Consider the following 72089-nt stretch of genomic DNA (forward strand, 5'->3'; position numbering starts at 1 on the left):
TGACTCCGTCGGAATTTCTTTCAGTTGTCCAGTGTTGGTATACGAAGTTTGCTACCCTAGTACCTTCTCCATTTGGTTTTGAAAATTGCTATTGCTCGGTTAGAACTACAGTTGCTCTAAAGTTTCTACCCTCTTTTGTTCTTTGTTCCTTCAAAGGTTGGGGTTTCAGGGAGTTAAGGGTGTCTTTTGTTTTCAAGCTTTGTGGCCTCCTTTTATGTTTTCTTTTGCCACATAGTTCACCCTCTCTCATTACCTTAGTGGTTATTGTTTTCCTGGAGCAGAGACCCTACCCACCCTTAACATTGGGTATCCTTGTCCCTCTTCTTTCACACGCTGTCTTTCTCTACCATGTCCAAAGTTTATATGTAACCATGGCCCCTCGACAGAGACTACCCAGTTGTCGTGGTGGTGCACCAGGTTCATCTTCTTCTCATCGCTAACATTTGTTTGGATGGGAGTCAGTGGCCAACCACTTCGACTCAGTTCCTCTTGAAGTGAGGAAGGAAATTCTTCACTTAGAGGCAAAGGAGTTTGGGGACCACATATATTTCTTTGATTCTGAGATTGGAGGCAACAACCTCAAGTGGGTTCCCGATCCATGGAAATTCCACAAGCGAAGGCTTCACTTCCTCCATTCTATTTCTTTGCATCGTCAGTTGGAAACTCTACTAAGTATGGTCATTCGTGATAAGCATGTCGACAATTACAAGCTATTTGCAGGTCAGGAGGAGATCAAGAGAATTCTACGAGACATTCACTACAACTTGGATGACATCATGGTCAGGTTGACTAGGGTGGAGAGGTTTGTTGTATCTGACTCAAATGCGCAGCAGAGGTTCCCACAGACATTAATGCTTCTGCTGGGATCTCTCCACAGACAAACTCCTTTCCCCTCTCTCTCGTCATCATCTCGAACTAATAGTCCACCAAGGGTATTGCACTAGTTTCTATCGCTGGTTACTATATGACTTTTTGTTCTAAGTTTCATAGTAGATTCACATTTTTTTTTGTCTTTTGTCCAAATTTATTTCAGAGTTAAATGGAAGCAACTCGTTTGTAAACATTGATGTTGTAATTACCGTATTTTGCATTATCTCAAGATAACCTCAATTTAGTAATTTTTGACATCCGAAAAGAAATAGTCTCCTAAAATATTTTTTGGTATATAAAAAACTCTCATTATAATGTCTTTATCAAAAAAAAATAATAATCAATAAGTAGGATCTATTCAAAGAATTGGGGGAAAAACATAAAATATTAGACTACAACTTGAGTAAGTATCATCTATTCAAAGAACTGGGCCACAAATAATATTGTCACATTCTCCAAATCTAACATTCAATTCTATATTCACACTGACTTGTACGGACTTACGCCGACCACCTAACCAAAACCCAATTAACTACTTTACCCACACGACCACAACGCAATTTGACCCTCTCTAAAATTAGGCTAGGCAATCAAGTTGGAAGAAGTTAATTTTTAATCCGCCCAAAGTAGCGGAGGAAATAACGGGCACTCCCCTCGATCAGCCTACGATTACAAACTTCGAAGCCCCAAAAACATGTACCGCCCGAACACGTGATACTCTCGCTAAAAGAGACAGCGGCCGTTAAAGCTCGTGTAAGTTGCTATGAATTTATAGTCCCGGACCTTCATGCTAAGTTCTCTGTAAATGGGAATTCGAAGTAGTTGGGTTTTTCAACTCCTGCGTCATATCATCGTGTCCTTTGAACCCATAAATACACAATTCTGATAAATCTCTATAACAGGGTTGGCTTCGTCGTCTTCTTCTCTGCCTGATTACGATATATTTGTTTGCACGTTTTAACGTGCCAGAGATTGGATTTTGGCTGGAATTAGAGCTTAGAGTCCTAGTTCAGAACGATTTTGATGGCTTGAATTGATCATTTTTGCTCTGGTTATTATATGTTAGGCAGGATTTTGCTTCCTCATATGAGACTTTCTTTCAATACTGGAGGAAGAAGCATAGGAACCAGATTGATAATGGCGGAATCGAAGGATACTCATCCGGTCTTCGATGTTCCAGCGAAGCGTATGAAACCAGAAGAAAAAGTTGAAAGCAAGAACGGTTGTGCTGCGAAAACAATAGAGGAAAATAGGCCTCTGTCCTGCGCTAAGGCCAGAGGGGGCGGGGAGTTACAGGGAGGATGTATTTCGCCTGTTATAAAGGGGTGGTTTTCCGAAGCTAGAGTCAAGTCGCATGGTTCTTTTCTATGTCTCTGAAGCCTTTGTTTTTATTATTATTGTTAGTTTTTCTGTTAGAATTCTCATTTTTCTTTTTTGGGTTTATGTGAAATGTGATGTGAGGTGTTGAAATGGATCTTCAATTCTTTCTATACACTAATGTGTGTATGCCTTGGTTTAAAATTCACCAATGTGGGTTAGGCTTGGTCTTTCAATTTAAAGGAATAGGCTTGTGTAACCTAAGCCTAGTTTTGGTTTTCCAATCAATGCTCTGGGTTGCATTGTGATATTGGTTGAATGGGCTGTTGTGAGTTGGGCTTGGTTTTTATTTAGATGAAATAGGTTCAAGCACTGGGCTAAATTGAATGGGCTGTTGTGAAATTTACTGGTTTTTCAATGGCTCGATATGGGCTGCTGTGAAATTTACTGTTGTTTCATTGTTTAGCTACGGGCTGTTGTGAAATTTGGTGTCTTTCCATTGTTTTGATATGGCCAATATCGTTATGCTCGGTTTCATTTATGATGGGTTTTCAGTTTAATTAAACGGGATGCTGGAGCAGTATTTATATGAAATGGGGTTATGCTAGTTCCTGTATGATTTCTTAGACAAATTTACTGGATTTTCTGTTATGAAACTGACTTATGCTAAATTTTGCTTCATTTGCATTTGTATTGTTGAGTTTTCGTACCTATGTGGGGTTTCTTTTGAATTTTCCTTTACAAGAAATGACTGATTGCCTGTTTTTCTGGATTCATAATATGAGCATGTCAAAAGGGATTTCCGGGTTGGTGAAAGCGGAGTGCTGTTATTGCTGTTGCTAGGGTTCAATTCCCCAAGTGACATCTTTACCCCTTAAGGGCCAGCGCGCCCCTGCAAGGTTCTGTTGTTCTCATGGAAGCTATAATAACCGTTAAGTCAGACCGGAAGGTCACATGCCGTAACTGTGACACAGCTTCCCACTTCTTAGTAGGTGGTGCATGCTTGGTAGTCAAAGTGTTAAGGAAGTTTCTGGCAATGCTTCCATGATTATATGAACTCAGTCCATGAGCGTTTTGTTGTATTTTCGTATACATGAAACGCCAGTTTTGCCAGGTTTGCATTTGTATGAAATGTTTCTGTGTGGCTTTTGTTGGATTTGTCTTTGTCTCAAATTGGGTAGGGCTGTATGCTCTGCTGATGAATCATCGTCTATAGTGTGCTTCTGGGGTTTTCAAGTCGATGTCTGTGTTTATATTTAGAAAATTTTTCTGCTCTGTAACTTACATTTGCATGTAATTTTTGCGTTAGTTGTGGTGCATGTTATAATTAGACTGAAAATGACTTCCTGGCAGATTTTTACATATTTGTACTCGTTTAGGCAACTTTTTAAAGAAATTTTAAGTTAGCATGGATCCGAAACTTGGATGACGTGACTGACAGTATGTTGATTGGCTGCTCTGATAGGGACTGATACTAATTTGCAATATTTCAACAATCCTATGTGGCCTGGTATTCTCCTTTCTTACCCTACTTCCAATTTTTTATGTTTATTTTTTGAGAAATATGTTGTATAATTGTATTGAAAAAAATATTGGTAAAGGGAGCATATGACAAAAAAAATGGACAGTAGATTGACTTTCACCACGAACACAGATCAAGGGTAGAAAATTTAAGTCCAAGAATGAAACCTAGAAACCTAAAAACCAACACGTCCCTGTGATAAACATAGCAGGGCCACACAGACATATAACCAAAAAAGAATCCCCCATGAATTGCCAAAAGGGAGTTTGGGGAAGATCACTCCCCAAAGCACTGACAAACATGACAGCATCGAAAGCCATGAAATCCTAAACAGAAGTAGTTCCCATAACAGGCCACTGCTAGGCAGCCATGACATGGGATGGTAAGGGCTAACAGCCAGCACTTCACCAACTGCAAGATGTGTACCAGCAGGCAAACTGTCAGCAGAAAGCCCTTAGCACAAAAGCAACTGCAATCAAAGGGCTTCATGGCCCAACCAACAAGATGCCAAGCCCTTCAAGTGGCTTGCAACCGATATCATCACAGTAGCTTGAGCCACTAGATGTCCTTCACAAGTCGTTATGCAGTGCCACCCACAGTAAGGCACAACTCCAAGCAACACTGCTGCAGGGGATAAACCCTTTCAACAACCTACAAACAAGATGTCTGTGAAGAAATCTCATCCCAATGCCTTTCATGAATAGATCTTAAACTCCATTTGCCAAGAAGAGGTGAACCAAATAATGTGAGCCAGAAAATTCAGTATATGGGCCTTTTCTTGCAGTGAAAATCCAAGAACATCAGCCCACAAACTAAAAACGAAGATATCTATGGTCACTTCCATAATACCACTCCACAAACTTTGCCAGAAACTGTTCCGACACTATTTGTCTTAAGTGCCTGGGCTACCCTCTCCCTGCTTTATCTAGCAATCAAAATACATAGCTTGCTATGCAGGGAAAATCCTAGCTGGGGTTTGGGGCAGGGACTGTACGGATGAGAGGGAGGGAAGTGCCTCCACCAACTTCATTGGATTCTTTGTCTTGTTGAATTCCTTACAATACTCTTTGAATTGTACCATTGTTATAAACCGTTCCCATTTGTTTAAATTTTTTAAAATTTATTGTAACCCCTCCTAGCTCATTTTCTTCATTCTTGATTAATCTTGATCTTTCATTTCAGCTTTGTAATTTCAGCTGATACGTACAGCCAAACATTTTAGTCTAAATTAGTAATAGTAGATAGACCGGTCTCTCCTGGTTGTTGTCGCAGACCAGTATTAATGAATTTTGTCTTGCCATTTATTACTCATTTAACTTTAAGATGACTAATGTTTGTGATCCTCTCTAATTGGGATCTGATTGACAGATTAGTTACACATAATACCATTTAATGAAAATTTCCAAAGGTTTTATAATATGATTTGAGACCATTTTGGCTTTATGCTTATGACATCAAAAGAAGAGTCTCCTTTGGCTTATTTCTTGAATCATATGATGTTATTGCATATGCTTGTACCTAAATAACTTCTTGTCGAGGGAGCAAACGTAATTCTGTTATGGTTGAATCTTGTTATCTGCTTTTATGTTTATATTGGCATCAACTCAGCTGTTCCCTTTTGGTGATAACCAGGTTTATGCCCGTTGAGTAAATACTAGTTCAAAACTTCAAGTTAAGTGGCTTTGTGCAAGGCTTTGTTAATGTAAGATATTTTCCTGATTCAATTTAATTCCCTTTTGATCTTATTATGGTTCATCCTCGTGATGTTAAAGATGATGATTTTGTAATCTTAGAGCCACCAACTTGTCTGTGTCCCTCTGCGAGTTTTTGTTCAACTATAGAATTGCAAGCCTACAACCAAATATCTGTGTTAGGATGGTATAATTTCTCTAGATGCATAGTCTGGTTGTCATGATACGAGATCATATTTTGATGTGTGATGCAGTGCCTTTGGTTTATAATGAGGCATCCTGTTTGGCCTGGTGGTTCTGTATCTTCCTGTATCTTAAGGCATGAATGGATTTCTGAGTCAGTTCACTTTGGATGATCCAATGTTTGGAGAACTGTCCTTTGTGTATGGATGAAGGAGTTATGCTTTTGTAATGTTCTCAGGAGTTTTTTGGCAAGATGCATTTCTTGGTTTTAGTCTCCATCAATTTCTGTTTTTTTTTTCTCTTTGTTGTGTTCTTGGACTTGTGTTCTTAGCTTTAAGAGTTTAGAAATTTTCCGCAAGATTTGTTTGTGGGGTAGGGCTCTTAGTTAACTCTCTAAGCTTAATGACAAATAAAGAAAAGTAAACAATAAAGAGATAAAGAACAAAAGGTGGGGGCACATGTTTGCACAAGTTGGAATGCTCCTCTAATTCCTAAAAGATAGATGAAGCTATCTCCAAAATGGAGCTCAACTAATAAAGAATATTTCGTTGATTGATAATTACAATTGAGGGAGAAGACCCCCACTTATATAGAGAGAGGCACCAAAGACCTAACTTGTGGCCTAGTTACCTTTGTGGGGTAAGGCTTTTATTTAACTATTTAATCTCAATCACACTAATTATCTATTTGAGGCTTTAATTAACATAAGTGGCTTTTTACCAAATATTAAAGGATCAGAGATTATTACAACAACTACGAGCTTATATGCAAACTGTTCATGTACATTGACTTATTTGCATGGTTAAATGGTTTTTGCTGAGTTACACAACTTGGTCCCCAAAGTTTGAGACTAAGGAGGGCCTCAAACATGCGTCTTCTTCTTCCCATGTAGCTTTCATCCTTTGCTTGATGAGATCATATGCATGCACTGAAATGGATCGAAGCTTCGAGAATGCATGCACTGAAATGGATCTAAGCTTGAGAGAAGAGGTTTGTTTTTAAGAACTCATTTAACTCATTCATTGTTCTCTGCTGAAAATGCTGAGTAAGGTTAGAGCGTTCACTGTTCAACCAAGATACCAGGAACAGCCAAATGGGAAATGAAATCCACATAAATGTAAAAGGTTTGCAGTGGTGTTGGAGAGAACTTTACTGATGGAAAATGTCAAGTCGAAAACTTTTTTTCAGCACAACTGCTCATGATTTCCTTCAATGGTTCCTATTTCCTGTTCAACCAATACATTCCTCTCATTAGAAGATTCCTCATAAAGAGAAAGAGCTTCGTGGAAGAGAAGCTGTCTTTTTTTGCGTTTTGCATATCCTCTTCACATGAAGATGCATCATAGTGAGGATGAGATTCCGCCCAAAAAAAAAAGTTTAACCTCACACAGTTGGAAGCTGTGTATAGACCATTTGTCACAAGTCTCTTCTAGATCCTACTATGACTATTTTTTTAATTTTTTTTTCTTTATGTACTAATTGCAATAACAAATTTATCACATCCAGCCATCATTTTTTCTTACACTTCCATACTGGCCTGGTTTGAACATACCAATGTTCCACAAAGACTCTGGTGCAGGGAGACGTGGGTGCGGGGAGATGCATAGGGGTATATATATATATATTTCAAGTTCATTTTTAATAATGAAAGCATAAATAAACTAATAGTAATACACTGATCCACACATAAATTTAAATTAATAATTGAATTAAATAATGACATACCACGTAAGTTTTTAATTTTTAGTTTAGTTTTAAGTTTTTTAACAAGTGAATTTTCATTTTTTTTATTAATATATAAGTGTTATTAGACCAATTCGAGGGGGGACGCACCAGGGGGATGCCTAGAAGCACCCCTTTTGGGGAGTCACGTCCTCCACACTGGGGAAATGCACCCCTTGCGTCTCCCCATGACTCCCCAAAAGGGGTGCGTGGGGAAACACAGCCCCAAACGTTCCCCTGTCTCGGGTGCGTGCACCCGACCCATGGAACACTGGAACATACCTTGTTCCCTTTGTTCAACATTTCTTTTAACAAAGGGTTTGATACATAAAGTAGAAGACAAGTCTCTTCTAGATCCTACCAAGACTCTTTTTTATACTCTTTATGTACCAATGGAAATAACAATGTGTCACATACATCCATCATTTCATCTAACACTTCCATACTGACATTGTTTTTGTTGAAAAGTGTATCTAGGTTCGATCTTCATAATGACGTGTATTTATGATTTTATGTAATGAGATGTAAAGAAGAATAATAAAATTATTGTATTGCTTGCTTCATGGGTTTCATGAGCAAGAGATTTTGTTTTTAAGTCAAGACTTCCATTGAGAGTTTGTTAATTTTGGCAACTAGGGCCAAACTCCACCTTGGACAACTCATATGATGCAACTGATATTTTTATTGGATTCCTCTCTTTGAGAGGTGTAGGATTGATCTAAAGATCATCTCATTTTGACATGTACAAATGAAATTATAAATTTATTTTGTTTATGGACAAATTGTCAAGGTCGGCCAACAACCTAATGTAGGCTCAAAAGCCTAACAGTGACATCTATTCACCCTCAATGTTTGCATATAAATAGAAGGTGCCTTTGCCTCATTTGGAATCAATCACCTTCTCACACATCTCTCTCTCCTCTTATGACTGGGTACAAATTTAAGGACAACCTCTCTCCACATGTGCGAAGAAGAAGAACACTGTTTTCTGCGTTGACCGAATTTCAGGGATAGTTTGACCAAGTGTTGACTAGCAGTGTTGACTTTCTTTGATTGCGGATTTGTGGGATTCTTTCTGTTTGGGCAAGCTGCATTTTTGGGCACAAAAATCGAGGCAGTTTGTACTGTTTGACCAATGTTGACTACAAAAGGTTTGACTGTAGTGTTGGCTTGTGTTGACCAAGTTTGATTGAGTAATTTTGAACTGTTTTGGGCTGATTTGCGAGCTAACTGAGTTTGATTGAGATGTTTTGGAGGTCAAAGTCTGCCCTGTTGACCAGTGTTGACTTTCTGGTTAGGGCTTTTTGTGGCTGCTGTTTGACTGGACAAAATTCACTTTGATTGGGCAAGTGAATATTGCATATTGTACTCTCGTTCTCTGCTGAACTTTTGAAGAATAATAAGAAGAATTGATCAAAGGGTTTCCCCACATTGGGGTTTGTCCCTCGCTGGTGCCATATATTGTGTCCTCTTGTCTTGGCTTGTCTTCTATTGTTTTATTTATGTTCTATTTGCATTAATGTCATGTTAATGTGATTGCTTATCTAGAAATTGATATTGGTCTAATAAGAAAATTGAAGTAAATTGCTCTTAAGCATAGAACATACCATTGTTATCTAAAATTAGCATGGTATCAGAGCTGAGGTGAAGACAAAGCCCAAGCAAGAGTGAAGAGCAATCACTAATCAAGAACAAGTCTTAATGGCCTCCACATCCTACTTCAAGTCTGATGATAAGCTTCATGATAAGTCTGATTATCATGCATGGAAGACGTCTCTTGATTTGACTTTAGAAGAGCAAGATGTCATGGATTATGTGCAAGGAAAGATTCTGAAACCTCCTTCAAATGCCCCAGTTGCTGCTAAGACAAAGTACAAGAAGGGTGAAGTCAAAGCCAAGAAGATCATCATGGATTCCATTCATAAGCACTTAGTTGCTTACATCTCCGATTTGAATACATCAAAGGAGATATATGACAGGTTGGTTGACGTGTTCGAATCTAACAATGCAAATCAAATTCTTTTCCTCAAGAACAAGCTAAAGGATATAAAGAAGGGAAATGGTGAGGATATTCAATCCTACTTCATGAGGATTACCGAGATAAAAAATGATCTTCTTTCGATTGGTGAAGCTGTTGCTGACAGGGAGCTCACTCCCATTGCCCTTGAAGGTCTTCCTCCCGAATGGCATGTGTTCAACACTACTATTCTCAATAACGACATAATTCCAGGGTTTGAAGAATTGCTGACTAGATGTTCTCAAGAAGAAACAAGGATGATGGAATTGGAGATGCCTTCGAATAGGAATAATCCCACCGCATTCTCCGCTCATGCTAAGAAGAAGAACAATGCAGGTTCAAAGAAGCAAAGTCAAGGAAGACCGGGATTCAAAAATGGAAGGAAGGGAAGATGCTTCATTTGCAACAAGTTTGGTCACTATGCCAGGGAGTGTCCAAATAGAAGGGACACATCTCATGATGATGATCACATTCATTCCAGGGACAACATCAACAAAGGAATGGCAAGTTCAACAACAAAGGGAAAAGAAATGCTTCTGCTACTCAACTTGGAAATGATTGAGCTTCTAAAAGAACAAGAAACTACAGGTATGATGAGTCTAATGTTGTAAATTCTAAGCAAAAGGATTTCTATCTTATATCTTCCCTCTCTATTGCCTCTCCTTCGGATACTTTGGGAAATTGGTTGATTGATAGTGGTGCCTCAAGGCACTTCACTAGGTATAAGGAAGCTCTTTCAAATCTAATTGAAAAGGATACAAATTTGGAAATTATCTTTGTAGACAATACCACCTATCTCGTGAAGGGAGTTGGGAATGTTACTCTTCAATTGAATCAAGGTAACACCATTCATCTACATGAAGTACTATATGTACCTGATTTAAAGAAAACCCTGGTATCTATCTCGACGACGGAGGACAAAGGATTCAAGGTGGTATTCATCGATGGAAAAGTACGTGTGTGGAATAAAAATTTCAAAGATGCATTTACACTTGGATTCAGGGTTGATAGCCTATATCAAGTTGGAGGAAGTCCATTGGGAGCTATGTCTTGCAACACATCACTTCAATCCGAATTATGGCACCGAAGGTTTACCCATCTACATTATAAGGCTCTACCCGATGTGAGGAATATGGTGACAGGGATGCCTGAATTTAAAGTAGAACATGAAGGTGTTTTTCAGGGGTGTGCCGAAGGAAAGCATACAAGGGGACCATTCCCCTCAAGTGATAGCAAGACCTCAGACATTTTGCAATTGGTTCATTTTGATCTATCTGGTGCAATGCCCATGAACTCACTGGGAGGATACTTATGTTATGCAACCTTTATAGATGATTTCTCTCCCAAGACTTGGATATATTTCTTGAAGAAGAAGGACAAAGTATTCTCATGGTTCCGTTCTTTCAAAACTTTGTTCAAAAATCAAACCGGGAAGAAAATCAAAATATTGAGGACCGATAATGGAACTGAATACGAATCAAATGAGTTCAAAGATTATTATAGAGAAGCTGGCATTAAGAGGGAGACTACTACCGCATATACTCCTGAGCAAAATGGTGTTGCTGAAAGGAAGAATCGTTCTATCATAGAAGCCACTCGTGCCATGCTTCATGATCAAAGCCTTCCGAAGTTCTTATGGGTTAAAGCTGCAAACATCGCCGTGTATGTTCAAAATAGATGCCCTCATCAAGCGTTGGACTCCAAGACTCCCGAAGAAGTTTTCACTGGTAAGAAACCTGATGTTTCTCACTTTATAATTTTTGGTAGCCCCATATATTTTCATGTGCCGAAAGAAAAGAGAAGCAAATTGGATGCTTCTGGGAAGAAAGGAACATTTGTGGGCTACAGTGAAACTTCTAAGGCATATAGAATCTATGTGCTTGGTCAAAGAGAAGTGGAGATAAGTCATGATGTCACTTTCGATGAGGATGTTGCCCTTGGGAAGATTAGTAACCTTCCTCTTCCAAGGAAGGACAAAGAAGCAGATTCTGGAAAGCAGGGAGAATCGCAGGATGAGCAGATGCCCGATGTTGAAGGACCAATGGATCCCATTGATCCACCCCCTCATGAGCCCTCCTCCTCGAAAAGGAGACCCTCATGGCTTAGGGAGACTCTCGAAGATGCCGAGAAGCATGTTGCACCAAGGGGGACATTTTGTGAAAGCAAGAAGCCGAATAGGTACCAAGGGTACTTAACTGCAATGAGCACCATTGTTCAATCTGAGCCTTGCACATTCGAAGAAGCTGTGAAGCACCAAGTTTGGAAGGATGCTATGAACAAAGAGTATGAGTTGATTATGAAGAATGATGTTTGGGATGTGGTCCCTAGACCCAAGGACAAATCCGTTGTCACCTTGAAATGGCTCTTCAAGATCAAGCATGGAGCTGATGGAAGTGATATAAAGTACAAGGCTAGATTTGTTGCTCGAGGCTTCTCTCAAAAGGAAGGTGTGGACTATGATGAAATATTTGCACCTGTTGCCTGATACACCACCATCCGTTCGATTATAGCCCTGTTGCCTCGCAAGGATGGAATCTACACCAGATTGATGTCAAGATTGCCTTCTTGCATGGTTCACTTAAGGAGGAAGTCTATGTAGAACAACCTGAGGGGTTCAAAGTTCAAGATCGTCAGTCACATGTATGCAGGTTGAAGAAAGGCCTCCTATGGGTTGAAGCAAGCACCTTGAGCTTGGTATGAAAGGATCGATAGCTATTTGATGAAACTGGGATTTTTGAGAAGTGAAGCTGATCCAAACCTTTACTTTAAGGTTGAGAATGATAGACCTCTCATCTTGGTACTTTATGTGGACGATCTCTTTTTGATGGGTGCATACCCTCTTATTCATCAATGTGAGAGGGAGTTGGCTTTTGAATTCGAGATGGAGGATCTAGGATTGATGCATTACTTTCTAGGGTTGGAGGTCTGGCAAAAGCCAAGTGAAATTTTTCTTTCTCAAGGAAAATACATTGTGAAGCTACTTGAAAGATTTGTGATGGTGGACTGCAAGTCCGTGACTACTTTGATGGAACTTAACTTCAAGAAGTTATGTGGAAATGCTGTTGGACCCGATTTGTGAAATCCTTCTGAGTATCGTCAACTCGTAGGGGCATTGATGTTCTTGGTGAACTCCCGTCTGGACATATTGTTTACAGGGAACACGTTGAGTTAGTTTATGGTCAAGCCTCATCACATGCATTGGATTGCTGCCAAGAATCTCTTGAGATATCTCCGGGGCACAATCCCCTATGGACTGCGATACACTGCTGGGAATGTGAGGCTCCATGGTTATTTTGATGCTCATTGGGTTGGCAGTGTGGTGGATCGTAAAAGCACATCTGGATGTTGCTTCTCTCTAGGTTCTGCTTCAACATCTTGGATGAACAGCAAGTAGAAGTCGGTTGCTTTGTGCACTACTGAGGCCGAATACATTGTTGCTAGTATGGCCTCCTGTGAAGTTGTTTGGTTGAGGACACTCTTTAGTGAGCTGCTTGGACATGTGTTGAATACCACCGTGATCTATTGCGACAACCAGAGTGGGATTCGTCTTTCTGAGAATTCCGTGTTTCATGATTGCTCCAAGCATATTGATATCAGGTACCATTTTATTCGGGGTATGGTACAATGGGGAGCAATAAAGCTTCGTCATATTAGAACTGATGATTAGGTCGCAGATATTCTTACGAAGCCCCTAGGGAAGGTCAAATTATTAACTTTCCATAAACAACTTGGAGTCGTGGAAAGACCCCCTTGTGAGGCACCCGTATGAGATGGATATTGAGGTCTGGGAGCTCTAGGGGGCTTGGGGTACTTCTTGGAGCGATGAGCGACCATAGGGTGAGTGGTTCACCTTTCCCTAGTGGTGCACGATGTGTAGGGTGAGAGGTTCACCTTACCCTATGATACCCCGTGTTGAGATATGCATAGGATGAGTGGTTCACCTTCTCCTATGGCATATGATCAGGATGAGTGGTTCACCTTCTCCTGTCGGCACATCCTACCCATGCAGTCTGAGACTCATGGGAAGTGCCTTTCATCTGGCCAATGAGTAGGGAAATGAGGATAGGGACCATAGCACTATTGATGGACGCATCATGTACTACCATACTCCCTATGCTAGGATGTTTGGTATTGATTTGGGATCAATGGAGACTGGCTTCGGGTCAGTGGAGAGTAGTATGATTCACTCTCGATTATAGGAGACTAACTTTGGGTCAGTGGAGAATGGTATGATACATTCACGATCATTTTCTTCTTCATTATTTCTTCATGGTTCAGCAGAGCAGAGCAGGGATGGTACGGATTGTCAGATGGTTTGGTAGGTGGAATTCCTCTTAGTTGAGAGGGGGTGTTAAATTTGGCAACTAGGGCCAAACTCCACCTTTGACAGCTCATATGATGCCAACTGATATTTTTTATTGGATTCCTCTCTTTGAGAGGTGTAGGATTGATCTAAAGATGATCTCATTCTGACATGGACAAATGGAATTATGAATTTATTTTGTTAATGGACAAATTGTCAAGGTCGGCCAACAAACTAATCTAGGCTCAGAAGCCTAATAGTCACGTCTATTCATCCTCAATATTTGCATATAAATAGAATGCGCCTTTTCCTCATTTGGACATCAATCACCTTCTCACACATCTCTCTATCCTCTTATGATTGGGTATGGATTTCAGGATAGCCTCTCTCCACATGTGCGAAGAAGAAGAAAACTTCTTTTTGCTCGACCAAATTTTAGGGACAGTTTGACCAAGCATTGACCAACAACAATGACTTTGTTTGACTGGATTTGTGGGATTCTTTTTGTTTGGGCATGCCACATTTTTGGGCACAGAAATCGAGGCAGTTTGTATTGTTTGACCAATGTTGACTGCAACATTGACTTGCGTTGACCAAGTTTGACTGAGTATTTTCAGATTGTTTTGGGCTGATTTGATTCACTGTTGGAGGCCGAGTTTACCGAGTTTGACTGAGTTGTTTTGGAGGTCAAAATCCACCCTCTTGACCAGCGTTGACTTTCTGTGGCTACTGTTTGACTGGACAAAATTCACTTTGATTGGGCAAGTGAATATTGCATATTATACTCTCTTTCTTTGCTGAACTTTTGAAGAATATAAGAAGAATTGATCAAAGGGTTTCCCCACATTGGGGTTTGTACTTGGCTGGCGCCATGTCTCGTGTCCTCTTGTCTTGGCTTGTCTTCTATTGTTTTATTTATGTTCTATTTGCATTAATGTCATGTTAATGTGATTGCTTATCTGGAAATTGATATTGGTCTAATAAGAAAATTGAAGTAAATTGCTCTTAAGCATAGAACATACCATTGTTATTTAAAATTAACAGAGTCTTTAGGAATTATTTGTCATCTAGTCATAAAATGAGTCATTGTCTTGTAATGAAGTCATGTTACACTTTGTAAAAAGTCAAACTTGTCTATGTAAAATATCCTCCAAGACCTTGTCACTTATCCTTTTCAAGTCAACCTACAATGATGGAAGAACTTGCTATAGAAGAAGTCGGCCTAACTACTTGGGATCATGTCGGCCTAAGGGACATGTGATGAAGTGTATAAATAACCACATTCGGCATCACTTAGAGGCAAGCAACCGGACAAGCATTCAGTGAAGAAGAAATGCGAAGAATAGGCTACAAAGAAGAAGTACGAAAGAAGGGATAAGAAGGATTCTTCTGGGTATAGCGAAGGAGAGATTCTTCTGGGCATAATGAAGGAGAGATTCTTCTGGGCATAACGAAGGAGAGTTTATTCTTGGGTTAGCGAAGGAGAGTTTCTTCTGGGATCAGTGAAGGAAGGATTCTTTTGGGATACTTGTTTTGGGTGACCAAGCTAGAGACTAGAGACCAAGATTCTCTAGAGGAAGCCAGTAAGATCATAGAGACCGAGTTTCTCTAGAGGAAGCCAAGAAGAAGTTGTGTGAAGGATAGAGACCGAGTTTCTCTAGAGGAAGCCGAGAAGAAGCAGTGTGAAGGATAGAGATCGAGTTTCTCTAGAAGGAGCCGAGGAGAGCAGTTCGAGATCAAGAAGGAAGTCGAGACAAAGAAGAGGTAGAGCATCAAGGTTAGTGACAAGGTTCTTGGAAGGATATTAGTGTGAAGGGTCTTTGTCATGGTCTTTGTATTCGTCAATTGAAGATCTATAAGAAGAATTTTGATTGGGTTTTCCTCTCAAGAGGTGAGAGGATTTGGCCCTCACTGACAAGCCTACATACTGTGTCACTTGTCTTCTATTGTGCATGTTGGTAATTGTCTTGATGAAAAGAAGACAATAATAATATAACGAAGAGAAGAATATAAGCTAAGAAGTAAAAAGTATATCACAAGCAATTATCAAGCAGAGAAATCTTTTAACTCTTTATGCCCTAGATTTCTCAACATGGTATCAGAGCCTAGGTGCTAAACTCAAGAAAGGGCATTCAATCAAGAAGACATCAAGCCTCGAAGAAGGATCGTAGCAGATTCAAGGGCTACCAAGGTCAAGATCTTCAAAACCCTAGATGGAAGAAATCTACACCAGCAAGAAACCCTCTTCAAGAGACAAGGAAGACTAAGACATTCAAGAAGGATAGTGAATCAAGCTCTCTTGTCAATTACTCAAGAAGCAAAATCCTCTATCAACATCAAGATTAAGGAGGAAGCAAGCATCAATTTCTCAAGTAAGTCTATGACTATATCTGATAATAACAAAATGTCTTTTTGTAAGGAAAGCAATAAATTGGTTGGGGTTGCAAATTACCTTGCATGGAAGAAAAGAACAAACCTAAATCTTATTGAGAATGAGGTCATGGATCACATCAAGGGGTCGATAACCTAGCCTCCAAAGGAAGATACTCAAGCACATGCTAGATTCATGAAGGGAGAAGTGAGAGCCCAGAGGATTCTTATAGAATCTATAAAAGACTCTCTAATCCCATATGTATCAAAGTTGGAGACTGCAAAAGCTATATATGACAAATTGGTAGAGTTGTTTTCTATAAGTATTGCAGGAGAAGTAATCTCATTAAGGCAAGAACTCTACAAACTAAAGATGTCCAAGGAAGATGGAATAGCCTCATACTTCATGAGGATATCAGAAATTCGAGATCAACTACAAGAGCTAGGAGAAGTCATGTTTGATAGAGAGATGACCACAGTGGTACTAAATGCACTACTGGAAGAATGGGGTAACTTCACTTCAAGTTTATATGGGAAGAAAGAGACTACTCCATTTCAAGATCTATGGTCACTCTATAAGATCGAAGAAACTAGACTGAAGGCGAAGGTTGATGTAGGACCAAATGAGCAGAATCAAGCATATGCTGCTATGGCAAGAAGAAAAGGGAAATTTGGAAAGTTTGGTCCTCAAAAGAAAAAGAAGAACATGGCTAAGGTAAGATGCTATGGATGTCAGGAACTTGGCCACTATAGAAGAGATTATCCTAAATGTAACAAGGACAAGAGGGATAGGGAAGTAGCCCATATCACTGAGGAAGTGAAAGAACCTGAGACAAAGAAGCTTAAGAAGGAAGAAGTAAAAGATCTCTACTATGATTGAGATGTCTTCCTCGCTAGAAGGTACTTTTCACTTGTAATTTATAGATAAGAAGCAATGTAAATAAGATAGGATGCATCTGATTAGAAAATAGCATCGTGATAGAAGCATTAGAAGCAAAAACTCTTGATATGGGAAGCAGAAAGAATGTCTAGAATAAATTCTATTGATTACAAAGAAGAAGATCCCTTGGAAACCTCGTTGAAATCTCAAGTGATACTTATAGAAAGAAGTAGAGGCCATCATCGACCAGGATCATCATACAATAGTCAATAAGGAAACATCTGTAGGGTGAGGATATGAAAGATCCTCAAGTTTCTCTAATGGAATCCTCATCAAAGGATTCATCGATCTAGAAAGGAAGCAAATGTTTCATCGAGAATTCCAACTCGTGGGATTCAAGAAATGATGGTATGATGACATAACAATGAAGCAGGTCTAAAGGATAAAAGCTATTTTGTTCAAATGACGCTGCTACAGGAAGTTTGAATGACCCAAAGGAATGATGGGGTATGTATGCTTGCTTAGGATATTATGAAAGTCATGTCATATGGTTGTAGATAATATGGATCACTATTTCCATCTTGGGAAATATGATCAAAAGAAGAAAGGAGCTCCACCTTTGAAAGATTGCAGAAAGGCATAAGTCGCACTAGATGAAATCAACATAATATGTTCTCATATAAATCATGAGGGAGTTGACTACAATTAAGGAACTTTGACTGTAAGCTCCTGGGAATGAAGTGTGTGAAAATAAATGAAGAGATCGTAAAATATGCAACAAAGATAGAAGGCATTCAACATCCAAGACCAAGAAGAGTTGACTAGAACATCTCCCAGAAAGATATGAAGACTCCTATAGGAGTCGAAAAAAGATTGATACTGTTAACAATGAATATCTTTAGGAGATGTGTCAACATGCATGTAGGATGCTGATACCTACAGGAAGATGTCATGATGAAAGATCATCACAAAGGTAACTTTTGGTGTAATTGTTCATTTCTTATTTTTGAACTAATATCTGGATGGGCTTATGTAGGACTGCTAAAAGGAAGATCTGTGGATGACTTCTAGGAGGACCATATAGAATGATGTAAGATCCTTCCGAAAAATATGGCATGAAGAAGGTAGCAGAACATGAAGCAATGCTAGATGAAGACTGATGAATCACTTTCTGATGAAAGAAATGATGACATGACTGATGAAAGTGATGGATGGTCTGTGCCCTATGAAGAAGTCCCCAAAAGATGAAGACTCCACAACAAAGAAGAAATTCATGACATCGAAGAAAGGAGTTCTTCAAGTAGCTGGTTGTCCCATCATCTCCACCTGAGGAGCTACTGAAGGTCCCTATTTTGAGAGGGATCCTAGAAAGTTTCTTACTTGGAAGAAACTTGGAAATTCCTAAGCCAAGAGGGAGCTTAGGTACATTCCTTGTGTAGGAATGAGTAAATTCCTTTAATGGAATAGATATGTCCTCCCTAATTGAGAGGGAGAGATAAGCACATCATTTTGGTCTTCACTTGGGAAGACAAAATGAGAGGATTGGTAATCATTTGGCATCCGAGATGATGAGATAGGGCATCCAACAGAAGAGTAGTCGTGGAGGATCGATATTCTTTGAGGGCTGGGGAGTCCAAGATAAGCATAGTCCTCATCGGACATATCTTGAGTACTCGGGTAGGGTATGTTCCGAGAGAGACAATGATGAGATTGTCTATAAATCATTGGTCTTGCCAGCATTGAGCTCAGATCTTGTGGAGAGATAGAGCTGTTAGTCAAGGCCTTGCTATGTAACAATGCTGGTTGATATGATGCTGAACAAATGGGTTACCAATCCGATTCTTCTTATGAGAAATTCTTCAGATTGAGAATGACCAAGTACCATTATGAATACCTCCCTAGTTAAGAGGGAGTGTTGAAAAGTGTAACTAAGTTTAGTCTTCAAATGACATGTATTTATGATTTTATGTGATGAGATGTAAAGAAGAAAAATAAAATTATTGTATTGCTTGCTTCATGGGTTTCATGAGCAAGAGATTTTGTTTTTAAGTCAAGACTCCCATCGAGAGTCTTTAGGAATTATTTGTCATCTAGTCATAAAATTAGAGTCATTGTCATGTAATGAAGTCATGTTACACTTTGTCAAGCCGGCCTACAACGATGGAAGAACTTGCTAGAAGAAGTTGGCCTAAAGACTTGTGATCATGTCGGCCTAAGGGACATGTAATAAATAGCCACACTCAGCCTCACTTAAAGGCAATCAATTGGACAAGCATTCGGTGAAGAAGTGTGAAGAATAGGCTACAAAGAAGAAGTACAGAAGAAGGGATGAGAAGGATTCTTCTGGGCATAACGAATGAGAGATTCTTCTGGGCATAGTGAAGGAGAGATTCTTCTGAGCATAGCGAAGGAGAGTTTATTCTTCTGTTAGCAAAGGAGAGTTTCTTCTAGGATTAGCGAAGGAAGGATTCTTCTAGGATACTTGTTCTGGGTGACCGAGCTAGAGACTAGAGACCGAGATTCTCTAGAGGAAGCCAGTAAGATCATAGAGACCGAGTTTCTCTAGAGGAAGCCGAGAAGAAGCAGTGTGAAGGCTAGAGACCGAGTTTCTCTAGAGGAAACCGAGAAGAAGCAGTGTGAAGGCTAGAGACCGAGTTTCTCTAGAGGAAGCTGAGAAGAAACAGTGTGAAGGATGGAGACTGAGTTTCTCTAGAAGGAGCCGAGGAGAGCAGTTCGAGATCAAGAAGGAAGTCGAGATAAGGAAGAGGTAGAGCATCAAGTTTAGTGACAAGGTTCTTGGAAGGATACTAGTGTCAAGGGTCTTTGTCATGGTTTTGGTATTCGTCAATTGGAGATCTATAAGAAGAATTTTGATCGGGTTTTCCTCTCAAGAGGTGAGAGGTTTTGGCCTTGGATGACAAGCCTACATACTATGTCACTTGTCTTCTATTGTGCATGTTGGTAATTGTATTGAGGAAAAGAACACAATAATAATATAAAGAAGAGAAGAATATAAGCTAAGAAGTAAAAAGTATATCATAAGCAATTATCAAGCAGAGAAATCTTTTAACTCTTTATGCCCTAGATTTCTCGACAGTTTTAACATACCCTGTTCCCTTTTTTCAATATTTTTTTAAGCAGAGGGTTTGATACATAGAGTAGAAGACAACTTGTATGACATAAAGTAGAAAAGAACTTGCATTAAATGTCTTGCTTTCCAATGCAAATCTGAAGCTAATATTGTGTGTGCAGCTACATTTGAATTTCTTCTCTGTAAAGCAAAAAATCTTTGGTCTTCTTAGCCCAATTGAATGTTATGAAGAATTTTCCATTTAGATAGGGTTTTGAGGCTAAAATTGTAAGCCAAATTTTAGAGCTTGTAACTTTTCATGTGCTCCATGAAATCCCTTACAAGGTCCCTTGTTTTAAATCCTTATGAAGCCACTTTCTAACAAAAGAAATAACACCTCAATCAGAGCCCCTTTGGCTCTACTTTCCAAATAGACTTCTACCAAATAGATTCAAAACCTACTCTGGTACCATCTGCAATGTCCCTGTAACCAAAATGGACACCACCACAACAGCAAATATTGATAATAATTGACATTCAATCAAATTCAGCACTTCAAATGAGTATCTATGAAAGCATCAAAATAGCTTCCTTCAGGCACCTTCTGTGGCTTTCATATTACATCTTGTAATCTCTGTGGCCAGTGGTGGGAAAGAGATAGGCAGAATTCATGTATGTTGAAACGGTCTTATCACAGTGGACATTATGAGACCTGTAAGGAAACTAAACAACAAAGAGGAAAAACAAAGATTGGGGGCAGCTGCACACCCATGTTGGGATGCACCTACAATTCCTAAAAGATGCTGGAAGATGTCTCCAAAATGTTACTCGACTGAGTAATGGTAGAATTTCATCTTGAAGTATATTATTTACTGTATTTGTTTCATCATTATGTTCTTATAAGTTAGAATAGGTATGGCAAGGGATGTTACGAATGTCAATATATATTTCTTTGAATATAATATTTAAGTACATTGTTTGTCTAAAAATATTTTAGGTGGTAGTTGCAATAGATTATGCATGTAATTTCATTCATTTCAGACAGTTATTCACATAGATAATGAACATATTAGTCTATTTGTCATAAAGGAGTGTCAGAGCTCAATGCGAGTAAAGAACCAATATGATAGCTCAAACTAATGGTTTTTGGAATTTCACATACAAATCATTGCCAGATCATCAGTAACAGATCTAATTATTCTATTTGTGTCTAAAATTTTCTAACCACTAGTGTGTTTGTTATGTACTTTTTCTTGGGAATTGTATTTCGCATGTTTTCATTAAAATTTTAAGTTGGAAATATTTCTGGTTGGAAATACCTTTGGTTGGTTCCGTTCAGCCTTTCCATACAGTGTTCTAACTTCTAATTTTCAAGCTTGAAATCAAATTATTGTTAGCAAACACATCTTGTATTCATAGCCTATTTGTTTCCTCCCATCAGGAGAGACACATTCGCTGAAGGTGGAGAAGACATTATTTGAGGGCAGGTCACAATATCAAGATTTGTTGGTATTTCAGGTCTGTCTTCAGTTTATCAACTATCTGACTGTTTCAATCTGCAACCTTTTTCATTTAAACTGTCCATAACAGTCTTGATGTTCTGGTTGCAGTCAGTAACATATGGGAAAGTACTTGTGCTGGATGGGGTAATTCAGTTGACTGAGAAAGATGAATGTGCCTACCAAGAGATGATAGCTCATCTTCCTCTTTGTTCTATTCCATCTCCCCGAAAGGTATTTACTATTTCTATACCTCTAATCATGTCTGCGTATGCTATAGTCATTGTTATTCTGTACACAAACTTGTTTTATTGTAATCCAAGTTATTTGGTGTTCCCGATTGGTTTTTTCTCAGTATTCCCAATTTTTCCTGAAACTGGAGGCATTCTCTTTCACTACATTCCTATGTAGGCAATCTGTGGAATGCTTCAGTGGATAATTTCATGCTGGAACATGTTCTATATCGTTTTGGAAATGTATCCCTAATTAAGAATCCTTTTTTGCCATCTCACAGCTTTAGCTGAATCATTATTCTAAGACACATTCTACAAACTTCTAGCTGTCAGGTGAAAGGATTTAATTCCAGAAAAAGAAGATCCTTTATTGTTTAGCTTCAAAGATTTTAGACACCTCTGATCAAAACATGTATGTATCTGGCTGTAGTAGGTTATCAATTTGGATCTTGCGTGTTATATTAGGCAAAAATAAACAGGTGTAACAAAGTGCATGGAAATCCTCTGTTCAAATACTGAATAAACAGGTGTAACAAAGTGCATGGAAATCCTCTGTTCAAATAATATTATTTAAAAATTAAAATTTATATCACTGTATTACATATCTTAGTGCAGACTCCAGTTTTTCTCAAGTTGAGTCTGTATGTGGTCCAATGTTTGTTGGTATCAGGGGTTGACTTTTTCTTGGTTATGGGACCCCACTTTTGGTTTTATACTGCATTGATGTATATAAATCAAATTATGTAGTTAGAAAGGTCTGGGTTCCCAGTAAAAATTTCATAAACCAAAAATTTGGAAAATTTGAAGTAGTTGATGTTCTCAAAATATTTAAAGTTCCCACACGTGGTAAAAGACATCAAACATCCAGAATGAGATTTAGCTTGCCTGCACCCATCTACAGTATTATACTCCTATTTTGATTAAAACATTATGATTTGATTTATTTGGAGGATATATCCCCTAGATTATGAACATAAATAGGTTGTAGGTCCTTGATATGCTGACTTTCATGTACATAACTCAAGTGTTGAAACCATCTAAGAAGAGAGTTGAAATACTTGAAACTATTGTTCCAGATGTTCATCAGCTGGAATACCTATGAAATGCTGGAAGTGTAGTTGAATGCAGGACATTGCACTTTTGCAACTTAAAATTGCGTTTCCTGTTGTAGGTATTAGTTGTTGGAGGAGGTGATGGGGGAGTTCTCCGAGAAGTATCTCGGCATCGATCAGTGGAACAAATTGATATATGTGAAATTGATGAAATGGTTATAAATGTAAGTGCAAAATAGGTCTCATTCATTTGGAATTTTCTCTCTCCCAAGTTTTATCCAGAGGTGTTATGCTTGTTCCTCATTATCATATTCTAGCTGTACACTGCATCATTTTATATTTATTCCAACCATACCAGTATTATAATCCTGCAGGTATCTAAACAGTTTTTTCCAGACCTTGCTGTAGGCTATGAAGATCCACGTGTGACACTTAATATTGCTGATGGTATGCAATTTGGTTGATTTCATTTTTTAATTTTGTTATTTTTATCATCTGTGGCATCATACAAGTGGTTTTAATAAAAAATTATTGTGCAACAAATGATAATGATACTAGATTTTATGCTAACTATACTAAAAAGTCGAAACCAAAATAGAAACCTTTGATGAGCAATTTTGAGGGTACAAGTGATTTTGAACAAAAGCTAATGATACTAGAATTTTATTTTTATTATGTTATAAAATTCCTTTTTGTAACAGGAGCTGCTTTTCTGAGGGAATGCCAAGCTGGAACCTACGATGCAATTATTGTAGACTCTTCTGATCCAGTAGGTATGGTTACTGGTCTGGAAAGGGATATTATTTATCTATTAATTTATTTAAACTGGAATGTATCACTGGGGACATGATTTGTATGCAATATGCTTTATGAACTGATTACATCTAATGATTAATTGCTTGTAATTGCTATCTAGTGATCATGAGGTATATCCCTTGGAGCTTACACCAGTGACCAGGCACACACAACACTAGATACCAATGATATCTGCAAATCATATAATACCCAAAGAGCTGGGGCATATAATGTTCAAGGAGCTTAGATGGATATGAACTCCTTCACACATTCAAAATGGGAAGAGTGCATTTTATTACAATTCCTGTATTATAATTCTTTGATAATTTTTGTCTGTTTTAATCAGGTCCTGCCCAGGAACTATTTGAAAAGCCATTTTATGAACTAGTGGCCAGAGCATTGAGGCCTGGAGGTGTAGTTATTAGTCAGGCAGAAAGCTTGTGGTTGCATATGCATGTTATTCAAGATATAGTCTCAGCATGCAGACAGACTTTCAAGGGCTCTGTTCACTATGCATGGACATCTGTCCCAACATATCCGAGGTATATGATCTCTAAAATTTGTTGAATGACCCTGTAGATTTCATTAATGCAACCTATGAGTTGTTTCATATAAAACTGAATTAAAGACCAGGCTTGGATTATTGGGAATCCATTTTTTTAGGCATGTTACTGCAAAACTGTTTTTCATGTGGATGGTCACAGAGCTAATATTACAATCAAATCTGTTTGTTGGGTTTAAATGTCTTGTTGAGATATCTTTATTACTTTTATATTGGCAGATAAAAGCTTCATTAATTTCCCTTTTCTTATCATGTGATATTCAGTGGGGCAATTGGTTTTGTGATTTGCTCAACTGAAGGACCAGCAGTAGATTTCAGAAATCCTGTTAACCCCATTGAAGAGCAGAAGGGCACAACTAAGTCGAGGGGTCCTTTAAAGTACTATAATTCAGAGGTATTATTCCTAGAGACTTTAGACTGCACCCTATTTATGATGATGATGCTTTTTGAAATTAATAGACAAGCTGTTGCCATAAAATAACTGTTGTTGATATGTTTGAAAATGTTTCAGTCCCAAAGATGATAAGGATCATTTATCATATTTTACACTTAAAATGAGATATTGATTGAACCTGATCAGACTTAATTAATCGCACTTCTTAGCCAAAGTATTGCAGGCCCTCGGTTAATAGTATATTAGTGTAATTTTTTATTTGTTATTATAGATTTTCAAGGTTGTAATGTGAAATTCTTATTGTTAATCCATGCTTAACTTAGGCTGTGGTCTCTAGACTGTATCCTATCTGCGATGATTTATGAAGGATATATTTTGGAATTACTATGCATGCTTTTGGCGTAAAATAAACATCTTTGATTTGTTTGAGGATGTTCTAGTCCCAAATCTTTTGAGGAATTGTCTAATATATGTGTAATTAATGGGACACAGACTTATTGAATGGCACTGAGTAAAAACAGTGCAAGTCCTCATATGAAAGGAATTGGAATCAAAAACTCCTGTGAGGCTGATGTTTACATCCAGATTGATTAGATTCTTTTTTATATGAAGTAAAAGGTAGAGTGATGCTTCTTGATAATGCATAGACGTAGGAAACCTCTGCAGATATCAGAGATATTTGAAGGGTAAGGTTGTACTTTTGATGCAAAAACCTGCTTCACCGTAACCTGTCATTTTGGAAATTAACTCATGTTTCTCTCCAAAGAACAGCTTTCATCATGCTTCCGAAATGTAAATGTTCAATTTTCTAAAGTCTCATTTTGATGGGCAAATTTTTAATTTGATTTACATTTGACAGGTAAAGAATATTACTTCGGAAAAATGCACTTCTTCCATAGGGTCTTGATGATGCATCTCTTACAAAAATAACATACAATAAGAATATGGGTACTAGAAGGTTTCCAAACTGTTTCTTTTGCTTATACACACTACAAAGAAAATTGTAGTAATTCTGTGAAATATGTTTGGCTGACCCCTCATTATGGGAAAATTTAGACTTTGTATCTGATTTTTAAGGCCTAATATGATCATCTTGGATTGCAGATGCATGCAGCAGCATTTGCTTTGCCGGCATTTGTTAGGAAGGCACTGGATCCCCTCCTTGTACCATCATCATGACAATAGGCGTGGAACAGATTGGTTCCCAATATTTAATGGCAAATAAGTGTTATTTTCTCTTTTTTATACATGGCTTTGATTTCAGCATTGTAGGCATTCTGGACTCTTCATGTGTATGTTTAGAACTTACAAGACCTATAAGCTATAACTGGTCCAACATTTGGCATAATTCAGGAAGAAATGTCCATTTATATGGAGTATCATTATCAAATGGAGAACCCTTGAAGAGGTATCTTAGAAGGTTATTACCTCTAGGGTTGTTAGGTGATTGCCAATCCCACATTGTACTTGGGACAATGGCACAGTTATTGATTTGATGTTTTGAACGAGGAGAAATATATGATTTCAGTTCAAGGATTGATTATTATGTCCCGATCCTTGTATATCTAGAAAATAATCTCCCAATCTTGCTTACAATGATACTACAGCAGAATACATAATTCCGGCGGTATCATATATGTTTCGAAGAGACTATGAATTTTTTGTTTTTGTTCATGCACAACTTCTTGCAAATAAATAACAGAATGACATCTTTCATAACATGTTATGCATAATTTTGTTCATGCACAACTTCTATCAAATAAATAGCAGAATGGCATCTCTTCTGGAATATTTCTGTGAGAATTTTCAGTAATAATTTTAAATCTAATACGTATTCAGGAGGTGCAATGTGATAAAATTTGTTATGGGAAATCCAGGCTTGTTTATTTGACAAAAAAATTGTATGATTGGAAGGTTTTGTCAATAATGAACTATTATTTAAAAACTCGATTTATTTTTTTCATTTTCTCTGGGCAAAGCTCGTGGTTTGAATGTTAGTTCGATGGTTTATTTACGAGGGGCCCAGGTGTTTACTGTCGTTTTGGGGTCTGCATTAATTCGTTATTGTTTTGGAATATAGTATTAGTGCAAATTTTCAACATAAAGAGAGGATTTTCATATGTATATCTTGACATGTATGGAACAAATTTCTTATGATAATGATTCACATGGTAGATTATCATGATTTGGAATTTGTCTATTTTAAGTTGAGACTTTTAAGTTTTTATTGGAAATAATGAATTTCTTCTTGGCTTTTAATGAAATTTCAATTTCGATGTTGTTTACATTTAAAATAAAAAATAAATATTGTATATATATAATAAAGATCCTTGCTTGGGTGGGAAGAGATTTTATTTGTAATTCATTAAGGCTCGTTTTATATACTAATTTTTGTAAATTGTTAATAATATCGAATAATTTATATTAGATTGATGGGTCACAATTTATGGTTTATTAGTAGAATGAATTATTTTTAATAAAAAATAGAAAATTATAATAATTTTTTTTTTCAAGGAAAAATTATAACTTTCATTATATAAAATATTGAAAGTTACATGTAAATGCTTCAAAGGAGCATATCTCAAAATGGGTGGCCATATAACACCACGTACTGTAAAGTATCTCAATAATAATATAGCATGAAGATCTATAAATAGTTCCAAAAAACAAAAATATATACATTTCCAGATCTGTCTAAATATTCAGTGAAAATAAAAAAGGTCCACATGTGTTGTGATGTATCATGTTGATGCTGCTTCCTATGTTTGATGATTAATGAAAGGGCGGTGGAAGAACTGATAGAAGTCTTGTCCAATCTGTTCCTGAATCAACTAAGTACCAAGATGTCATTGCATTGCTTTGGATAAATTATCGGAAATTTGGTTCCTTTCTCTGTAAATATGACGACAGGTCACATAGTCAAATTGTGATTTTAAAGATAATACTTCATCCAACAAATTCTTGAGTGTGTGCACGTGACAATTTGTTTGAAGATTGAACTAGTTTATGACAATTTTAGAATCACCAAAAATTTGTAGTTGCCGGCAACCTTTCTCAAGGGAAAAAGGAGCAGAAGTCTAAGGTTGTTAAGTTCCGCATAATTGTTTGTGCCTCTCCCTAGACCCATTTTCATTTTGTAATAATGATCCTCTTTTAAAAACAATATTGCACCTCCTCCACATCCTTCCTGCTGAGCTGATCCATCAAAATAAGCCCAGGGAATGGACTTGTTGATAACCTTTGCACTTATGCTCCAAGACCTTTGGATTTGTTTGTCCTCCTGAATCATGTTATAAATTGCGACGAATGGAGTATAGATAATGATCCAGTGTTTGTGTCCTACAATTTTTTTTGATTCATGCCTTACCAAATTCCCCAGCAAACTAGAGGGGAAGATTCTAGAGCTTGATAGGGTGAGCCCGATTCCACCATGTCTCCCATGCCTCTGCAATAGTTTCTCCTTGCCACCTAATATTGATTTCCATTGTTTGATAAATATGATTCCATATTTGGATTGCTACTAGGCATTGTTGGACAAATGATTGATCGATTCTTCATTTTCCTTGCATAGAATGCACCATGTTGGGCCCTGAAAAGATCTATGTTGTAGGTTGTCCACATAAAGAGTTTTGCTTTTGCCAGGTCTTTTAGCTTCCATAGGGGATGCCACCACCAGTCTACGTTTTCAGGTTCATGATCTGCAAAGATGATAGGATAACCATATTTTGGTGTGTATTTACCATGGGGAGCTAAAGACCAATTTATTTATAGATTTATAAGGATACATAATTTATTTGTACACATTTAATTTTAAATGAGTGATTACAATCTGGGCTTTCGAAGTATATACAATTAATCATATACACACCAAAATATTGAGACAATGAGACATGCACAATATTCCTTTTTAATTAGACCACCTAGATCCATCTCAACTCCAAATCTAAGCGTCAAGAGGGATCACATCTTGAGGTACACACCTTTCTTCAAGTTTTGTATTCAAAATTGAGGATTGCACCCTGAGAGATTTGATCCGTCTCTGGAGTTAAGATATATATATATATATATATATTTTTTTTTTTATTTTTTTTTTATTTTTATGTAATTTTGTGGAGTCAAAATGTCTAAATAAGATAACATAACAGAATAGGACATTGGAGCGATGGCTAGGTTTTCGTTTTCCTTGTGTTAGTCATGGTGCTGCAATGGACATAGGTTTCGATGTTGGGTTGGGGTCTATGGGGTTCCAGGACACGAGGTATTTGGCCCTCGGTGTGAACAAAGCCATGGCTAGGGCCATATATTGCCTTTGCATGCGACATCGACTGGATTTTTTTTTTCTATTGGAGCTCAGGGTGTCAAGTGGGGGTTTTGACTTTGTGGAGGTTGTGACAACTTGGTTTTCTCCTAGATCTACATGCTGGAATAATAAAGGTAACCTAGATTTATTGCAAGGCAATATAGGCACTCTTGTGCTAATGTATCGAGGTTTTGGAGATTTTGGTTTTGTTCTCCTGTGGGGAGCGCGAGTTTGGAGTTGTATCCCTTTTGTAGTGGCCATATCGTTTGTTTCTGGGGTGTATGGTCAATATGTATGGTGGTTTTCTTCTGGGACATCATATCCGCCCAAGCGTTCTACTGATATGGCAACCCTCCTTTGTGCAAGACCAGACCTATGCTTTCTACCTCGTTTCTTGGTAGAATTTGATGAAAACTGCGAGGGTCTCTCATGGTCGATGAAATCTGGGAGAAAAGCATATTTGTACTCCAATGAGTGTCCATCAGATAAAAGCGAGAAAGCACCTGCCATGGGCAAAGGTGCAATATTTCAATTTTTCACTCAAACCCCATTTGGAAGGTCGATCCTCATAGGGGTCAAAAATGATTTCTTGGTACAAGATTTGAAAAGGGAGATCCATAACAGATCCAATATTCCTATGGAGTCGCAAAGTTTAATCTATGTCGGTAGATCCATGAAGGACGATTAACAACTACAGGACTATGGCATAGATCAAAACTCCACAATTATCATTAACTTGAGGTTGAGGGGAGGCTCGCTAGGACCAATCCACAAATCTACTTCCTTCAAAGACGCTCTTAAAGGTAAATTTGCAGCATTAGGGAAATCTGAACATACTCTAAATATTCTTAGGCCCTATATTGTGGAGTAGATAAAAAAAATCCTGACAATGAAAATATATCTAGCATAGTCAACTAATCTTCGCACAATCTATCAATCTCAGGGAACCATTTATAGATTTAATGGATTTTGGTCAAAACCTTTGGATCTTTTCAATGAATTTTTACGACTTGGACACCAATTTGTGAGATTCATCTATGCTCCAAGGGCTTATTCATAGTAAAATTTGAATCATTAGAGATCAGAGAGTATGCTATACAAGAGGGTCCATGGTTCTGGGGTAATGCAAGACTATTTATCACCCCATGGTTCCCATAATTCGATGCCAACTCAATGGTGGTTTCCAAAATGTCAGCGTGGGTAAGATTGCATAACTTTCTCCTTCATTTTTGACATCCAAAAGTCCTATAAGGAATCAGTAATTTGCTCGGGAGATACATTAAGATGGATATACAAAGAATAGAAGAAGCAATATATACTTTTGCTCGAATTTGTGTAGAGGTAGACCTCAAAACAGGATTTCCTAATCACTTTCTTTTGACACACATCAATCAGTGCTAGATTCAGTTCTTAGATTATGAGAATACGACATTCAGGTGTCGTTTTTGTCTACAAATTGGACATTTACAAAACTCATGTCCTTTGACAAAGAAAGATCCTAAAAAGAAAAAGAAACCAACCAAGAAGCCTAAGGGATGACAATTCCCTATACAACAATCTAATGAAGAAGAGGAAAAGGATCCCATAACTGAGGATAGCTCAAATCCACAAGCTCCTCCAAAAAGTGAAGGAATCAATCAGGAAGAAATGGTGGTAGTAACGCTGCAAAATCCAGATGCAAAAGGAAATTTTGATCAAGACATGTAGAAGGAGAAGGACATTAGAGGATTCAAACATCCTTATTCCTCGGAGAGCTTGGACTCAAATAAAGAACATACGAGGAAAACAACAAACAACCAACTAATCATTGTAACGTCCACTCCTGATCAAGGAGGATGGCGAAAAGTAGAAAAGGATGACTAAGCATTTTTTCTTAGTCCCAACTTCTCCTTTCTGTTTGGTTTTGGCTTTTAGGCGCCAACTATTGACTGACATTGTTTCAAAAATTCATGTATTTTTATTTTTTCATTTTTTCTTTTTCTTTTTGGGCATTAGTCAAAAGGTTGATTTAAAGGAATGCCTACAAGCATCTGCAAAATATAATTTTGTTCCTTGATTTTCAGGTTGAATAAAATTAAGATTTTTCTTCGAAAAAAAGAAAACATAATAGGACATTACAACATATTTTCCATATACTTCCATACCGATTGGACAACCCTCTCGACACAACAATTATGACAACAAACATAATTTGGAAAATTTAATAAAGAAAGATTGATGGAAAATTATATACCACTTATTTATAGACACAAATATATATCTAAATACACCCACACACACATATATACATGGAAATAAGCACAAATATAAAGACATCACGTGCACACGCGCATGCACACACACACAATGCCTCTCTCTCTCTCTCTCTCTCTCTTACACACACACACACACATTCCACCCTCTCTTTGGAATTCTCACCAACATGCACACCGTTTCCAAAGAAAACCTTAAAGGGGTGCTTCTCCATGTTTGTGGATTTCATGCTTTTTAAAGCAAGATCTCAAAATTTCTACATTCATGGGTCACACCACTAATAAACATATCATAAATTAGTGCAACTTTCCTAGGAGGATTCAAATGGACGACATGAATTTAGATAAGTACCCAACAACATTGATGACTACTTAGTGAGCTAACCCCTTAAATTATTTGGCTATTTAATAGATAGCCTCAAGCAATTAGATGTAAGATCATTCTTTCAAAAATTGGCGAGGTCATAGGTTCATCTCTCTTGATTACCTTAAGGTTAATTTTTATAATTAAGCCTAAGATTTACCATGTAATGAGGGTTTTCTTAGAGAAGTCAATGGGTTGGAAAAATATGGAGTTGTGGATAGGAAAAGGGATAGACAATTTTGTCCCATGCATCACTCGCTGGGTACTGTATCTACTTTGTTAGGGTGCATTGAAGGGCGTGGGGAGTCGAGGGAAATGAATGTGCACAGGAGGAAAGCAACTTCCCCAATGAAGCCATGAGCTCCCAGGATACTACGTTGAACATGTTATTTGTTATTTCTGTGACATTGATCAAGATATCACACAAACTGGTGAAGACCGTGATGCTAAAATGCAGGATTTGTTTTCTGTTCGATGTGCACAATACTTGCAGTGTGTTGTGGCCATACAATGCATGGGTACCATTTATCAGAAATGAAAATGCACTCTCAGTATTCATGTCCAAGGTGCATCCTTCTTCTGCGTTCGTGTTATGAATAAATATATAGAAAATAATGTAAATGATAATAGCCATAAATAATTATTAATTAATTACTAATTAGGTTGAAGATTCATGTCTAAATGAGACATGACTCTCCATGAAGAGACACTTGCTTGGTATATAAGCAAGTCTCTAGTTCTTATTGTAAAATCATTTTTATTCACACATTTAATATATAATATTTGTATCCTCATGGATATCTTTATATTCCAAGTCTTATGGAGTAATTAATTCTTGAGAATGAATTTTGTTCGCTTCATTTGGTATCAGAGCAGTTCGATTTTCTGGCTGCTCCACCGCTGCACAGAGCCACGCTCGCTAATCCGGGTTTTTGGCTATTGAAATCTGTCAACTTTGTTGTCATTGAAGCGGTTCGCTACAAAATTTTGGAGGCTCTCCAATTTGCTAATTGGTCTTTGGCCATTTAAAATAAAAATAAAATAAAAATATTTATTTAAAAAACAAAAAAAATTAAAAATAAATAAATATCAAAAAATTATATATATAAAAAATATAAAATTATTATTAAAAAATAAAAAGAAAGAAACTTCCACAAAACAAAAACAAAAACAAAAAAAACAACAATATTGAAAAATTAAATACATAAAGAAATAAAGTAAAAAGTGACCCAAGAACTTACCTGGCATCTTGAGCTGCTGTTTGCATTGTTTTCTGTGGCACACACCTACTAAAACACGACTCCATGCAGCCGGTATTACACTTCTGACCAACCCGTAGCCGCTACCAATGACACTGGACCCTTTTTTCTGCTAAAAATTGTCCAACAGTGCCAACCACAAGAAGCCAATATATAATAAAACACAATTCTTTTGTTTGTTTTTACACCACAACTTAGATGTGATCTTGGGTCTGTTCAAGATAACTCTCACCAATTACTGATTATCTTGTGATCTTGGGTCTGTTCAAGATAACTCTCACCAATTACTGATTATCTTAAATTTAAAAAAAACACTACTCGAGCCACAATCATATCTAGCCTGACCTGCCTGACCTGTCATTAGCAGCATTCGAGCGGTTGCTAATTGTTATCATCTATCTTGTCTGTGGTTGATTACCATTGTTTTGTTGTGATCAACGTCCCTGCGTCTGCAACGCCGTCCAATAATTTTTCCGCGGCATACCTCGCACAACCACCATTGCCGCCAACCCTATCGACGTCACCAGATAGTCGCATCTAGTCCACATTATCTTTCCAGCCACGACTGTCACCTACCATTCGTTCGCATTCCCCTGCGTATAAACTAATTGGGTTCCCTCCGCAGGAATTTTGCTGCCGTCTGCAGTAATTATATGTACCATACGTAGTCATCATTGAAAACTTTTTCAATATTTGTTGTCACTCATTTGTTGCCATCATTGGACATTCATCTTGGTGGATACATTGTCAACATTCTTACATATAGGCATGACGCTTCATAACGGATGCCCAGAAATATTTAATCGATTCATTAATTAACCCAAAAATTATTTAAGTTTGGTTAAAGATCCTAAAGAGCTAATTCAAGCTAATTAAAAGAGGGTATTATATCATTAAAAAAATTTATATTTTGAAAGTGACTTTAATAAGAATAAAATGATTAAGGCTCATAAAGAATATAAAAAGGCCAAGGCCAAGGTATAAAAAATAATATCACAATATTACATATAAGGTGAAATGCTTTTTAAAAGGGGAGTTAAGTGAGTTCAATTCAATAATTTTGTCCATAATGGTAGAGAGGCACCCAAGCTTATTTTTGGATTTGTGATCTCTTGAATGGTTTTAGCAAGATCGTGGTAGCTTGAGGGTGGAGGTGGTTTAATTTTTGAGAAGCACTAGTTCTTTATGTCTTGAGATCACACATTCATGCTTGGAATATGGCACAGGGGTGATTGGTTGAAAGAAAGATTTGGTTTAGCCCAATATATGGTCGGGTGGTACATGGAAGTCCCTAACTTGGTTGGTTTTTGCATAAGTTAATAAGAGTTATTTTCTTATTGTAATCTGTGAACACTTGTACTTGTTATTATGATGATTTGGTAGCAATTCTGTCATGGTTATTAATCCAGTTATATGCTGATTATAAACATGGATCTGTAATGTGCCCTAGCTATGGTTTTGTTCAACATTTGATAAGTATTTGATGGTTAATGAATGCATGCGCTAACAAGTGTTATTGCAGCTATTATGAGAGGACATTATACCTTCTTGGTGATTATCAGATAAGTTACAGGCTGCTATGGTTAGATATGCATTCATGACCTGTAGTTTACATGTTCACTATATGTTTGATGAAATAATTGTCATGGTTAGGCCTAGTTAGGTCAATTTCTTATTCAAGTTTTGTATGAATATCATTTTCATTAAGTCATTTATCATTCTTGAAAGTCTCAGGAAGTTTTGGGTAGTGGTCTGAAGTCTGGCCTGGAATTGTGGCTTAGATCTCGGGACCGCAGGCACTGAACTGAGCAATTTAGGTCACAACCACATGGAGCGAGGCTTGTGAGTGTGATTGGAGGCCTTCAACCACAAGAAGATAATGTCAAGGGTGTGGTTCGGAGTCTAGGTCACTGAAACAAAGTTCTAGCTTAGGGATTGGCCATCTCGGGTGTTTCTTTAGCTCCTGGGTGATTTGTAGTCCTTGTAGGATGTCAGTTTGGGGTCAGTAAGTTTCAGTTGTAGGCCCCACTTCGTTAAATGGAGCTAAGAGATCGGTTCATGTTATAGTGGCACTCCATTTCAGATTTACCCTGAGGGCTTGTAAGAGCGGGTAAATGTGGGAGGGGGCATTACAGGGTGGTATCAAAGCATGGTTCAAATAATTGGACTGGATGGGCTAGATGCATGTCTTTATACATGCATTGTCATGGTTATTGTTGTCATGCATGCAGTCATTGTATGTAGTTAGTGTTATTATGAATGATGTCAATATGTTGATATGAATATGTATATATATGTATCGTGCTAATCTGAGCTAATTTTGCAGGCAAGATAGCCTCTTTTGAACTTCACTGAGGTACGTTGATTATGCTTATATATGGTTTATCTGACATGTTATGTTTGCAGGGAGAAGAAGATAAGAGATGTCTAGTAGAATGGTGGATTATAGTTCATGTGACTCTCCTTATAGATCAGATGAGCAACCAAGAGATAATTATTCTCCTGACATGTCAGATCCCTTAAGAAGTCTAAGGAGAAAAATGAAGAGTTGCAAAGTGTTGGCATTTTGGCACAGGTGTGGCGCTACGGTACAGGTGTTGTCCTTGATGGCAACTCTCTTTGATGACAGATCTCAGTCCAGACTACAAGAATGAAGAGAAATTTCATATACGCAGGTTCATTAAGCCCAAGTTGCGTATACACGCTGGTACGCTATATACTAAGTCGCGGATACGCAGGCTCACTATATACGAAGTCGCGTATACACGTAGTTTCATAAACAGAAAAGAGCGTACATGTCGAGAAGCTTTCCTTTGGTCCGTGGTAGTTAGTCCTCGGTACTTGAGCCTATGTTTTTGGACCAAGGTATCTCGACAGACGTGTTGATCCCTAGTTTTGAAGTTGATGGTATTGTGTTACTATGGTTTTGGACCGTGGTATTGTGAAGGGCCTAAGGCTATATAAGGAGAAGAAGATATTTAGGCAAGTGCATTGAAAAAGTATTGAATATCTGATAAAGAAAGAGATCTAGTATGCAGGTTTTGGGTTGCTTGATCTAAGCTAAGGAGAGATCACACCGGTTGATGGAAGACTAGATCTAAGGATAGATCGGGATCAAATGGTTTGAAATGAACTATCGTTATATGGTTGATCATGCGTATTTTTAGATCTGCATACTGATGCAATGTTATGTTCTGAGTATGACTGATGTCTGGTACAGCTGCAAGTTATGAGAAATTATTTTTAGATCTGTACGTAGGTTGTCTTTGGTAAAAGCGCGTGTATATGCGGGTTGGTTTCATTGAAGTAGCGTATATCTTTTGAAGCTTAATTTTTGGGGTTGCAGTTGGGTTTGACTGTTATTGCAGAGTTCTGTAGTCTGCTCTGTGTTCTGGTGACTGGGTGTTGACAGGGTTTCAGCAGTTCAGTGATTTAAAGATTGATGATGCTAGTATTGGTTGTTTTGTGCTTCAATGATCTGTTATGAAAATTGGATGAATTGTGGTCTTCAGATTGTAATGTTGTGCTTCAGGAATATCCAGTCTGAAAATGTATGAAAAGTGGTACCTGAAGGAAAGAAGATTGTAGGCCAGCACCTACGTACTAGTATCTTAGCTAGTACAAGAGCAAAGGGGGTTGGAGCTCCCTTCCAGGAGAGTCTGGAAAATGAGAGAAGGTTGTAGCCTTCTGCAGGTTGTAGCCTGCGTACTGGTATAAGGCTGCACCAGTACAAAAGATTGTAAACTGAAGTTTCTTATTAAAGAAAGATAGAGACGACTTGCAGCAGGTGGTTTTCACCCACATTGGGTTTCCACCTTATATCATGGTGTTCATGTGTGTGGCTTTTGTGTGATGATCTGTTCTGTTATACTGCACCTGTTTACTATTAATATGGTTAATAATGTCCTGATGCATTTACTGAAGATAAGCTAACTGAATCATAAGATTTCTAGTTATACGCTGGTTGCTTTAGACACAGTAGCGTGTACACGCTGGTTCACTTAACTGAAGTAGTGTATATGTTTCTGAATATGAAATTGAAAAAGTTTAATTGATCTGATAATACTGATTCACCCCCCCTCTCAGTATTATTTCCAACAATTGGTATTAGAGCAGGTCCTTCAGAGAAGCTTGATCGCTTGAAGGTAGATCGTTCATCATGAGCAACTACGAGAGAGAAGCATCAATCAGGCCACCAGTTTTTGATGGGACAAACTTCAATTATTGGAAGGTAAGAGTTACTGCCTATCTTCAATCTCTTGGTACAGAAGTTTGGGACATCGTAGAGACAGGCTACACTTTTCCTTCAGCTACTCCTACAGATTCAGCCGAGAAAAAGAAATATGAAACAAATGCGAAAGCAGTCAGTACTCTATTGGGATGTATATCCCAATCGGAATTCATGAAGGTAATGCACTATAAATCCGCAAAAGAAATATGGGACAAAATTGTCACGAGCTATGAAGGAGACGAACAGGTAAAGCGTGCTAAACTTCAAACTCTCAGGATTAAGTATGAGACTCTCAGAATGTATAATGATGAAAGTGTGGCTAACTATTTCCTTAGGGTAGATGAGATTGTTAATTGCATGAAAAACTTGGGTGAAGAAATAAAAGAGGCTATTGTGGTTGAAAAGTTTCTAAGATCATTGTCCCCCAGATTTGAATCTAAAGTGTTTGGAATAGAAGAAAAGGAAAATCTACGAACTCTTACTATGTCTCAGCTTCACGGAATTCTAACTGCTTATGAAATGAGAAAAGGAGGTCCATCAGACAGAAGAGAAGTTGCTTTCAAAGCTTCAGGCAAAGAAGATTATTATGAAGCAAGTCACGTGCCAGAAGATGAAGAAGAAGAATCAAATTTTGTCAGAAATCTTCAAAGGGGTTCTGGAAGGTTCAGAGGTAAGTTACCTTTTAAATGCTTTGCTTGTGGAAGAGTAGGTCATTATGCTGCCAAATGTCCTCACAAAGATAAGAATGACAAGGGAAAGGAACCTGTTAAATGGAACAAGAAACAGAATGAAAAGAAGAAAAGCTATTACACTCATGAAGATAGTGATGGTCTTTCAAATAGTGACGAAGATGAACAAGGTAATAGATATAAACTTTTAATGCCTTTTGAAGATGATGACTACATGGATGCTATAGATGTAGAAGGCTTTTGTGAAGAAATGAATAATCTCAAAGTTTGCTTAGAAGAGAAAAGTGCTATTATTGATTCTCTACAATGTCATCTGGCTGAAAAGGAAAAACATCTTGAAGAATTGGAATGTGAGATTGTTTGTCTTAGAAAGGAGATTGAGAAAACAAAAGCGATTAATCTTAAATTTGTTAAAGGATCTGAAACCTTGGATGAGATTATCAATGTGCAACGTTCTCCTCTGATTAAGACAGGTCTGGGATATAATGGAGAAACATCTCAAGCTTCTACCTCTAAAAGTTATCTTGATGCAGCAAGGAGGAGCGAGCAAAGGCCAAATAAAAGTCATTAGGTGAATCAGGGATAGTTTACCTCAAGAACAAATAAAGACTATCAAGAAATTCGGGGACAAGCTGCCTTAAGGACAAACAGAAGCTACAATCAGCCACAGGTAAAATCTTCCCAATTTGCCCCAAGAATGAATGTCAATAGAAGCTACAATCGGTTGGATGATAGATCTGATTATCGCAGAAATTTCTTTAATGGCCAATGTTTTTCTTGCCATAACTTCGGTCACAAAGCAGCTCAATGTGTTGCCTACAAGACAATCATGACTAGAGAAGCTCAAAAGCAAAGAAGTATGACTGGAACCATGAAAAGGACTTATAACAACTTTTCGGTCCTTGAAAATGAAGTTGAATGCTCTATTTATAATAACTTTGGTCATGAAGACTCTGAATGCAGGAGCAGGTTCTGGAAGACAACTCAGAAGGAACAAACCTCAAATGTCAGAACATGGAGAATAAAGGAACCACAACCAGAAAGATGTGGGATAGCCTTTTATGCAGAAGGTCAAGAAAGTCTATGGTACATTGACAGCGGATGTTCGAAGCATATGACAGGGGACAAAGAAAAACTTGAATCATATACCGCATTAGAAAAGGGAAAGAAAGTTTCTTTTGGAAACGATATCTCTGCAGCCATAAAAGGAAAAGGCGTTGCTCCGTTGAAAGAGAAGGTCAAAGCTGGAAATGTTTTGTATGTTGATGGATTGAAGCATAATCTTCTGAGTGTCAGTTAGATGTGCGATCAAGGAACAGAGGTAATATTTAGATCAAATGGATGTTGTGTTCGTGATCTTGATACAGGTGAAACAGTGATCAAAGGAAGAAGGACTCCAAATAATCTATACATATTTGAAGAAAGACAACAACAATGCTATTTGAGCAAGGATGATGAACACTGGCTATGGCATCGGAGGTTGGGGTATCTAAGCTTTTCACAAATAAGGAAAGCATGCAAATATCAGGCAGTTCGTGATCTTCCAGATATCAAAATTCCAGACAACACCATATGCAAATCATGTCAGTTTGGAAAGCAAACCAGAACTAATTTTCCTGAGAAGGAAGGATCAGCTAGCATGCCTCTTGAGCTAGTACATACAGATACATGTGGTCCATTCAGAAAAAGAACACCTCGAGGAGAAGAATATTTGATATTATTCATTGACGATTTCTCCAGGTTTGTCTGGTTAGAACTTATGAAGCACAAAGATGAAGCATTCGAAAAATTCAAATCCTTCAAAGCCTTGGTTGAAAATGAATCAGGACACAAAATTAAGTGCCTCAGTTCTGACAGAGGTGGGGAGTTTACCTCGAATGAATTTTTCGATTTCTGTGAAGAACATGGGATAAGAAGAGAATTTTCTACAGCTAGAACTCCTTAGTAAAATGGAGTTGTGGAAAGAATGAACAGAACAGTCCAACAAATGGCTCGTGCTATGCTTGATGAATCAGGTACTCCCGCAACTTTCTAGGATGAAGCTGCACATGCTGCGGTTATTATTCTCAACAAAACAAATGTCCGAGTAAACAACACTCAAACCCCTCATGAGCTCTGGTGTGGTGAGACTCTTTCGGTGAAGCACTTCAAAATCTTTGGGAGCAAATGTTATATTAAGAATACTGATGAGAAACTTGGCAAACTTGAACCAAGAGCAGATGAAGGCATTCTTCTTGGTTATTCTCCACATAGCAAAGCATACAAGTGCTACAATAAAAGACTTGGCAGAATTGTTGACAGCATTGATGTTGTGGTTGATGAGAAGGGATACATTCCTAGGCAAGTTCATCATGAAGACATCGAAGAAGATGAAGGCTACCCTCAAAGATAGAATGATGAAGAAGAAGAACCTCAAGAAGAACCAGAGGAGCAGACAAGAATAAGAGAGAAGACTCCATCCAGATATGTTCAGAAGAATCATCCAGAATCTCAGATTGTGGGGCAGAAAGAAGCATGAGTACAAACAAGAAGAACAATTGCAGAAGCTTCAAGCTATTTGGCATTACTCTCTTCCACTGAACCACAAAATGTGAAAGAGGCATGCAAAGATGAATGTTGGGTCAAAGCAATGGATGAAGAACTTGAGCAGATCGAAAAGAACAACACTTGGGAATTGGTTCCTAGACCAAAAGATAAGAATGTCATAGGGACAAAATGGGTCTTCAAAAATAAATTGAATGAAAATGGAGAAGTAATTAGAAACAAGGCCAGACTTGTGTGTAAAGGGTATGCACAGCAAGAAGGAATAGATTTTGAAGAGACCTTTGCTCCTGTTGCAAGACTTGAGGCCATCCGAATGTTCCTTGCTCTCTCAAGCTTTCAAAACTTCAAAATATTTCAAATGGACGTGAAATCAGCCTTTCTGAATGGAGACTTAGAAGAAGAAGTATATATTGAGCAGCCAGATGGTTTCATTCTTGGGAATGATCCAAACCTTGTATGCAGATTGAAAAAGGCTCTCTATGGTTTCAAACAAGCTCCAAGGGCTTGGTACTATCGTTTGGACAAATATCTTCACCAACAAGGTTTTTCAAAAGGATCAGCAGATAGCAATCTCTATATAAAAGTTGAAAATAACAAATTGCTAATACTTGTTGTGTATGTAGATGATATTATCTTTGGCAGCAATGAAGAGGCTATGAGTCAAAACTTTGCCTTGGTTATGCAGAAGGAATTCGAAATGTCATTACTTGGAGAATTGACATACTTTCTTGGATTGCAAATCCAACAAAATGAAGGAGGTATTTTCTTGTCTCAAACCAAGTACCTCAAGCAGATCTTGAAGAAGTATGGCATGGAAGATTCAAAGCCAGTATGTACCCCCATGGTTACAGGATGCAGCCTCAGTGCAAATGACGAATCAGCAGCAGTTCATCAACCAACTTATAGATCCATGATTGGGAGTTTGCTTTATTTGACAGGTACCCGACCAGATATTATGCATGCAGTAGGAATTGTTGGAAGATTTCAAGCCAACCCAAAGGAAACTCATCTTCAGGCAGTCAAAAGAATCTTCAAGTATCTTCAAGGGACTCAAAACTATGGCTTATGGTATCCTAGAGATACAGATCTCACTCTTCATGCTTACACAGATGCAGATTGGGCCGGAAGTGTGGATGACAGGAAAAGCACAAGTGGTGGTGCATTCTTCATGGGTTCCATATTAGTATCTTGGTTCAGCAAGAAACAGAGTTCGATTGCTTTATCTACAGCTGAAGCAGAATATGTGGCTGCGGCATCTTGTTGCACACAACTTCTTTGGATGATGCAGACCTTGCAGGATTTTCAAATCACTTGCACTCCACCTGTCTCTATCTTATGTGATAATACAAGTGCAATCAGCATTTCAAAGAATCCAGTCATGCATTCAAAGACCAAGCACATACCAATCAAGTATCACTTCCTCCGGGAACAAGTGCTTGAACAAAAGGTCAAGTTGGAGTATGTTTCTTCTAAAGAACAAGTTGCTGATATTCTCACAAAACCACTGCCCAGGGAGACTTTTGAATATCTCAGACAAAAGCTGGGAGTAGTTGATGCTTCATCCTGCTGTTGAAGCTTGTCTGTTCTAAAGAAAAGTTGGTGTACGCGTGTTGTATAAGGGATATCCGCGTACATACGCTGATTTATGCAGGTGAAGTCGCGTATATGGAGTTCTGAACAGCAAGGGCAGAATCTGGTTGGAGAAGGTCTGAGATGGGTATGCCAGAGTCCTTCAGGCACAGTTTCAGGGGGTGCAGCAGGCACAGTTTCAGGGGGAGCAGCTTAAAGTCTAATAAAGCATTGTTGGCATTTAGATGCTTTTGGTTCTAGTTCACAACTGTTGTAGGTTTCAGGAGAAGGAGCACAGAAGGAAATCTTGGTTGTTGATCTAAAAGATGAATATCAGATGCTGCTGGTGACTTTCATAAGTCTTGGTCTAGATTTTTCGTCTCTATGTCATGTATCTCTTTTGTGATATCTCTTTTATGATGTCAAGGTCATGTAACGGCCTATGTTGGTTTCCCCACTATGCCTGGGATGAATGATGTATTGTAATTGGTTGTTATATGTAAATTTCTGATGTATCCCCTCTTGGTTGGGAGTATGGATGTATGTATTGAGTCTTTTGGTGATAGGAAGGTCTTTTATGATGTATAAGTCTTGGTTCTTTTTGAAGAACATCTCTTGCAGATCTTGCCTACAGTCAGGGGGAGCATGTTCAGCACAGCAGAGCAGAGATATCAGCATGTACTCAGGGGGAGCACAGCCCTTTGCCCTTGATGACAAAGGGGGAGAATGATTCTAAGGATCTTGGGGTTGCCATCAAGTCCAAAGGGGGAGATTGTTGGCATTTTGGCACAGGTGTGGCGCTACGGTACAGGTGTTGTCCTTGATGGCAACTCTCTTTGATGACAGATCTCAGTCCAGACTACAAGAATGAAGAGAAATTTCATATACGCAGGTTCATTAAGCCCAAGTTGCGTATACACGCTGGTACGCTATATACTAAGTCGCGGATACGCAGGCTCACTATATACGAAGTCGCGTATACACGAAGTTTCATAAATAGAAAAGAGCGTACATGTCGAGAAGCTTTCCTTTGGTCCGTGGTAGTTAGTCCTCGGTACTTGAGCCTATGTTTTTGGACCAAGGTATCTCGACAGACGTGTTGATCCCTAGTTTTGAAGTTGATGGTATTGTGTTACTATGGTTTTGGACCGTGGTATTGTGAAGGGCCTAAGGCTATATAAGGAGAAGAAGATCATTAGGCAAGTGCATTGAAAAAGTCTTGAATATCTGATAAAGAAAGAGATCTAGTATGCAGGTTCTGGGTTGCTTGATCTAAGCTAAGGAGAGATCACACCGGTTGATGGAAGACTAGATCTAAGGATAGATCGGGATCAAATGGTTTGAAATGAACTATCGTTATATGGTTGATTATGCGTATTTTTAGATCTGCATACTGACGCAATGTTATGTTCTGAGTATGACTGATGTCTGGTACAACTGCAAGTTATGAGAAATTATTTTTAGATCTGTACACAGGTTGTCTTTGGTAAAAGCGCGTGTATACGCGGGTTGGTTTCATTGAAGTAGCGTATATCTTTTGAAGCTTAATTTTTGGGGTTGCAGTTGGGTTTGACTGTTATTGCAGAGTTCTGTAGTCTGCTCTGTGTTCTGGTGACTGGGTGTTGACAGGGTTTCAGTGGTTCAGTGATTCAAAGATTGATGATGCTAGTATTGGTTGTTTTGTGCTTCAATGATCTGTTATGAAAATTGGATGAATTGTGGTCTTCAGATTGTAATGTTGTGCTTCAGGAATATCCAGTCTGAAAATGTATGAAAAGTGGTACCTGAAGGAAAGAAGATTGTAGGCCAGCACCTACGTACTAGTATCTTAGCTAGTACAAGAGCAAAGGGGGTTGGAGCTCCCTTCCAAGAGAGTCTGGAAAACGAGAGAAGGTTGTAGCCTTCTGCAGGTTGTAGCCTGCGTACTGGTATAAGGCTGCACCAGTACAAAAGATTGTAAACTGAAGTTTCTTATTAAAGAAAGATAGAGACGACTTGCAGCAGGTGGTTTTCACCCACATTGGGTTTCCACCTTATATCATGGTGTTCATGTGTGTGGCTTTTGTGTGATGATCTGTTCTATTATACTGCACCTGTTTACTATTAATATGGTTAATAATGTCCTGATGCATTTACTGAAGATAAGCTAACTGAATCATAAGATTTCTGGTTATACGCTGGTTGCTTTAGACACAGTAGCGTGTACACGCTGGTTCACTTAACTGAAGTAGCGTATATGTTTCTGAATATGAAATTGAAAAAGTTTTATTGATATGATAATACTGATTCACCCCCCCCTCTCAGTATTATTTCCAACACAAAGCAGATAATGAGAGGATCATTCAGTCACAGGAAAGACTTTCCAGGGAACATGAGAAAAAAGCATAAGTCAATGCAGTTATCCTTCAGAGTTTGTCATATTTGCAAAGACATGGACAACTATAAATTAGTTATGGACAAGAGGACATGATTAATGGGGCATATGGTAGTAGATCTCGATTAGGGCATCAGTGAGATAGGGATGACACCATCAAAGATGGTAGGTTATTGGATACAGTTGACATGAGAGGCAGTGGTTATGGGTTCTATTCTAGTTCTGGTTCAGACATGTATCATGGCCATCATCGCTATCATCCTTACAAGAGGAGTAGGAGGGGATAATTTGTAGATTAATTCAAAAAAGCCAAACCACCTACATTCGATGTAGAACTGAAGAAACTGAAAGATGCAGAGGCACGATTGCTTGGAATGAAGAAGTTCTTTGAGCTACATGATTATACATAGAATATGAATGCTAGGATAATTATTTTCAGCCTTGAAGGGAAAGCAAACATCTGGTGGGAAGACATAAAGTGTGTAAGAGGTATTAGGACATAGGATTTTAGTTGGCATGAGTTTAAGATACTCTTTAGGAATAAGTACTTGTTCGAGAGGTATTGTGAAAGAAAGGCCAAGGGATTTTATGAGCTAAATATGGGATCTCTGATAGATGAGGAGTACACAACTAAGTTCATGGAGTTGTTGAAATATGTTCCTTATATCAAGGATGAGAAGACAAATGTTCAAATATTTATCATTGGACTACCATTAGCATTCAAGGATCATATTGAGTATTATAAGCCTTGGTCGCTGGAGGAAGTTATTGGAAAGTTCAAGAACTGTTATGAGTAGTTGAAATGAGTCTAAGCAAGGTTGGAAAGGGAATGATAAGACTAAAGGAAGGTGGCCACCGAAGCAAACAATATATAAGGATGCAAGTGAGAAATAAAATGCTTCTCCTTATAAGAAGTTTACTGCAATAGAGAAGGGACATGGACCTCAGCTTGGAGAGACGCAAAATAAGGGTAGTGGTAGAGAACCATTGCAGTGTTGGATATGTGGCAAGGATCATTACAAGAAGGATTATTCGTTGTATCATGGTGTCAAACCTTAGATATAGAATGCTCAGGAGGCACAGATAGTTGTGGATGTCGGACAACACATTCCTCAGATTTATGCAACATTTGATAACAAGAAAGTGGATCACCAAAAATCCATTATTGAGATGGAATGTAAGCTCTGTGATAGAGTTGTTTCCATTTTGATTGACCCTGGATCTAATTATAGTTATGTTAATCCTAATTTGGTGGATACATGTGGTTTGAGAAAAGAAGTGCTTGCAGAGTCTTGGCTGGTGCAGTTGGCTACAGGTACTAAGAAAAGAGTTCATCATTAGGTAAGATCTTGTGCATTTGAGCTGAATGGTATGACTACATCGGCGCATATAAATGTGCTTCCATTGGGATATTATAGTATGCTTCTTGGTGTGGGTTGGTTGTACCTTCACACGACTAAGGTGGATTGTTATGAGAAGGCTATTGAGTGATTAGATGATGATGGAGAGAAGAGAATCTTGTAGGGTAAGAATAAGCCTATATCAGTAAGAATGGTTACAACTATGCATACCAAGCACATTTGCAGGAAAGGGTGTGTATTGTTCGACGTGCATGTTTCCAGTGATAAAGGTAAGGATGTTGAGGATGTGAAAGTCTTGAAGAGCTATCCGATCTTGCAATAGTTTCAAGATGTATTCCCAATAGATATTTTAGATTTTCCTACTCATAGGGAAGTGGATTTTTTTTATTGAGTTGGTACTAAGAGCAACACCATCATCAAAGACACCTTACAGGTTGAGCACTCTAGAGTTAGTGGAACTAAAGATGTAGTTGAAGGAAATTCTTGATAAATGATACATTATGCCAAGTGTGTTTTCTTGGGGTGCACTAGTGTTGTTTGTGAAGAATAATGATGGTAATCTTAGGTTGTGCATTGATTATAGGAAATTGAACAAGGTAACAACCAAGAATAAATATCTATTTCCAATGATTGATGAATTATTGAATCAGTTGAAGGGAGAAGTAGTGTTCTTGAAGATTGATTTGAAATTAGGTTATCATCAGGTGCGCATCAAAGAAGAGGACATTTACAAGACTGTTTTTTTGACCAGGTATGAGTATTATGAGTTTGTTGTGGTTCCTTTTGGTTTGACTAATTTTCCAACTACTTTCATGTATTTGATGAATAATTTGTTGCATTCTTATTTGGAAAAGTTCGTGATAGTATTCATTGATGATATATTGATATATTCTAAGAATGAGGAAGAACATGAAAAAAACATGGCAACAATATTGAGACTGTTGAGAGAGCATTAGTTGTATGCTAGGCTTAATAAGTCTAGTTTCTTTCAGACAAAGGTACATTACTTGGGACATGTTGTTTCCAAGGAAGGTATAGCAGTTGATTCGGAAAAGATCAGAGCTATCATGAAATGATCAACTCCTAAGAAGGTGGATGAGGTCAGATCATTCATGGGGTTAGTAGGTAACTACAGGAGGTTCATTAGGAACTTCTCACGAAATTCCTATCCTATTACATCTTTGCAGAGGAAAGAAAAAAAATTGAATGGACAGAGGAAATTATGTGCAGTTAGTTTTGAGCAGTTGAAGAAGTTGCTGACAAATGCTCTAGTTCTAAGGATTGTAGATCCAGATAAAGAATTCATGGTATGTTCAGATGCTTTCAAGAGAGAACTTGGTGGATTTCTAATGTAGGAGGGAAAAGTGGTATGCTATGAGTCAAGGAAATTGAATGAGCACGAGAAAAATTATGTGACTCATGATCTTGAGTTGGTAGCAATCATACATGCATTGAAGATGTGGAGACACTATCTTCTAGGTTCGTCCTGATGAGCGATCATAATGGGCTGATATATTTGTTTGACCAACCTAATATAAATGTTAGACAAGCTAGATGGTTGTCCATGCTAAATGAGTTTGACTTCGAGATTAGGTACATTAAGGGTAAAGAGAATAGGGTTGCAGATGCTCTTAGAAGAAGAGTGCAGGTAAATCACATTGTAGCTATGCATTCATATGGGACAGATTTGCAAGAACATATCTTACATGTAGGAAAATAGGATGACAGGTACTAGTATCTTAAGTAAAAGTTACAACAATAGGGTACAAGTGAGCAGGATGTGGATTATCATCTCATGACAAATGGTTTGGTGATATTTAGAGACAAGATTTATGTGCCAGACAATAGTGAGATCAAGAAGCTTATCTTGAGGGAATTCCATGTCAAGCCATATTCATTTCATCTGGGATATTAGAAGACATTGACATGGGTCAAGAAGTTTTAATACTGGCCGAATTTAAAGAAAGAGGTAGTTGAGTTCATTGCAAGGTGTTTGGATTATTAATAGGTAAAATTAGAGTGCAAGCATCCATGTGGTTTGTTGTAGCGGATTCCAATTCTAGAGTGGAAATGGGAGGAAATTTCCATGGATTTCATCACAGGTTTTTCAACGACATTGAGAAAACATGATTCCATCATGGTTGTGGTTGACAAGTTAACCAAGGTAGCTCAATTCATTATAGTGAAGTCTACTAACTCAGCTAGTGAGGTATCTCAGGTCTTCATTAGGGAGACAATGAGATTGCATGGTGTTCCCAAGAAGATTGTATTCGACAAAGATGCCAAGTGCACTTCTAGGTTTTGGAAGGAGTTATTTGCAAGTTTGGGTATAAAGTTGTATTTAAGTACAACTTATCATCCACAGACAAATGGACAAACATAAAGTGTTAACAAGATTCTGGAGGACATGATGAGGATGTATGTTATGCATCAACAGGGGAAGTGGGAAGAGAATATTCCACTAGTAGAGTTTATGTACAATAATAGGTATCATGAGTACTTAAAGATGAGTCGGTTTGAGGAACTTTATGGGTGGATTTGTAATACACCCATAAACTGGAGTGATCTATTGAAAAGGGTATTGATTGGTCCAGACATGTTGGTAGATATAGAATAGGAAGTGCAGGTTATCAAGAGGAATCTAAAGGCAACACATGATAGGAAGAAGAGTTATTCTGATCAACACAGGGAATTCAATGAGTTTCAGGTTGGGGAGCATGTGTACTTGTGCATCAAGCCTAAGAAGAGATCCTTGAGGATTGGATCATGTGCCAAGTTTGCACCTCAGTATTGGGGTCCTCTTGAGATCCTTGAGAGGATTGGACCAGTGGCCTATAGACTTGCACTGCCTCCTACAGTGAAAGTCCATGATGTTTTCCATATTTCATTGCTTAAAATATATGTGAAGGATGCTAATCATGTAATTGATTGGTCTTTATTGCAGGTGGAGCCAAAAGGATAATTCCATCCAAAACCTCAGTGCATATTGCAATAAAAACAACTCATTCTCCAGAATAGAGAAATCGAGCAAGTTAAAGTGCAGTGGAAGCACTTTGGGCCTGAAGAAGCTACACGAGAGATGGCTAATAAAATGTGAGCTATGTATCCTTCATTGTTAGCTGGTTGAGGCAAAGGAATTTTGGTATATGTACATATCTATATATGGTTTTTATTGTAAATACCACAATGAGTTGTGTTATAAAGCGCCAATCAGTAGTATGATTTCCATGTTGGTCATGGTTTTCAATAACTGTTTATTGTAAATATTGCATCGAGCTCAATTATAAAACTCCATGGGAAGCATGTTTTGGTTTTCAATGGTTTTTCTAGTCATAGGTGTCATAAAACACCGAGGATGATGTTCCCTTAAGGGGGAGGGGATTGCAACAACCTTAGGTTAAAAGTTAATATAATAAAGGTTAATAAAGGAAAAATAAGGCCAAGGTCATTGGACATGTATTCCAAGCTGAATGTTGGGAAAAACATCCCAGTGAGTGCCACTTTGGGTTTATTATGGCTAAGGAAATTGGAAAAGGCATTGGCAAAGGGAAAGAGACATTGATTGACATTTATTTATGAAAAATAAAGGAAAATAGGAGGAAAGGGAGATGAAGGGTCACAAATTTGCATGAGGAGGAAAATTGAAGGAAAACACAGGAAAATGAAGAAAATAGAGGCCTCAATGATAAAAATTCTTATGGGATCAGTTCACAACTTTTGTTAGTTGATATTTTTTCTGGTTTATATATCTATATATATATTTTGTTTGTTTGTTTGTTTTTGTTTGTTTGTTTGTTGTTGTTGTTGTTGTTTTTATTTTTATTTTTCTTTGGAATTAGTTTCAAAGAGACTGAGAGAACCAAGAGGATACAACAAACAAGAAAGCAAAAGAAAACAAAGGAAGGACAAGGAAAGTAGAGGACAAGAAATGAAGGTTGGATCAAACAGCTTTAGCACAAGGATTTTGTAGGTAACAAGTTGCATGTGTGATCTCCTAGCTGAGGTGAATTTGTTCATTTAGTTCATTTTCTGTTATTGGCATGGGTTTTTCCTGGTTTGACAGTGATTTTAGCCTTGCTTTCCATTTTTGGATAACTATGGTGTGATGGGATTCTTTTCTAGTTGAGCTCTGTATTTTCGAAAGGTTTTAGAACCGATTGAGGTGGTCTCAAGAAAATTCCCAAGAGTTAGGGGTAAAGGTGGTCTAATCTTCGGGAAGCCCTTGATAGGTGGGAGGAGACAAGAAAATTCCTCAAGTTAATGGTGAAGAAACTCCGAGGCATCCAAGCTTGCTTTGGGCTTTGTGATCTCTTGAATGGTTTTGGCAAGATCGTGGTAGCCTGAGGGTGGAGGTGGTTTAATCTCCGGGAAGCACTAGTTGTTTATATCTTGAGATCCCACATTCATGCTTGGAATATGGCATGAGGGTGATTAGATGAAATAAATATTTGGTTCAGCGCAATTTACGGCAGGGTGGTATGTGGAAGTCCCTAACTTGGTTTGTTTTTGGATAAGTTAATAAGATATATTCTCCTATTGTAATCTATGAACAATTATACTTATTATGATGATTTGATGGTTGTTTTGTTATGGTTACTAATTCAGTTATATGCTAGTTATAAGCATGGATCTGTAATGTGCTCTAGTTATGGATTTGTTCAAGATTTGATAAGTATTTTATGGTTAATGAATTCACGGGCTAACAAGTGTTATTTAAGCTATTATGAGAGGGCACTAGACCTTCTTGGTGATTCTCAGATAAATTTAAGACTCCTATGGTCAGATATGCATACATGACCTGTAGTTTACATGTTCACTATATGTTTGACTAAATGATTGTCATGGTTAGGCCTGGTTAGGTCAAGTTCTTGTTCAATTTTCGTATGAATAACATTGTCTTTAAGTCATTTATCATTTTGGAAAGTCTCAGGAAGTTCTAGGTAGTGGTTTGTAGGATGGCCTGAAATTGTGGCTCAGATCTTAGGACTGCAGGCACTAAATTGAGCAATTTAGGTCACAATCACATGGACCAAGGCTTGTGAGTGCGGTTGGAGGTCTTCAAATACATGCAGGTAATGTCAAGGGTGCGATTGGGAGTCTAGGTCATTGAAATAAAGTTCTAGCTCATGGATTGACCACTTGGGGTGTTTCTTCAGCTCCTGGGTGATCTGTAGTCCCTGTAGGATCTCAGTTTGTGGTCAGTAAGTTTTAGTTGTAGGCTCCACCTCCTTAACTAGAGCTAGGAGGTCTGGTCATGTCATAGTGACACTCCATTTCAAATTTACCTTGAGGGTTTGTAAAAGCAGGTAAATGTGGGAGGGGGTGTTACAACACCGTGATCTTCAAGGTGAATGTATCCCAACACCTTCTAGCCTAAGTCACAGAGGGAGTGCTAGTGGGTGAAATAAAGAATGCTATCTCGCCCCTCCCATGAAGTTCCATCTACCTATGCAGCCTTATCACCCATGTGTGATTAATTCTACCATGCAAGTAACTTGTGCCTGCAACTACTGACATGTCATTCAAATGCCCAACAAAATTTTAAATTTAAATTTAATTTTTTTTTGAGATAACAGTATGTAATTCAAACGAAACTAGAGGTTTTCGACTCATCACATGCAAATACATTTGGGTAGTTTCCTACTACACTCAATAATCATCAATAATACTTGATTCATTGTATTAGTCACCAATATAATTTTGTATGCTAAATCATCATCATGACATAATCATCAACTTTTTTGTAAATGTGAGCAAGAAATAATGTAAGCAGACACATAATGAATCCATCACATTATTAGACATAGTCATGAAATACATCCATCACAATTATTATCATCATAATATCGAACTAGAAAAATAATTATTATCATATCCACTCATAGTAAGAGTCAAATATCCAGATCTTCAACATGAGGTCCTAAAAGAATATTGTGTTAAGGATAATGTCATATCAGGTTCAGTTAACTAGAGTGGGCACTACATGGTGTAACCATAGGATGTATGGCTCACATTAGTGCAATGCAAAGCATTTAAAACCAAATTGCAGAGATGAGAAGGTCATATCGTTGACGAAGAATACAAACTTACTTCCCATTTAATCCTTGTTTTCTTCCCCTGCCATTTGTTGCTTAGACATGATCTTGAACTCCAAGAATAATGTGTACAATACACATATCCTCCATGCACATGATATTGAGAACATCTCCAAATGTGGGATGCTTGGTGCCAGTGTCAACACACTTGGTGGTACCTTCGATGACATTTATTCACACATTTTTCAAAAATCGATGGCTAGATGACCAATTGATTCAAAAGAGGACGAATGAGGGTCCCTCATGGAATTGGATAAAACAACCTTATATTATGGTTTAGCTCCAAGTTTCCTTGCCTTAGACTTGCACCTTGATTAGCAAGATTATCCGCTTCCCCATTCAAATTATTGTATATGTGGAAGAAGGCTATCTCCTCAAATTCCTTCAGCTACCTAGTGATCCTTTTCAAAATTGTTGAGTTAGGATTTCCTCCCTCTAATTTTAATTTGGAAACTTGTCTTATAACAATCATTGAATCTCCTAAAACCAACATTCTTAGTATTTATTTATGGTTGGCAATCTCCAGTCCTTTCCACAATGCCAAAAATTCCACTTGGTTTTTTGTTAGAGTGCCCAAACCCTAGGCATAAAATATTTCAATTTGTTCTTTGGAGCAAAAGATTAACCCTCCTGCCAAAAAAGTTAATATAAATAATTATGTAAAATTGAAACATATAATAATGTACTATTTATGTATAAACCAAAAGCTAAACTTTTGTATTGCTGATATATAAACTCATGGGGCATATAAAAGGTGGTGAATGTGTGCTTTATTAAATCACTACTTGTGTAAATGTATTACTTATATACAAATTAAAAACTAAACTTATAATAATGTATTATTGCAGTGAGAGGTGCATTCTACAATAGAGTATGAGGGTGACGTGTGATTCTATCCATGCTCAACATGGAGTTGACAAGTGTCCTTTTTGAAATAAAAATAAAATATTTTATAAATATAAAAACAATCAATGATTAATTAGGGTCATCCCAGGTGGTTGGGAGGAAGGAATGGAATCCTCCCTACCCAGGTTCAATTCATGCAAGTGACATGACACTATATGTATATTACTCATAAGGAATATACCATGTTTATATTCCTCATATGGAATATACAGTGTTGTACCTATGAAAAGAAAAACAATTTTGGCGATAGTGAAAAAAACAAAAATGAATATACATATTTGGTTAATTTTAACTAAAATCATACTAAAACATCGATAATATCACTCTTATTATTCTTACTCAGTGCATTGTCTATTACAACCCAAATGTTGTGAAAATATTTCACCCTTACTCTCAACCATAAATAAAATATTCCAAAATACATATGAACTAACATACTTTTATATGAACTTTAAAACGAGATAAAGTAATTAAAAATAAAAAATATTATATTTTAATTTTTGATTGTGAAAAATATATACAATTACTTTACTTTCTAAAAATATTTCTATACATAAATAAATTATCTTAATATTCATGTAAATTAATTTATTTCAATATCCACATCATATTATATATGAGTAGAGAAAGTTTGTTTATATATATATATATATACACACACATACACCATAATAAAATATTTTAATTCCCAAAGAGAACCATAAATAAAATATGTAACATTAAGATTAAGTAATATTGATGTATATTTACAAATATATTATTAATAAAAATGACATTTTAATGTGGAAAATATATATGGGGAAAAATTAACCAAAAAAAATTATGGTTAAAATATGTCAAGTAGGAAAACTATTTTACATTTTGACCTTTATTTATAAAATATTTTTTTCTTTCAATTTTGTTTAAAATTTAACAAAGAATTGTTGGAATTGCAAAATTACCTTATATAGTCTTCACGATTACCTTGTGTTGAAAGGGATTTTCAATGGGTTTAAACTATGGAAATTACACATTCTATATATATATATATAGCTTAACAATAGATCTAAATTTTTGTATTCTTAAAGGAAGTTTGCACATTAATATATTTGAGCCCTCTTGGCACTTTCTAGATCTGTGGTTAAGAAACATCTATATTGGTTTATGTATAAGCCCATGAGGTATAAAACAAATGGTAAATGGTTTCTTTGCTAAGACACTCCTTGAGTAATTCTCATTGGTCAAAATCCCATGGATGTCCCAACCACCCAACCCTCAACTAGAGATTATAGTGGTAGTTATGGGAATGTACCTCATGTCACATAAGTAAGAAACCCGTCTAGTTGTCGATTCCACTGGGAAAAAAAAGAAAAGTTAAATCAATATATTGCTTATGAATAACCCAAAAGGTAAAAAGGAGTGACAATGATAATCCACACCTTTAAAGGTTGAAGTATATTTTTAAATGTTGAAGTAGACTTTGACAAATCTAGCTGTTAAATTAAATCATTGAAACCCTTTTAAAAAAATGATGAATAAAAGTTATGGTTGTAGAATATTAGAAATATTTATGACACTTATAGATTATTTAGAGTTTTAAATAAGAAAGTGCTAAAGCTATTTGATATCTCCTAATTAATTTTAATCTTCACAATAACAATATTATATATTTATGGTTACAAAGAATTCTGAAAAATGATGCAAATCATACTTGGATACAATAAAATGTTGAAAATTAGACTAAAATCTTAAACTAAGTTGTAATTAGAACTTGAATTATAAATTAATTTATGACAACAAATCCTAAACTGAATTGTTATGAGAAGTTGAATTATAAATTAATCTATGACAATAAATTCTAAACCTACATGATTACTAACAAAGAGTCTATGAAAATATATACTAATTTTGTGATTGGCTTCCATTATCCATGTTGAATTTGTACCCTTTGAGTGATAAACAAATTATACTTTGAAGATGTATATACAAATATACCGTAGTGGTAAATTAAAATCATTAGTTTTTGTTTGTTTGTTTATAAATTCCAGTGCTTTGTATTAATCAAAGAAACAAAGATACATAAATATACTGGTGTGTGACGAGGGAATTCCTACAATGGAACTCCACCTCCTTCACATAAACCCAAAACTAGCTATTGACATACTGACTTTTCCATAAACATTTCCCAGTTCGGCTTACAAGCTATCCACTAGGTATAATTATATAGACCAAAATACATGACATTCCCAAATCAACGTATAAGCGATAAAACCCAGCTCTCAGAATTAGCACAGTAGGAGACACACTTTAACTGGGAGCCATCAAAAACATCAGTGTAATGAAACCAAAACTCATGACCATACCAAACGCTAGGCCAAGACACCATATGTCGCCATAACCCATCTAGAGATTTTCCCATACCGGGGTGAATTGAACCACAAAACTACCACCTGGGGAGACAAGAACTATCAACTAAATGCATCGTTTAACATTAGTCCTCATCAAATGAGGAGATTTTCAAAGGAGCACAAACGCTAGAACCTGGCGGCTTGCCATGGCCAACTCCATCTGACTCACATAGAACATGGCTTTCAACATGTCATAGATGGGCATTAATTCCATCCAAAATGAAGTGAAAGTTCTTGACATTCTCTTAACATCCTCCGAGGATGAGAAGAGGTTATATTTCTCAACTTGCTTGTCTCTGAGAACTAAGCCGAACAATGTCTTCATTTTCCAATGAAGGGCCACTAAATTGAAAAATTGTTTCTTTCAACCTCGGGTGTGTCTTGGATCAGGAACCCAACCACCCAAATATTCTGCAATTCTAATAAGAAAACAATTTCCTTTCCTTTCCATGTTGGCATGATAATGAATGTGCTTTCCTTTATGACAACTCACTTGTAACAGAAAAAGTATATGGTAACTAGTTGAATCCGTAGGTCAGTTCAGAAGTGGCAGAATGATGGAACAGAATGACAGAATGATGGGGCGTAGGTTTGCAAGATCAGAATCAGAAGTTTGATACAGGGAGAGTGTTGGCATTTTGAATTAGGTGTTGTCCTTCATGGAAACCTACCTAATGAGTTGTCCTTGATGACAACCTATTTGATGAAATGGAATCCTACTTGATAAGTTGTCTTTTGATCTACTTGTTAAAGGTATAAATAGGATGTGTTTACAAATGTGACATAATGCATGGTAGTTCAGAGGAATCAATTCAGAGGAATGAAAAGGTTGGAAGTTAACAAGATGTGTTTATAGATGTGACAGAATGAATGGAAGTTTATAGGAATTAGTTCAAAAGAATGATAAAGTTGGAAGTTCATGAACTATATGCGGGTTCTATTAAGCCAAGTCGCATATGCATGTGAGTTCATTGAAGAAAAGTAGCGTATGGCTATTGCACCATGGAATTCTAAATACCAGGGGTTCTTACCATGGTATTGGCCCATAGTAATGAGCGCAACAAGGAATATTGATCTCATCAAAGAATACCATCGACATAACTATGGTTTTGACTCGTGGTATTGAAAAAGGCTAGAAATATATAAGGAGGTGAAGATCAAAGTGTTATGGTGTGCAAGTGATGCAAATCTTATGAAAAGTTAGATCAAAAGCAAATATGCATGTTATGGGTTTTTGATGCTTTGCTTGATCTAAACTAAGTATGCACCTGAGTTTTTGATGATGGATGAGATCCAATAGATTTGAAATAATTATGCACAAATGAATACAATGATGGATTAGGATCATGAGACCTAAAATTAATTTTCATTGTATGATCTGCTCATGGATTGACTAGATCTATGTAATGACACATGTTTTTATCTTTGAATATTATGATGTGGGTCTTTCTGAAGTTTTGAAGAGCTACACAATTTTAGCTCAAAATTTGCAGATCTATACGTTGGTTGGTCTCGGGAAAATCACGTATACACACGGGTTGGCCTCTACAAAGTAGCATATACAAGGTAAGGGTTTCTATTCATAAATGATTGATCAACATGATCGGTTGTTATGAAACCAACTCAAGAAAAGATAGAAAAGAAAAATCAACGCCTTAGAATTTAGCCTCTTCGAGGGGGCAACCTCCTTTACATTACATAAATGAAAAATTCTTGGATGATACAAATGACAAAACCTCCTTTCTATATATAGGAGTCTAAGGAGTCACAATATAATCCAGCCGACCTAACAATAATAATATAAAGCCACAAAAATAACAATAGAGGGATTCTATGGGGCACAGAAATAACAATATGGGGGTAATAGGGGCACAACAATATAAATAAGGGGTATAACTACAATAGTAATGGGGTAATCACTAGTATTATAGGGACCCAACATGCCCCTCTCCTTCAAAAAAGTGTTGTCCTCAACGCTTGAGTAGTTCTGGATACTTCTGCATAAAATTCTCATCCTCCCATGTGGAATCTTCAGCGGATAAGTTCTTCCACTTGATAAGATACTCTGAAATTGATCGATTTCGTAGCTGTCGAGTTCTTGTTTCTGTGACTGCTTCCGGTTCCAATATAATTTTTCCTTCCTCGTCAAGTTCTGGCAATATTGTTTGAACTGGGAGCTTGTCGCCTATAACCTTCTTTAAACATGAAACATGGAAAACTGGGTGCAATCGAGAAGCTGCAGGAAGCTCCAATTTGTATGCCATAGTACCAATCTTTTCCAACACCTTGTACGGACCATAATACTTTGGTGATAATTTATTATCCTTCTTAGCTTGCTTTAGGGACATTTGCTTATATGGTTGTAGCCGTAGGAATACCCAATCACCTACATCAAAACTTCTTTCACTGCGATGTTGATCTGCCTGTTGTTTCATTCTATTTTGTGCCAACACGAGGTTATCCTTTAAGAGTTGGAGGACTTGTTGTTGATGTTCGATGTGATGTTCCACTGCCTGAACCTTAGAATTTTCTCTTAAATATGATGTGATGGATGGTGGTTGATACCCATAAAGTGCCATAAATGGGGTCATTTTTGTTGCTGTATGGAAGGAAGTGTTATACCACCATTCAGCCAGAGGCAACCATTTGACCCATTGTGTCTGTTTATCAGATACAAAGCAACGAAGATATCCTTCCAAACATTTGTTTACTATCTCAGTTTTCCCATCAGATTGAGGATGATAAGATGAGCTATGAGCTAACTGAGTACCAAGACAAGAAAATAATTCTGTCCAAAAATTTCCAGTGAAAATGGGATCTCTGTCACTTACAATAATCTTTGGGTTTCCATGTAGCTTTTGAACTGTTTCCATAAATGCAGTAGAAACTGTACTGGCTTTAAATGGATGTGATAATGCACAAAAGTGTGCATACTTGGTAAGTCTGTCAACTACCACCATGATGACACTCTTTCCCTCAGACTTGGGTAAACCTGTGATAAAATCCATTGAAACCTCCTCCCAACGTTGGCTTGGAATGGATAAAGGTTGTAATAGACCCGGTGTCTTAATTGTTTCAACTTTATTTTGTTGGCAAACCAAACATTCCGCCACAAACTTTTGAATATCTGATTTAAGGCCATCCCAAAAAAATTCCTTCTTAACCCTGTGGTAAGTTTTTAAAAATCCTGAGTGCCCTCCTAAGGGAGAAGTGTGCAATTCCATAAGAATCTTTTGTTTTAGCTGGGAATTCTTACAGAGGTATAAGCGATCTTTGTACCATAACGAATCATTTTGCCAGCTAAATGTATCAGAAGTACTGGAATCTTGTTGTAGCTTTCGAATAAGTGCCCACACTTCTTCGTCATTCTTCCATTCCTCCTTTGCTTCGTTTATCCAATCTGGTTGGATAATAGAAATGGCACACAACAATGCTTCCACATCCTCATCCTTTCTTGAGAGTGCATCTGCCACCACATTTTGCTTCCCTTTTTTGTAGATGATTTCAAAGTCATAACCCAACATCTTTGTGACCCACTTTTGTTGCTCTTCAGAGGATAATCTTTGTTCTAAAAAGTATTTAAGGCTATCATGATCCGTTTTTACCTTGAAGTGTCTTCCCATTAGGTAGGGTCGCCATTTCTTAAGTGCATGGAGTATTGCCAACATTTCCTTCTCATAAATAGCTTTGCTTAAAAACTTTCCCTTGATTGGACGACTTTCAAAAGCAATGGGTCTTTCATCTTGCATTAGAACAACACCAATTCCATTTCCTGAAGCATCACATTCCACAATAAAGGTTTTTGTGAAGTCCGGTGTAGCTAAGACCGGTGCTTGGCACATTGCCTCTTTAAGATGTTCAAAGGCCTTTGTTGCTTCCGGAGTCCATGAAAATGAATCTTTCTTCAATAATGTTGTTAGAGGTGCTGCTATTCTCCCATAATTCTTAACAAACTTGCGATAATACCCTGTCAACCCAAGAAATCCTCGCAGATGCTTTATGGATGTGGGGATTTTCCATTCCTTAATGGCTTTAATTTTGCTAGGGTCTACCTTAACTCCTTCATGAGATACAATATGACCCAAATATTCCACCTCCTGGACTCCAAAGAAACATTTGGATCTTTTTGCATATAATTGTTTCTCCTCCAATAGTTGTAGCACCTTGTCAACATGTTCAACATGATCCTTCCAAGACTTGCTGTAGATTAGTATATCATCAAAAAATACTAACACAAATTTTCTAAGGAATGGTTTGAAAATTGAATTCATCAAACCTTGAAATGTTGAAGGTGCATTGGTAAGGCCAAAAGGCATGACCAAAAATTCATAATGACCCTCATGAGTTCTAAATGCCGTTTTCGGAATGTCTTCAATCTTCATTCTGATTTGATGATATCCCGAACGAAGATCCAACTTGGTGAAGTAAATTGATCCATGCAATTCATCCAGTAATTCATCAATGACAGGAATGGGGAACTTATCTTTAATAGTGAGCTTGTTGAGCTCCCTATAATCTGGACACATGCGCCATGATCCATCCTTCTTGTGCACCAATACTACTGGAGCTGAGAAAGAACTTTGACTCGGTTGAATTATACCAGCCTCTAGCATTTCTGCAACCATACGTTCAATTTCACTTTTTTGGACATATGGATATCTGTACGGCCTGATGTTTGGAGGAACACTTCCTGGAATCAGATGAATAGCATGATCATGATCACGCATAGGTGGGAGACCTTTGGGAGTCTCAAATACCTTGGAATGATTGTCCAAGACTTTTTGGAGATCTGGAGAAATAGATGATTCCAATGTGGAAACATCTAGCGAACATAATTGTGCAATTACACCTCTTTGCTCCTTTTTTAGAAGCTTTGTCATGCCATTAGAGCTGATTATCTTTCCTGGTTTCCCTGCAATACCCCTTAATTCAACTTCCTTTCCTTCCACAAAAATTTCATGAAAAGTTCTTGAAAATTAAAAGCTATTGTACCCAAGGATTGTAGCCATTGGACTCCTAGTACAACATCAGCACCTCCCATTGGAATGGAAAGCATTGGGCTAGTCAATACATATTCTCCCATGGATAGCTTGATATTATGGCACTTTCCAGAACAATTTATTGTTCCTCCATTTGCAATCATCACTTGACACTCTGGTGCTGGATATAGGAAGCAATTCAATTCTTTTGCTACCCTACAATGAATAAAATTGTGGGTGCTTCCTGAATCAATCAACACTATTACCTTTTTCTTCTTGATTTGTCCTTCTATCTTGATGGTTTGAGGAGTGGTAATTCCCGCCAATGCATTACAAGATATGGTCGGATTTATTTGTTCTTCATCTAGGCTTTGTTCCTGGAATATATCCTCTTCTTGCTCCTTTTCTTCTTCCTCTTCACAATCTATGTAGAATAATTTCTTCTCAGCACACTTATGACCTTTTGTGTATTTGCTATCACAATTGTAACAAAGCCCTTTTGCTCTTTTTTCTTCCAATTGTTGTGGTGTCAACCTTGTAGGTTGTGGAAGACTATGGGCAACAACACTTCCGTCTTTATAGTTGTGAATGGTATGCTTCCTAGTTGCCATAATTTTGCTTTCCATTTTTCTTGCTAACCTGAATGCCTTCTCTAATGAATCAGGTTCCCAAAGGCGCACATCATGTTGGATATTATCCTTTAAAGACCCTATGAACACATCAATCCTATGCTCCTCTGGAATATCTTTTACCCTTATGTTCAATTTTTGGAACTCCTCAATGTGCTCCATTATTGAACCCTTTTGTTTGAGACTTATCAATTGGCTAAAAAAAGTGTTGCTTTTTGTATCCTCATAATGTGCTATCAATTCTTCCGTAAAAATTGCCCAAGTGATAAATTGTTTACGAGAACAAAGCCATTGATACCATACAAACTGATTTGGTTCCAAATATAAAGTTGCCATACGTACCTTTTGTGTGTTTTGCACATTATTGAGATCGAAGAATTGCTCCATCTGTAATATCCATGTGGCGGGATCCTTGCCATCAAACTTCCTCATATCGATTTTTGGAATATGGTGATTCTTCGATCCAACATTAGCGTCTATGGAATCATGATTAACATTTCTTTTGTTCTCATCATGAGTTTCCTTTACTACCTTTTCACCATTAGTAAGTATTTCTTGTAGAAAATTAGTCAAATCTGTCTTCAAATCTGCCATGCCTGTCTTCAAATTTGTGTTCAAATCTATCTTCAAATTTTCCATCTTAGCTTCCATGCCATTCATCTTAGCTTCCACGCCATTTATCTTAGCTTCCACGCCATTTATCTTAGCATCTGTTAACTTTTGTGAGCGTGACATTTGTTGCACTTGTTCTTGTAATTTTGATATATCATGTAGCATTTCTTCCTCTTCTTCATGAGTCATGCTAGAGCTTTCAGGTTCCTTACTAGGTGTTTGCATTTTCTTTCCTCGGGGCATCAGTTACCGATAATAATGCTCTACTATGCCCTTTGAATTCCTTCAAAATAAATTTTCAAACCAAGCTTAAGCAAAAATTTAAAAAAAATCTACACACCTTTTTTCACTTTGTAGGAGCTCGATATTGCCTCTGATGTATCTCTGTACTTTCCAATCATCTAGTTCTGAACTTGTGAACCATAGTAGCTCTCTGTGTCCTCTTTCCAATGCCACAAGTCTGACCCAAATTGGATTCTCCAAGGAAGAGTTATGTGAAATCTCCCACAGTGACTTGATTATAGACTAGTTCAGTAGAGCTAACTTGTACGACATGCCGCAAGTCACTGTTTCGACCTTTGGATCTGAAAAACACCCACAAGAAACTACAGTCCGTCCTCTTTCTGTACCTTCTTACGAAATTTCAATCCGATCCCCAGAGAGAAAGTTATGACGATTTTCCCCAGGTCACCTGTTTTGAATGTAATTCAGGAGTCTGCAAAAAGACCAACTTCCTCAGATCATATCTCCGCAAATATCACGCGAAAAGCTCTGAAATTCGGACCCAAGGTTCAGCGCGATTTCTTCTCAAATGGGTTTTTTTTGCGACTTCTGAAACGTCACAGAAAAAAATTATAGCGAAAATTCCACGATGACCTGTTTGGAGCAGCGAAACCCTAGAATCCAAAGCTCTGATACCAAATGTTATGAAACCAGCTCAAGAAAAGATAGAAAAGAAAGATCAACGCCTTAGAATTCAGCCTCTTCGAGGGGGAAACCTCCTTTACATTACATAAATGAACAATTCTTGGATGATACAAATGACAAAACCTCCTTTCTATATATAGGAGTCTAAGGAGTCACAATATAATCCAGCCGACCTAACAATAATAATATAAAGCCACAAAAATAACAATAGAGGGATTCTATGGGGCACAGAAATAACAATATGAGGGTAATAGGGGCACAACAATATAAATAAGGGGTATAACTACAATATTAATGGGGTAATCACTAGTATTATAGGGACCCAACATCGGTGCTGCTACTTATTTGTTATCTGTCAATGATGTACTTATGATTGATCTGGGTTAAATGATAATGTTTGAAGTAGATATGATTGAATGATGAAGTTGAATGTGGTTATGAATAGTGTTAAGATTACTTACTGATTGTGATTGAAGTTCAGGTTAAGTTCTGTGATTGGTTCAGAATGTTGTAGTAGATCTGAGTAAGACTCAAAATTATTTTTAGAACTGCAGTAGTCAAGTTTTCAGTTTTCTGTATTTTAAGATATGTACACAGGTTTCTCTACTAGAAAGCGCATATGCACGCTGGTTGCCTTAAGTGAAGTAGTGTATACATTTTGGCAAATGAATGATTAGGACTGTAGTTGATTATGTGTGTTGATGCAGTATTCTAGGTTAAGTTCTGTGTACTAGTTACAATGATCTCACTGTTCCAGTTGATTGGTTGAGTTTTGATTAAGTGTCAATTGATTGGGTTTTCAGTGAATGGTTGATTCAATTGTGTCAGATATTGATGATTGGGTTTCAGTGAATGGTTGATTAAGTTGTGTTAGATATTGATGATTGGGTATTAGTGAATGGTTGATTCAGTTGTTTCAGATATTGATGATTGGGTATTAGTGGTTGGTTGATTTGGTTTGTTGGGTTGTGTTATATTCTTTCCACGTAGTTAATAGGGGGTTTGAAGGGCACCCGTAACCCCACTTTATGGGGTCCGGGGCAGCGCCCCGGAAAATTTTGGTTTTGGACCATATGTTAGGTTGGGCGGACCCACCTATGGTTTTGTGCATGATTTTCGCACATGTTTTTTGGACGCGATGGTTTTCGGTCCATGGTATTGGACGCGATGGTTTTCGGTCCATGGTATTGGATGCTTCGGCATGTATAAATATGTATTGTAACATTGAAAGGAACATAATGAAAAATCAAGCTGGTAGTCCTGATTTTGGGATCCAGGGAAAAATCTCTGTGCATATGTGTTTTATGGGTTATGCTCTCGCATTGTTTATTTTCTTTGTTTAAGAATTCGTATGCAGGTAATGTTTGTACAGGGTTAAAACCTACATTTGGTATCAGAGCTGTTTTGGCTTCAAGGGGACGCCTTTGTTGCTGAGGGGTTTCGCTCGGGCCTGTGGTAGACCCTGTTCAATGGGAGATCTGCGAGATCGATTCTGGTGGTGAAAGAAGATGGCGAGCAGTGGAAAGATAGAGATTGAGAAGTTCAATGGTCAGAATTTTGAGTTGTGGAAACTCAAGATGGAGGATCTGTTGGTGGATAAAGATCAGTGGATCGCGGTAGATTCGGGTACTAAACCATCGGGAGTGATCGATGAAGAATGGAAGAAGTTGGATCGGAAGGCAAAGAGCACAATACGATTGTGTGTCTCGGATTCAGTATTGCTGAATGTATCAGGGGAAGCTACGACAAAGGCTTTGTGGGTCAAGTTAGGGACTTTGTACCAATCTAAGTCTCTGGTGAATAAACTGTTCCTGCGGAAAAAGTTGTATAACCTGAGGATGAAAGATGGAGACTCGGTGATAGAGCATCTGAATGCGTTTAATACTGTGGTAAGTCAGTTATTATCTGTTGATATTAAAATTTCAAATGAAGATAAGTGCATCAGTCTGTTGTGTTCTCTACCAGATTCGTGGGATAGTCTGGTTATTGCAATAGGTAGCAATGCAACTGCTTTGCAGTTTGATGAAATAGTCTCAGCCTTGTTGACGGAGAAGATGAGACAGAAAAATATGGACAACCAGAATGGTGATGCCTTGTCTGTACGAGGACGGTCCCAGAACAGAAACAAAAATAAGTCATCGAGTGGGAGATCTAAATCTAGAGGGAGATCTAAATCTCCAGGAAAACCTACAAAGGTGGTGCGCTGGAAATGCGGAAAGGAAGGGCAGTTCAGAAGGGATTGTAAATCTAAAGCTCCTGATAAAGGAAAGGGATCTGATGATGCTCCTTCTGCAGAGGCGAAAACCACCTCAGATGAAGGTGTGGATGTGTACTTGGCTTCTTCAAGTACACATGTAGATCATGAGGCATGGTTGATTGACTCAGGTGCATCCTTTCACTTCACTCCCCATAGAGAGTGGTTCTGCGAGTATGAGAAATACGATGGTGGTGATGTCTTCTTAGGAGATGATAGGAAGGCTAGAATCATTGGTCGGGGAAAAGTAAAGTTGAAGTTGCAAGGTGGAAGGGTTAGAACACTTCCGGGTGTTCTACATATTCCTGCATTGGCCAGAAATCTGATTTCTGTAAGCAAGTTGGATGATGCAGGTGTAAAGATGGTGTTTGAGAAAGATACCTGCAAGATGGTTCGAGGAGCACTGATATAAATGCAGGGAGTTCGGATTGGAACTCTGTACAAGCTACAAGGTAGCACTGTTGTTGATGGGTGCAATAGTTCTATGGTTCCTGAAAATGGAGTAGAGAATCTAGTGGTCTCTGAAGAGAAGACCATGTTGTGGCATCAAAGGCTTGGACATATTGGAGAGAAGGGCCTTCGAATACTTCATGTTAAAGGTATGGTAGAAGGTATGAATAATAGCTCTCTGGATTTTGATTTCTGTGAAAATTGTGTATATGGGAAGCAGAATCGGGTGAGTTTCCCCTCTGGTGGTAAGAGGACGAAACATATATTAGAGCTTGTGCACAGTGATGTGTTTGGACCTGTGAAGGTTCCATCACTGGGTAAGTCTGTGTACTATGTATCATTCATAGATGACTTCTCAAGGAATACATGGATATATTTTCTTAAGAAGAAATCTGAAGTCTTTGTGGGTTTAAAGAATTTAAGGCTTTGGTGGAAAATCAGACAGAGAAGAAGATAAAGGTGCTGAGGACAGATAATGGTGGAGAATTTTGCAGCAAGGAATTTGAAGAATTTTGTAAGAAGTGTGGTATAGCAAAGCAGAAGACTACTCCATATACACCTCAGCAAAATGGAGTCGCAGAAAGACTGAACAAGACGTTGATGGAAAGGGCAAGAAGCATGCTCAATGGTGCCGGGTTAGGACAGGAATTCTGGGCAGAGGCGGTGGATACTGCATGTTACTTGATCAATAGATCACCTTCATCAGCGTTGGAGGATAAGAATCCACAAGAAGTATGGACTGGTAAGAAACCCTCCCTTTCACATCTAAGGGTATTTGGATGTGATGCATATGTACATGTTCCAAAGGAGAAACGAACCAAGTTGGATAGTAAATCTGAAAAGTGCATCTTTATTGGGTATAAGGATGGTTTAAAGGGTTATAAGCTTTGGAATCCAGTCACACGGAAGGTTGTGTACAGCTGAGATGTGTTGTTAAGAGAGGTAAAAGATGTTATTCAACATGAAGTCCAACCAAAGGAACCTGAGAAGATAGAGTTTGAGCCAAAGGAGGAAGAATCAGACTCTGCAGCAGAGGAGGAATCAGAAGATGAAGAGCCACAAACTCCGGCTGTGAGAAGATCAGTTCGAGAAAGAAGGCAGCCAAAAAGGTATAGTCCATTTGATTTCAGTTCAAATTTTGCTTTGTCTGTTACTGATAATGATCCCAGAAGCAGTGGAGTCAGAGGATGGAAAACTCTGGAAAGAGGCCATGGTCGATGAAATGGCATCTTTGCACAAAAATGAGGCTTGGGATCTGGTGGAGTTGCCGGCTGGAAGGAAACGCATTGGTCGCAAATGGGTGTTCAAGAAGAAGACAAATGCAGAAGGAAAGGTGGAGAAATACAAAGCTCGGTTGGTAGCAAAAGGTTATTCCAAGGTGCCGGGAATTGATTTTGGTGATATTTTTTCTCCTGTTGCCAAGGTAGCTTCTATTAGATTACTTTTATCTGTTGCTGCTGCTTTTGATTTTGAGGTAGAACAGATGGATGTGAAGACAACATTTCTTCACGGGGATTTGGAAGAGGAAATCTACATGAAGCAAACTGAAGGATTTGCGGTGAAGGGTAAGAAAGAACTGGTATGCAAGTTAAAGAAGTCTCTGTATGGGTTAAAACAGTCACCAAGGATGTGGTATCAGAAATTTGATACATTTATACGGGGACTTGGCTTCACCAGAAGCAAAGCAGATCATTGTGTGTATTTTAAATTAATTGGTGACCGTATTATTTATCTGGTCTTGTATGTGGATGATATGTTGCTGGTTGGAAATGACAAAGAAATTATCCAGGATTTGAAGACCCAATTGTCCTCCAAATTCAACATGAAAGATCTTGGTGCTGCAAACTATATTTTGGGCATGGAAATTAAAAGAGATCGGTCAAAGAGGAAGCTCTGGTTAAACCAAAGGAAGTATGTCGAGACAATACTCCAGAGGTTTAACATGCAGGATAGTAAACCGGTGAAGGTTCCTATTCCTGTAGGTGTGAGGTTATTTGCTGAACAGTGTCCCAAGACACAAGAAGAGGAAGAGAACATGTCCCGTGTTCCATATGCAAGTGCAGTGGGTAGCTTGATGTATGCAATGGTCTGTACTAGACCAGACATTGCACATACAGTGGGAGTATTGAGCAGGTTTATGTCAAAACCCGGGAAGGAGCACTGGACAGCAGTGAAGCGGGTTTTCAGGTATTTGCGTGGCACTAGTGATTATGGTTTGTGCTACCAAGGAAGACCAGGATTGGACAGAGTGTTGGATATTCATGGCTTTGTTGATGCAGACTGGGCTGGAGATCTGAATCAGAGAAGATCTATAAGTGGGTATGTGTTTAACCTATTTGGAGGTGCAGTCAGTTGGATGAGTAAGAAACAATCTGTAGTGGCACTATCAACTACAGAGGCAGAATACATGGCAGCCACTCATGCAAGCAAGGAAGCAGTTTGGTTGCAGAGATTGTGTTCAAGTATGGGGTTAGTACAGGGAGCTATAAGAATAGACTGTGACAGCCAAAGTGCAATTTTCTTGGCAAAGAACCCTGCTTATCATTCAAAGACAAAGCACATTGATGTTCAGTATCACTTTGTGAGGGATATGATAGAAGGTAGAAAGGTGTTGCTGGTAAAGGTGGACACTTTGAAGAATACTACATATGCATTGACAAAATCTGTGAGCTCTGAGAAGTTCTCTTGGTGTAGAGAAGCAATGGGAATCTCAGGGCTGAAAAAATGACTAAGCTCTCGTGTGGCCCCCTGTGGAAAGAAAACAACAAGTGGGAGATTGTTGGGTTGTGTTATATTCTTTCCACGTAGTTAATAGGGGGTTTGAAGGGCACCCGTAACCCCACTTTATGGGGTCCGAGGCAGCGCCCCGGAAAATTTTTGTTTTGGACCATATGTTAGGTTGGGCGGACCCACCTATGGTTTTGTGCATGATTTTCGCACATGTTTTTTTGACGCGATGGTTTTCGGTCCATCGTATTGGACGCGATGGTTTTCGGTCCATGGTATTGGATGCTTCGGCATGTATAAATATGTATTGTAACATTGAAAGGAACATAATGAAAAATCAAGCTGGTAGTCCCGGTTTTGGGATCCAGGGAAAAATCTTTGTGCATATGTGTTTTATGGGTTATGCTCTCGCATTGTTTATTTTCTTTGTTTAAGAATTCGTATGCACGTAATTTCTGTACAGGGTTAAAACCTACATGGTTGTGTTAGAGATTGATGATTGAATTATAGTTTGATTATTGATATTTGAGCTTAAGTGTTGGTAATGGGTTCAGTCTGAAAATTTGATGAAACATGGCCTACACGTTATGATGTGTTGAAGCAGTGGACCCAGTGTGAAAATTCATGAAACATGGTCCATGGATGTTGCAGAGGGTCGGAGCCTTCAGTGAGGAAGTCAAAGCTTCTTGCCAGCAGTAGTTGGTGATCAGATCAGGGGGTTGGAGCTCCCTTTTAGTAGCATCTAGAGAATGAGTAAAGGTTGTAGCCTTTTGCAGGTTGGTGCCTGCGTACTAGTACAAGTTTACACCAATACAAGAACCAGGGAGTTGGAGCTCCCTTCTAGTAGGAGCTAGAGAATGAGCGAAGGTTGTAGACTTTTGCAGGTGGGGGCCTGCATACTGGTATGAGTATGAACTAACACAAGATTGTAAAAAGCTTTCTATTTATATTAAAAAGAAGACAGAGACAACATCAGCATGTGGTTTTCTCCTGCATTGGGTTTCCACCTTAAATCCTGGTGTTCATGTGTGTTTCTTATGTGTGATGGTTTATTTTTTTATTATAGCACATGGTTACTGTTTATCTAATGTGTAATAAAGTACTGATGCATTGGCTGAAGACCAACATATGATGAATTAACTGAATCATAAGTTCACTGGATATACGCTAGTTGTCTTAAGAACAGTCGCATACATACGCGGGTTCATTTCAGTAAAGTTGCATATAAAAATATGAATATGAAATGTAAAAAGTTATTGATTTGAAAATACTTTTTCACCCCCCTTCTCAGTGTTTTTCCCAACAATTGGTATTAGAGCATTGTTATAGCTCCAAATCTCACCCTTGATATTTGTGATGCTGCATTTATGGCCTAGGGCAACCCCTCCTTCCAGACTTGGTCCAAATACTTAAAAAACAGTCTTTTACTCCTTGTACGTGACATTGCCCTGAGTTAAACGCGTGTGTACATGGGTCAGTGTATACCAAACCCGCATATATGTCTTAAAACACTTAAAAAATTTAAATCTTCTTAATTTCAGGAGGAGATCACGGGTTTTACCTGTTGATTACCTATTAGTGCCCATGGTCCCAACTGTTCCCAGTGAATTCCCAAGTAAAAAACTACTTTGGGAGAAGTATAAAAAGGCTTCAATGGGAAGGCCTTAAGGAGGAGAGAAGAGAGAGAATTACTCTGCTAAGATTATCCCTGATCAAGTTTGAAGATCCCTGTGCTTCCAACACTTCCCCCACTGCAGGAAACCCTTGTTTCCTTGAGTTATGATGTCATTTCACTAGTTGAGATATCCTTGTGTGAGTCATGGAAGGAGCCTTTTGAAGGCTTGGGATTGGACGGACCCGGAGGACGGTTCCGCTTGGAGCCAGCAAGAGGAAGATTCAGGTGATATCATTCCTTGCTTTATTTTAATTATCTGCAAAAAAGAAACATTTGTCTTGTTCCCGAAATCAATCTTCTTTATGCATATGATGTTATTGTTATGGTTTACATATGAATAATTGTTTCAATGTATAATTAATGATATTTCAATAAGTTATGAAGTTGATTTCTATATGATAATTTGTCCATATATTGGTATGCTTCTTTGAATTGGCTGTTTCGTAGGTTCAAGGATCGAGAGGAACTCCAAGAGGGTTTGGGCCCTCACTGGATCTACCCGAATGAAGGACCCCTAGGTGCACCTCTCTTCGCGTAGTTTGTTTATTTAATTATCATGGCTGTGTGGAATGCTTGTTTTTTACTGTAGATAACCCTTGCTCTGCTAGAGTGTTGACCCAAAACCTTAGGGGATATAATCCCTCAATAGAATTGGCGACTCCATTGGGGACAACAGTATTGTTGTTCCTAGTTTGGGTTAATTTAAGCCAATCAGGGCTCAGCCATTGGTGTTCTTGCTGTAACTGATTTGTCTGTTCCTATAGGAACTCAGACTTTAAGTCTGAGCAGTTTCTTCAGACCTCCTTTTTGTTTTTTCTTATGAACTGTTATATACGTAGTTTTGTCAGGTTACAGTAGTGTATGTACGCAAGTTTCCCCATATGAACCCGAGTATACGCAGGTTTCTTTGGGTTGCATCATGTATACACGCAACTGTATGTTGACACAATCACATATACCCTAATTTTCCAAGATTTTTCAAGTCTTTCTGTCTTAGAAGATTTGTTTGCTGGTATGAGTATTTCCTGAGCAGTCAGTTTTTGTTGTCAGTCTTTGGTTTTGCAGCAAGTTCATGGTTTCAAATTCTCTCCTGTTGTGGAAAGTTTTGGTCTTGTTTTGTTTTGTTTCAAGTGTCATCATTTGTGTTTGTGCACACGATATTTCTTTATGAGAATCTTGGCTGTTCTGGTCTTCCAGAGTAGAAATATTGGTTTCAATCTTTGTGACAAACTTTATTTTTGTGATCTTCTTGCTTTGTGTCAAAACTGCATCTTGTGGCCATTTGCTTTTCTCGCTTTTTGAAAGTTGTTGATTGACGATTTTGAAAGTTGTCATTCTTGGTCTTTTGATCATTGTCTCCAAGCTCTTTTTGCTGCTTTTTGGTCTTTCAGGCCATCTTGAAACACCTATTTTGTTGAGTTTTCGCCCATATTGAGTTGATAACTTGCAAAGTGTTTTATTGCTTATTTTTCGGTCTTAAAGTCTTCAATAGTATTTGGAGCGCTTTTGAAAAGTTGTGTTTTTATTTTGTGAAAAAGAAAAACTCCTTGAAAACTTGGTTTTTGCTTTCTTTTGCCTTGTTTTGATTTGGTTTCTTTTTGCGAATGAGAGTGCATTTTGTTTGTCTTAAGATTTGATTTTAGTGTTTGGACGAAAATGAGCATTAGGAACTTATATTCTATCTGAACATCTAAGGTGGCTAATTAGAAGCGATAAACAATTTGCTTTCATTCTTTGCTTTAGAGTAATCTTAAGTTTCTTGCATCTTCATTACACCTTGCATTAGGATAATTTTGCATTGTTAAAGCATTTTAGCTTTTGCGTGTGTGAAGTATGTTGCAAGAAAAGAAAAGGAAAAAGTTTTTTGCTTTCTAGGTGTTTCTTAGAACCCAAGTAGAAGTTACTTTTCATCGAAAGAAAAATGATTGCATTCATGTAGTTACTTTTTCTTTGATTTTGGTTGAATCACACACACATCATTAGTTTCACTCCCATACCCTTGACTTAAAAACAACCTTTAAAATCAAACATTAATTAAAATAAACTAGAACTTTTTTGTATTGTCATTAAGTACACCAAGAAGTTTTAGGTTATTTAGGGCCTTGGATTAGGCGAGAGGAAAGTAAACTCTCCAAGGTCACTCTAAACTGTCAAACATAGAAGTTTGAATAAAGAGTGCAAATCCAATAGCGTTAGGGAGACTAGGAAAGCTTCAGATCTAGGAGTTAAGCATGAGGGTTTTTGAAGATAAGAGAGATACCCCCTCTCCTACTTGTCGGATATTACCTCAAGACTGTTCTGCCTGGCTTCTAAAACAAGTTGGTAACCTTAGTTGCTTATCCTAGGGATCTACACAAGTGGCTGCGGAGGGGAATCCTGTGGCACCTGAGGTCAATGTTGTATCACTCTTATCAGTACTTCTGGAGGGCACCCTTGCGAAGCTTTGGGCTTACACTGGCACAAGCTGTTGTTTGGAGGTCAGCGTAACTTCCTATGATACCTTCGCTGGTAGGTCTAGGCCGTCATTATCCCAGACTATCTTCGGAAGGCCCCTACTTCATTGTCTTGTATTTTGGTGTCCGGTCCTCATCACCCGGAAATACTTGGAAGTCGCTTGATTGGTTGTATCTTTAGGGACTTTATAGTTGAGTGATCTTTGCTACTTGTATATAGTTGGCTTTAGGTATTTTTGTCTAGTCACTTTTGGACTTTGTATTTTGAGTGACTGACTTACCACTCTGCCGATCTTGAAAGGCTTTTGGTCATTCTTTTGAAAGTTGTGGAGTTGCCTCCTCAAGGGCAAAGGTTTTGATTGTGTGTCTATCTTCCTTGAAAAGTCATTTGTACATTCCTGTAAGGGAAGGGTCTGCGAATTAGTTAGATATGGCCCATATTCTCGTGGAAACCAACCAAGATACCCTCCCAAAAGGTGATCCTTGTGCTTTTTCTTTATTTGGAAACGTTGGTACTCCCTTGATGGCCACCTTGAATATTCCTGGATTGAATGTTGGACTACCAGTTTGGC

General features: G+C 37.8%; 1 protein-coding gene across 4 annotated transcripts; it reads left to right on the plus strand.

Moving 5' to 3' along the window:
- The first annotated feature begins 1654 nt into the window (after positions 1-1654).
- Positions 1655-26017, plus strand: LOC149160961 (spermidine synthase 1-like). 4 transcript variants are annotated; one of them, XM_089436846.1, is made up of 10 exons: positions 1655-2239; positions 3653-3697; positions 21387-21463; positions 21556-21678; positions 22849-22953; positions 23104-23176; positions 23431-23502; positions 23871-24066; positions 24351-24480; positions 25585-26017. In XM_089436846.1, exons 1-10 carry the CDS (start codon positions 1930-1932, stop codon positions 25657-25659), a joined length of 1206 nt encoding a protein of 401 aa, XP_089292972.1. In that variant the 5' UTR covers positions 1655-1929; the 3' UTR covers positions 25660-26017. The 4 variants fall into 4 exon arrangements, with proteins under 4 accessions (XP_089292972.1, XP_089292973.1, XP_089292974.1 ...); XM_089436847.1 differs by having other exon boundaries at positions 1656-2227; XM_089436849.1 differs by lacking the exon at positions 1655-2239 and adding an exon at positions 2337-3301.
- The last annotated feature ends 46072 nt before the right edge of the window (positions 26018-72089 follow it).

This window comes from Pinus tabuliformis, chromosome 5_2 (genome assembly GCF_031772625.1).
Source record: "Pinus tabuliformis cultivar Carrire ecotype Pingquan chromosome 5_2, CPIR1, whole genome shotgun sequence".
Classification (NCBI taxonomy): domain Eukaryota; kingdom Viridiplantae; phylum Streptophyta; class Pinopsida; order Pinales; family Pinaceae; genus Pinus; species Pinus tabuliformis.

Coding starts and splice junctions, on each gene's coding strand:
- LOC149160961 (XM_089436846.1), top strand. CDS start 1,930: ATGTTAGGCAGGATTTTGCTTCCTCATATGAGACTTTCTTTCAATACT. Junction 2,240..3,652: donor GTCGCATGGTTCTTTTCTAT/GTCTCTGAAGCC, acceptor CTGCTCTGATAG/GGACTGATACTAATTTGCAA. Junction 22,954..23,103: donor TTGATGAAATGGTTATAAAT/GTAAGTGCAAAA, acceptor ATAATCCTGCAG/GTATCTAAACAGTTTTTTCC.